This window comes from Cynocephalus volans, chromosome 1, assembly GCF_027409185.1.
Source record: "Cynocephalus volans isolate mCynVol1 chromosome 1, mCynVol1.pri, whole genome shotgun sequence".
NCBI classification, from domain to species: Eukaryota; Metazoa; Chordata; class Mammalia; order Dermoptera; family Cynocephalidae; genus Cynocephalus; species Cynocephalus volans.
The window spans coordinates 133,941,414-134,013,502 of NC_084460.1; the positions used below are offsets into that span (position 1 = coordinate 133,941,414).

The window sequence follows — 72,089 nt, forward strand, 5'->3', positions numbered from 1 at the left end:
TTTGACTCAGAAAATCTGATTCATCTAGCTGTGACACAACGATCTCGACACACGACCTCCAAGCCAGAAAGAGAGATGGAGAAGGTGCATCGGCTCCCAAGTGCCTTCGCCCAGAAGTAATACTCATATTTCTTCTCTACAGACCATTGGCCAGAACTGCTCTCAGGGCTCCAATTTAACTGAAAGGAAGCTAGAAAATATAGGAGAGTACATGAAGATTCAGTGAGCGCTATCTGTTTCTGGCACACCTATGGACCACATTGGGATATCAGTCTCTTTACTTACTTTTGGTATCAAAACACGATGAGATGGAGCCCCGATACAAGAAGCGAGGGATAAATGAATAGAATCACAGCACAACCATACTGTGAGAAACCCAACAGAAAAATACTCCTAATACTGGATCCTGTCTTTTCAGCCACAAACAAGGAATAGTATGCTTAATTTTATAATTAGTTGTACATATACATATATATATATATATGAATGCATACACTCTATATCTGTGTCCATGTCTATGTCTATGTCTGTATCTATATCTATATCTATGTACTTAAGAGCCTCTATGAGCTTTCCGCTCTAGAATCTAGAAAAGGTCTCCTGGTCTGGGAATGCTTGCCTTCTGACTTTATCTCACACCATAATCTCCTGAGCTTGTTATCTCTAGCAACTTTGTAATTCTTTCTATTCCTCAATTGTAACATGCTTATTTCTGTTTCAGGCATTTTATTTTTCCTGATAATTCTGCCTTGAATGCCCTTTGTTCAGATCTTTGCTTGGTGGCTCTTGCACATTCGTTCAGTCTTAGCCCAGATATTGGCATCCTTTCTAAAGTTGTTACTGTACCTTATATCATGTTACTTTGTTTTATAATGAGTGCAATGTGCTCAAAGTAATATATTTTATTCCTTATTATGTGATTATTTATTTCTCTTAAATTTACCCACTAAATTGTCAGCTTCATTAGGATAGAGACTGTTCTTTAAGAATCTTTTCATTTTCCTATACTGTCTAGCACATGACAAAAAGTCAATAAATAGTTATTGCACTGAACTTGTGAGTTAGAATACCATTTAGTAGTTTATGCATTTGGTTTAGATCTTATAATAAAAAGGACATGAGAATATGCATCCAATTATGTGAAGTAGAAAGGGAGACTTGATAATTTTAAATGAAGCAACATCACTTTCTAACTGTTGGTCAATTTTCCTGGCCTGTTCTCCTTTTCAGATCTCTGGATAAAACTAATGGTCAGGCAGCGTTAAGTCTAAGCATACAGACTCAAAGTCACTTTTGGCTAGAAGACTTTAAAGTGATTCTAAATCTAGCAACATAAAGTTACAAACTGCTAACAGTTTTCAACTCATTAGGGGAAAAAAACCTGAATTTAAGATATTGGTCTAGGCACTGAATATAGTAGCTAATGTGAGTCAATATTAATCATAGTGCTATTTAGATCATTTACGCTAATAATTTTCAGTTGGAACTGGCATATGATGAAAACAGAGAAAGTAGGAATTAGTAGGTCAAAGCCCCAAAGATCACTGGAGAGAGCAAGGAAAAGGCATGAGTGTTGCTCTAGAAAGGAAAAGGCAAGTGCATGAGTGTTGTTCTAGAAAGGAGGACCTGTGACTTTCCTGAAAATATCTAGCAAATTTGACAATTTGTGTAAGGAAATGATCTAAAATGGAGTTTTCATAGAAACCAGAGAGGAGATAAAAGACAATCGTAACATATAGAAAGATACACAGAGTATAAAATTTTAAAAATTAATCAGATGATTGGAGCCTGTAAATTATTAGTTAATTAATTAATTTAATAGACTTGTGCATTTATAACCTGCAAGATTCCAGAGGTTTGTAGAAATTTTCTTAATTCATCTTCACGTAACCTCCTCTATCTAATCACAGCTATATTCCATGTCTCTCTATATAGTAAATTGTATCAGCTTATAGGCTAATTTCTATAGTGTTAATGTACTTATGCTCAATGACTTGAGTAGTATTTTACCAAGAATTGGCTCTAATCCTGTTTAACTAAGAATTATGAATGCAGATGAAATATGACTATAAAAGAAAAACAGTACTAGTTTCCCTAAAAACTCCTTGAATGCCTGGGACAGTGTAATTAAAGCTGAGGAGCTAAAATATTGCTGTCCAATCAGGTACAGGTATAACAAAATAATTGTAAAAGACTAGGGAAAAATTAAAAAGATTTGAAATCGATATGTCAAAGAGTTGTCTTCAGTCCCATATGGGTTCACTGCAGCACTGTTCACAATGGAATCAACCTAAGTGTCCAACAATAGACGAATGGATAAAGAAAATGTGTGTGTGTGTGTGTGTGTGTGTGTGTGTGTGTGTGTATACATACATACACAATGGAATACTATTCAGTCCTAAAAAAGAAAGAAAGAAAGAAATCTTGTCATTTGCAACAACATGGATAAAACTGAAGAACATTATGCTAAGTGAAATAAGGCAGGCACAGAAAGACAAATATCACATGTTCTCACTTATATGTGGAATCTACAACAATTGAACTCACAGTTGCAGAAAGTAGAATGGTGATTACCAGAGGCTGGGGACTGAGGTGTATTAATAGGGAGGTTATGGTCAAATGGTACGAAACCTCAGCTGGGAGGTATAAGATTTTTTTGGACATCTATTGTATACTGTGGTTAATATAGTTAATGATATTGTATTGTACATTTCAAAATCTTTAAAAATTTTTTTATTTTTTAATTTATCAATATACAATGTAGTTTCATGTCCCTTTACCAATTCCTCCTTTCACCTCTCCCTCTCCCCTCTTCACCCCATCAACATCATATCTGTTTGCTTATCAAAATCTCTGAGAGAATAAATTTCAAATGTTCTCACTACAAAAAGTGATAAGTATTTGAGGTGATGGATATGTTAACTAGTTAAACTTAATTATTCCACATTGTAGTCATAAATCATAACACTACTCTGTACCCCATAAATATATACAGTTATAATTTGTAAATTTATAATAAAAATAAATTAATTTGAAAAGCTAGATGGATTCTGCACTCAGATTGAAAAATAAAAAAGGCAAAATTCCAATGAGCAGATATAAACTCCAATAAATGGATCCCAGATCAAAATATTGTAATTTCATATGCTGAGATAATATATGTATATTACATAAATAAACCATTAAAACTTGTTCTCCTCTTAAGTGATTTTTCCTTAATGACCAGTCCCATAGTTTTAGATAAGAGATTTTTAACTCTATTATTCTTATCTAACTGATTCAAAAAAATGAGATTTAAAGGAGATGAGTAATTTGGCTCACTGATAACAACCAAAATACATTTCTAATTAATAATTTTAGAACCTCGTTTTAATTCCAAGAAGGACTTTGTAAGGCAATTTCTGCAAGTCATAAGTTAATGGTTAATGTGGGGGACATGGGGATGCATTTCACTACCCTTTCAGGAGAACCTGCTGTGGGAGACAACCTTGCCTGCCATACCTTTGAATGCACTTCAGTATTAACACCAAGGCTACTTTTGCTGTCCGCTGTTTCCAGTCAATGACTAGTATTAGAGCTGAAACAATATCATTCCCCTGGGACTTGTCTAATGAGCAACGTTTGTCTCTAATGGGAAACCTGTGGACCTCCCCATAGGCATGGTCTGTGGAACTATGCTGAAGTCTGAGGCTCTTTCTATACGTCCTTCCTTCCCTCCTTTTTTAACAGGGCTCACACTTGCATCACAGTCAGAATGCCCTGCACGTCCACTCTTGCTCTTTCTCACTTTATCCTTCACAGGCATTTCCCCCGATAAATCACTTGCACATCTAAATCCAGTTTTTCTGTCTGTATCTAGGAGGACCAGGCTTGACATGGTAGTACTGGGAGAGGTCTAAAAACATAGGTGTTAAGATGAGGTGTTGACATTTCTCACTCATTGTCCTGCTGGCAAGGAAGACTCTATCTTGAGTGCAAAATGGGGCAAAGTTAATTCCTAACACAAGAGGATGGTCCAATGGCTAAGGATTTCACCAGTGGGAAAAAGTGTCCAGTAATGAACACTCTTGCCAGAGCAATGATTCAGGCATTTGCAAGATATGCAGGAAGATATGTCTACAATGATAGGGGAATTGACTATTTACTAAGTTTTACTAATGCCAGGCAGAAGAATAAGGAAATACTGAGGGCTATTAACAAGAATAAAAGGGTAAATGTGAGAGCAGAGGGCTTCTTTGGTTTAAAAAATGGCCCTTATTTTCTGTAGTGAAGGAACAGGTCACAGCTGAGGAAAAACTTGGGATGTAACAGTTGGGATCCCAGAGCTTCAGAGATCACAGTAAATTGCCAAGGCAGGATTGTTGTGCCAAGGCAGGTGTCTTAGGTTGTTTTGTGCTAATATAATAGAATACCTGAGACTGGGCAGTTCATAAAGAACAGAAGTTTATTTCTCACAATTCTGGTGTCTGGAAAGAGCAGCATCAAAACACGGACAGGTTCAGTGTCTGGTAAGGGCCCGGACTCCACTTCTAAGATGTCACTTGACTGTTGCATCCTCCAGAGGGTGGGGATGGGTGGAGAATGCTGTTCTTCACATGGAAGAAGAGCAAAAGGGGAAAGAGATTGCAAGAGAGAGAAAAGGGGGCTAAACTCACCCTCTTATAATCAATCCAATCCCTCAATAAGGCAATAATCCATGCATGAGGACAGAGCCCTCGTGGCTTAATCACCTCTTAAAGGTCCCACCTCTTAACACTGTTACAATGGCAATTAAATGTCATGTATTCAAACCATAACAGCAGGTATGAGGGCATCTGAGCATATTATGTCTTTATAGACCACCTCTCAATCCCAGATCTTGCAGAGGTGACCCACCACTTGGTAGGGCCAGCTAGAATGTGAGAAGACATGAGAGGCCTCTCCCTCTTTTCCAAGACAACAGATTTCTGCTATAGGAATCATCCCATTTATTTTTTCTGGTAGACAGACAAATACCTATGATTAACTTAAAACATAATTAAAAACATATAGGGCCTAATAATGGAGAAAAGATCATATCCTGAAGAAGCTGCAAGAATTATCTGGCATTTCCCTACAGGAGCTATGGTGACACCTCAAGATTTGATTATTATTAGGGGCCTGCAACATAAGACTGGACAAATAAAGACTTATTGATTTGGGGGACAGTATTTTGGGGACATAAGATTTAATGACCTGACAGGAACCCCAGGGAATTAAGTGACACATTGCTAGGGTGACTCTTAAAGGTCTGGAAAAAACATGGCTCATTCTGAGAAAAGTGAAAAAACCTGAGTTTCCCTGGCAGACTGAGAGGAATAAAAAGATTGAGGAAAGTAGACTTACCAGTTTGAATATATCATGTGAGGCCAGAACACCCACCAGAGGATTAAGTTTCATGGGAATGCCCAGAAAACACACCATTCACTAAAGCCATCAGGACTGTGCTGGTGAGAGGGCACCAGCATCACTAAGTTGTTCTTTCAAGGCTCTCCTCTTCAGGCCAGGTCCGACAGTAAGATAGGTGCTTACAGAGATGTCTTGTTCATTGCCTTGGAGATCTGGTCCCAAAGTAATAAAAGCCAGCGGGTCTCTATTGACAGAAGCAGGGCCCACATTATCACAGCAAATGCAAAAGTCAGAGAGATGGGCAAGAGAGGTTCACCTGCCAGTTGTGGAGATGGTTAATGGAACAAGGTGTTCCTAGTGCATGACATTGGGCAGCCAGTGAGAGTGCTGTTTAACACCTACAATCAGGAGACGGCAAGGATGGAGAAACAGGAGGCTGAGAACAATCACCTGAATAAGAATTTGTGATTCTTTGTCCGGAGTCAATATTCAGATCTGGGAACTACTCTCTCATGTTTCTTCTTATAAGGACACTAATCCTATCATGAGGGCTTGACCTTCATGACTTAATTACCTCCCAAAGTCATCACCCCCAAATCCCATCACATTGGCTTCAACAAATGAATTTTAGGGGGACACAAACATTCAGTCTATAGCAGGTACTAAGTGATTGCGTCTCTGGAATGTCCACCAGAAAGCCCATTTTGAGCTGGGCTCGCTGTGTCATAGAAACAGACAGATGCACCAGCAGTACCCCATACAATGAAAATGGTATATTTGCTATTATGCTCAAGGAGGACTAGAGTGCACAAGGAAGCTGCAAGGCTAGGTAGTGCAGACTCTCAGATCACCTGACACCCCTATGTGTCCCCCATAGCAATATAGGGAGAGAGTCCTAAATAACCAGCTGAAGGAGGAGGAAAAAGCCCCTGCTTGGTTTAAGGATGTCTTGGGTCATTGTTTGGGTACAAGCTAAAAATGGATGGAGATTGCATTGCAGTAATATTTGGGGAAGGCCTTGAAAAAGAGTAGTAAGGGACAGATTTTCCCAGTGAGTGAAGCTGCAAATGTTTCACCTGGCCCTCTTCACTTTGAAATAAAAGTGGCTGGAGGTGAGAATATAGATTCCTGAACAAGGGTCAGTGGCCTAGTTAACTAGCCAGTGGCCTAAAAGGGGAAGGAATGGAAGATTAAAGATAAGGAAGTGTGGGATAGAGGAACATAATTGGACATGTGGGAGTGGGTGTGAAAGGTGTGAAATTTTTGGTATTCCGTGTAACACCCAGCAAAGGGCTTTGCCATGGAAGAGGCATTGACAAACTGAGTGGACTAATTGATGTTAGTCGGTCCTTGTCAATGGCCTTCTTCTTTCTGTTTCCGTCTAAAGGAGGGAGGATTTTTCTGGTGGACCAGTTTGGAAGATCAGTCTACCTGAAGAAAACATACGTAACTCTTTTACTCAAGACCAGGCAGTAGTTTCGTAGAATCAAGCTATTTTGTAGGGTGAGATGTTGGGGACAGGGATGTTCCAAGCTGCCAGTGACCTTGACTGGAGTACACTTTTAGCAGGCCCATCTGGCTGAGCCCAAAGACACGTTTTAACAACTCTGTCAGTAATAAACTGATAGTTGATCTTCATCTGCCAAACTCCTATGCCCGTTTCATCTTTAATTATTAGTGTGAGATGTATTCTTTAGCCCCTCAAATCCAAATAATACAAAATGGAAAGTGAAGATTTTTGAAGAGTCCTCTATATACTTTTCATAAAGTTTATTTTATATCAAAAGAATGAATTATGAGGAAAATTAGCCAATATGTTAACTTTGTTTCTCTCGTTATTGTCTTGTAGATGGTTGAGTGTATCTTTCCTTTCCCCTTTATATTTAAAATTTTATTTTTAATAAGGTGGAGATTTAAATTATTCAGATGTCATACTCTATGTCTTCATTTATTAAGTTCTAAATTCCAGAACATTGGACTCTAACAATCTCCTTAGAATAAGGAAAGTCCGGAGTATGTGCTTTGCTGGCAGTAGAGACAGAGAGAAGCTCCTTCATTCCCCAGCACAGATGGAGTCTCTTGTTTGATGTTAAATAGGACCCGAGGTGAGGGGAAAGCTGCTTTCCCAGCTACCATGATCCTTTATTTGATGCTCATACATGTACTGCCTTTAAGGACCTCTTGTATTTTTTTTTATTTGTTTATGTTTGATTTCTATAGCTAAACTGCAAGGCTCTTGAAGGAAGTAAACACATATTTACCAGTATTACAAATGGATGGCATTTTAGAAAGCATCTCATTGCATAGTTTTAAAGCTTTTTTTTTTCCCTCAAATTCAGTGAAATACATTTTTCACCAGGAAGTCCATGTTTAAAACAAATTGAAGAGAAGCTCTTCTGTTTAAAGAGTGGGTATATCACAATAGACATTGTATTCCCTGAAGCAACCCCGTGAAACTCACAGAATTCTGTGGAGAGGGCTGGCAGTTGAGCTCAGTTGGTTAGAGTGTGATGCTGGTAACACCAAGGTCTAGGGTTCCATCTCTGTACTGGCCAGCCACACAGACACACACAGACATACACACACACACACACACACACACACACACACACACACACACCAATTCTGTGGAGTACAGTCTAATGACCATTGATAGAACATTCCCTCCTCACTTTAAAGGTAAAGAAATTTACCACAGAATTAGGCAATAAGCAAATTTGTTGAACAGACTAAATGCAACTATTGTTTAATTTAGTACTCCTGAGTCTTTAAAAGTACATCTCACCTTTGAAAATGGCATAAAAACATAAACTTTAGAGCCTAATAGCCAGGGTCCAAGTTTAATTTCTTCAAGCCTGAGTTCTATCATTTGCAAAATAAGGGTTCGTCCTTATAACGTTTGTTCTGAGAAATGTCAGAAGAATTCAGTCAGAAGGCCCCATTGCAGGGCCTGGTCATATTAAAAACTTGAAAGCTTTTTAGCTTCTTTCTCTCAGTTAGTTTTAATTTTGTCTCACATAGGGCATGATGTCATTGTAAACCTGGCTCGGAGCACTGGAAATTCTAAGTGGCTCCATGCAGATGAAGGTCCCTTGACCATCTCAATCTTAATTTCCCTGTTAGTCTGTTTCTTTACTAGTAGAATAGCAATGGCGTGACATCAAGCTCATTATGGTAGATGATATATTAATAAAAAGTTGGCTTATTAGCCATTTGTCCAAATGAAAAAAATATTGATTTTGCCTGTTTCAGAGATAGTCTTATAATGGGAAATATAGGAAGAATGGGAGTATGACCTAGAAGAGAGAAAGGGAAGCACATCTATACATAACCTTTGAATGAACAGTGCTTGTGAACATTTATTTCATTTTAAAGTATTTATTAAGAGTCTTTCTTTTATTTACAAACGAAGGGAACAAGAAAAAACTAAGACAAATCTGATCCACTCTGAAGTTTTTAGAAATGTTTTTGAAGGCCATTAACACTCCTCCTTGCACATCCTGTAGATGATTCACAGACATCAAGATTATTTTATTTACATTAAACATGGTCTGCATTAATAAAAGGAGAAAATTTATCAATGTCAACATAAGTCAATGCAAGGAATTGATTTAGCTTTGTTACTTCTAAGTGTTTTTCAACACTTAGAAATACCTAGAACAAAAATAATGAACACAGAGTCCATTATTTATTAACCTTGGAAATACTTAATAGTTTGCTGCTATAGTGTGAACATACCTCCTATTTAAAAAAAAAAAAAGTTGCTATTTCAATACTGCTATTTTGTGTAAAAGACAAAAAAATTAGAAGCAAATATTTTCTTTCAAGAATGTGAAATATATTTTAATATCATATTATGAGGTTTCTTATTTTTAATGTTAAAATGTTCAGTTTTTCATATTATCTCTTCATATCTCTTTTTCTTACTATCTTCTTGCTAGGGGATGCCAGAACAAAATACCGCAGACTGGGTGACTTAATCCACAGAAATTTATTTTCTCACAGTTCTGCAAGCTAGAAGTCCAATGTCAAGGTTTTGGCAGGTTGGGTTTCTACTCAGGCTTTTCTCTTTTCTGCAACCTATGTGACCTCATTTAACCTTAATTACCACTTTAGAGGTCCTATCACCAAATACAGTTACATTCTGAGGTTCTGGGGGTTGGGACTTCAACATACAATTCAGCTCATAACACTTTTCAACTCTCAGACTTAAAAAGTGGCTAATTTACTAGTGTGAGTTTCATGACTGCTACTGAATTTAAGCAGTTTAGTCTCACATCTCAAAGACTGGGTTGTGCAACCAAGTGGGTGGACTTCTATCTATGCCCGAGGAATGTTTCTACCTACACTCTGTAATTGCATCAAGAGACATGGACAATTTGCTCCTAGTTTGAAGATGGACGTTTATCAATGTGCCCATGTTCCCTTTCTATGTGGTCCTGCATAGCACCATTTCCTGCCAAAGATCCATGGATAAGAATTTCCAAATTGTCTGACTTCTCCAGAGACAACTTGATAGTTCTGTGTTGGAAGATGGTGTATAAAATATATGTGTGTGTATGTATGTGCATGTACATGGGCACACGTGTGTAGTGGGGGAAGATAAACAAGCACATGAGTACTTCATGCAAAGAAGCAGCAAAGTGGAGGTCTTGTGAGCCTTAGGCCCAACTTCTAATGTCATAATTATTCTGTGCATAGGGCCTGCAAGAGAGATTAAGCTGAATGTGTACACCCAAATTGGACTTAGGGAAAGCATCATCTCTATAGTTCCTATAGATTTTATGCTATCTAGTCATATAACCCCTCAGGTGCATGTGACTAGCTAATTATGCCGATCCCTGAGGGGTACATGAGCAGTGGCCATTTTCTGGAGCAGTGATCTCTCATCACTACTAGTTTTTCATTAATCAGTTTTGCCAACAAGGTACAGGTACTTGGTCTGAAACATAGCTCTTGGCCAGTTTTTCACTTATGTTGGCAGAGAAAACCTAGCCAATTCAAATGATTGAAATGAAAATAGTTAAATAATGTCTTTGTAAATGGTGGAATCCAAGCTGGATCGTGATACTTTTTATGCTCAATTTTGTTGGCTTACAAATCATTCTCATGACTGCTCTTTACCACCTCTCTCCATTACCACCACTGTCCCCATCTTCACCGTCACTACCATAACTACCATTACTGTCTCTTACTGACTATTCTTAGTCCATTTTGTGTGGCTATAACAGAACACTTGAGACTGGGTAATTTATAAATAACAGAAATCTATTTCTCATAGCTCTGGAGGCTGGGAAGTCCAAGATTGAGTTGCCAGCATCTTGCAAGGGCCTTCAAGTGCATCATCCCATGGCAGAAGAGTGGAAGAGCAAGGAGAGGTCAAGAGAGACAGAAGAGGGATGAACTTGTCCTTTTATAAGAAACCCACTCCCACAAGAACAGCATTAATCTATTTATGAGGCAGGGCCCTCATGGCCTAATCACCTCTCATTAATCCCCACCACCTAGCACTGTTGCAGTGGGGATTAACACAAGCTTTTTGAGGGACACATTCAAACCATAGCAAAATCCGAATGCAGAATGTCTGAAGGAACTGTTTTTCTTTTGCCATTTTCCTTTGAGATGGTTGATCCAAATGATATACACATGACTTTTGGTTAAAAGGTTTAAAATGCACTGCTTTTTAATTAGTATAAATCTAACAAACAATAGCACATTTATGAAAAGATTGCAGAGAAGAAAGGCATTTAATATTATTGGCCACCGAATACTTTATATTTAAGCAGTAAGGCAACTCAATCTAAGACAGGAAACTGAAAAAAGATGCAGATTTAGGAAGAATGCTGTCTTACAGAGAATGGTAGATACTGTGTCTACAGAGAAGGTAACCAAGTACATGGTGAGGTTTGAGGGTTGTCATGTTCTAAAGTATTATGCCATATTGCTTAACATTTCTATCATTTGAATAATACCTCTGTGTTAAGATTTATGTGTGTATGCACACACAAACATACACACACAGTTCTCAGAGGAGTAGTTTTGGTGAAGGTGGGCAATGGGCTCTCCAAGGTAGGTTGCAGGTGCATCTGAGAGGAGATGAAGGGCTGTTTTCATCCGTTTTTGTGTTATTGTAACAGAATACCTGAAACTGCATAATTTATAAAGAAAAGAGGTTTATTTGGCTCACAATTCTGAGACAGCTGCATCTCGTGTGGACCTCAGGCTGCTTCTACTCATGGCAGAAAATGGCAGGCAACTGGAAGGTACAAGTAGATCACTTGGCAAGAGGGAGCAAGAGAGAGGAAGGGGGGAGGTGCCAGAGTCCTATATACAACCAGTTCTCACAGGAACTAATAAAGTGAGAACACATTCACTAGCCCCACCTCCCAGGGAGATTCATTAATCCACTCATGAGGGATCTGTCCCATGACCCAAACTGCTCCCAATATTGCCTAGTTGGGGATCAGATTTTCACATGAGTTTTGGGGGGAAATCACATTCAAACTGTATCAGGGGCCAATGGGCACCGGCCCTATATGTGAGATAAACAGGTGTCTCTTTCCCTGATCTTTCTTCTGTTGAAAAAACTGGTTTTATACCTATGTTTGTTATGTCTGTGATGGTTAATTTTATGTCTCAACTTGGCTAGGCCATGGTGCCCAGTTATTTGGTCATGCATTATTCTGGATGTTTTTTATAAAGTTTTTTTTTTTTCCTTTGGATGAGTTTAACATTTAAATTAGTAGACATTGAGTAAAGCAAATTGCCCTATATAATGTAGGTGGACCCCATCTAATTAGTTGAAGGTCTTAATGGAGCAAAAACTATTGCCTTTGGACTCAAACTGCATCTTTTCCCTGGGTCTCCAGACTACTGACTCCATGAGATTTTGTTTGTTTGTTTGGTGGCTGACTGGTACAGCAATACGAACCCTTGACCTTAGTGTTATAGCACTGTGCTCTAACGAACTGCATGAGATTTTGGATTCACCAAGGCTCTGTAATTGCGTGAATCAATTCCTTAAAATCAATCTGCATACACACACATACACAAACCGCACATATCCTGGGATTCTATTTCTGTGGAGGACACTGACTAATACAGATTTTGATGCTAGGAATGGTTCTATCAGCAACAGAAGTTCTTTGTGAGTGCGGGTTTTTGTTTTTTGTTTTAATTAGAAGTATTTGTAAGTGTGAGAAAGGTTTAAACTCTGCTAAATGTAGAGGAAAACCAAAAGGGTGAGGGTTTTGTAATTTCCTTCTTTCTTTCCTTTTAAGAACAATGCAATGATGCCGCAGTTGGAATGTTGTAATTTAGAAGTGAAGAACTGGCAGATCCAGGAAATAAAGGCACAAGAAATGCATGAAATTCACAACACATAGCAATTGCAATGCATGGATGAACCTTTAAAAACCTGGTTAGAATAAAGTTTCTAAAATGCTGCTTTGAAAGCTTAGCTTACTGTCTCCATCATATTTATGAATGGAGTCACAATGACATATTTGCCAAAATTTTATTAGTTCTATGTGTCTATTTTTTAAAAAAGAAGCATATACTTTACTTTTAAACTTTAAACACCTAGCTTTAAAAAAGACACATTTTCTTTGAGTTCTCAGGACCTCATACAACTTATTTATCAATTCGTATACCTGAGAATATTATGACACAGTGTGTAATTGTTTTCTGTAATGATAATAGATAACCACCAGGGATCCAACCATAAAAACATAATAATGATGACATTTCTCAACATTAATAAAATGAAATTCTCCTATCTTAGACTTTTGATGGTCTTATGAACCAAGGAATGCTTTTTTCACAGAGAAAGCAATAAAGTACAAATTCACCTAGTGACCAATTGTGAATTTCTCAATGGGCAGTCAACTTTATTCTTGTCTCCTGATGCTCAAGCAAGAATCTGTTCTATGTACTGAAAGATACTAAGAAACTTTTATTAATATGATTAATCTTTACAAAAAATATGTCTTACGCCATATTACATATGGAGAACTTAGCGGGTAGGCCAATTCATATTTCCAAAAACTGGTGTCAGACACTACCAAAATGTAATATTGCCTTAGGGCAGGTACATCCTTGAATCAAATTAAATCTAGTACAGAATTAAGAAAAACCTCACCATAGCGGACTCATGTCCAACTTAAGTGATATTTCAACAATGATCATCTCTTTACTAAGCATTTTAATACTTAGATGTTGAGTCCCACTTGGGTGTTGTATTAATTTGCACCTTGGTGACAGGTTCAGTTACATGACCTGCTAATTCTCCTGTTCCACTTCTACTGTTTTGTAACTTGATTGTGGCTTCCTTCCTTGATGTGATGCTACACCCAGTGCTTATATCTACTTAGTCCTATCCCAAACATCTTTTCTAGGGTTTCCCAAAGTCCTTTTATCTGCACTAAGCCACCTTTAAGAAGGCAAATGGCATATGAGTTAACACACTTGGAGAAACCTCTCTATTTATTATATATAATTTATGGCATTGTTTCCTTTTCTGTCTACTCCTTTAAGCTTCTAGATATTCTCCCTGTTTTAGCCTGGATGTTAAATTAGATAACCTTAAAGAGAAGCCATACTATTTCTTTTTACTAGATAATAAGAAAATGCTCTTGCAAGCCCAATTTTATTTTTATGAGGTAAAAGAAGAACAGAAGGACAGTGAACAATTGGCTAGGGAAAATAGGTTTTATTTATATTTATTTGTCACATTAATTATACATAGTATATTATATTTATATATATTGATACCTGCACACACATATATGTGAATTAAACTGTTTTTAAGCCTATGTTTGCAATCATTAATTATGAGTCAACTTGTGTATATACACAAGTGCGTATGTATATATGCACACACTCACACGCACACATACACACACACACATAATGTGATATATGAAATATTTTCCAATACTTCATGAAGATATTCAAATCTGACCAATGAGGTTAGCTTCAAGTTTGGGATGGTTCAGCAAATATCTCTGAAGAGGAATAATCAACAGATTACAAAGTCATAATTAATTTTAAAGTTTCTCATGAAGGTAGGTTATGAGAAAAGAAGACAAAAAATTGTAGATGACTGATCATTTGTTACATAATATTTACAATAGCTGAATGATACAGAAACCTTTTCAAGCCAGAAACAAGAAAATCAAAATTGGAGAAAACTACAGTTTTCACACACATGAAAAGTTGCTTATTCAGAGTCTTCCTGTTTCCACTTCCTTATTCATCTAGGCTCATCATTCCACAGAGAACTGCTAACTCAGTGGGTACTGTCTCCACTTTTAGTCTTAATGAAGTGGCAATTTATTGGTGAGTGAGAGTTGACTGGGATATTAAAAAAGAAAGTTGTAGTAAAGAATTGATAAACTTGCTTATTCTCTTGAAGACTTTGGGTTCTTTTTAAAAAAATGTTAACATGAAATGTAGCCTGCGAGGGCACTAAAAAAGCTGTGCTCCACTATCTACGAGGCATTGTGTGACCACTGTATTTCTCCGTCATATATACATACATACACACACACACACGCATATGTGTGTGTGTATGTGTGTGTGTGTGTGTGTGTGAGTATATATATCTATATCTATCTATCTATCTATCTGTCTATCTATCTATCTATCTATATCTATATCTATCTATCTATCTATCTATCTATCTATCTATCTATCTATCTATCTATCTATCTGTGTGTGTATATATATATATATATATATATATATAGAGAGAGAGAGAGAGAGAGAGAGAGGTGTTTTGTTTTTGGGTTTTTTGGCCAGCTAGTATGGAATCTGAACCCTTGACCTTAAAGTTATAACACTACACTTTAATCAACTAAGCTAATAAGCCAGTCCCTATTTTATAAATATTTATGATATGCCACCTCTGATCTCTCCTTCCAGATAGCTCAGAACATTTGTTCTCTTAATAATCCTGTGGATTATCGCATTATTAAGGGATTAGAAAGTGGCACAGCAAGGCAAAGTGAGTAGTGCAAGGCTACACAATCTTCAAAAGGGCTAAAACTATAATCTATTCTGCTGCCTTCATTCTGTTTTTCTTTCAATAAATAATGATGTATCCTTCAATGAATGTATGAACTAAAATATGTGTTCACAAAATATTATACACATTCCAGAACTATAAGACTTAGTAATAAAAGATTTTTTTAAAAAAATCTGCACGTGCATATGAAAAGTATAACCCTAGTCAAGGTAATAGGAGAACAATGCAGTACGTAGAGGAAAAAGCAGTGATGTGAATAACCCCTTGACTTACTATAAACCAAGGCTTGTCTACACAGAATCAAACTTGAAGTGAGGGTCTGGGCCACACTGGGGCTTCCCTGACTTTCTTGTAGCATTTGGCATCAGGTACGGAAAGTTCCTGACAAATTTGGGGAATAGTCTCCATGAGATTTAAGGATGGTCTCAGAAAGATCAGGGAGGAACCGAGAACACTTCGTTTTCTAACTTTCATCCAAATCTGCAGAGCTCAGAGTCCTTCCTGATTTTAGGGACCAGCAGAAATTCTAGGATCGGGACAACCCAGGGCAATTGAATCAAGACTGCTGACATACTTAGTTCCCTATTGCTATTGTAACAAATTACCACAACTTTAGTGGTTTACTCAACACAGATTTTTTCTCTTACAATAATAAAGGTCAGAAGTTCTAAAATCAAGATTCCTTCCGGAGATTTTAAGGGAGAATCTATTGTCTTGCCTTTTTCAACTTCAAGAAGCTGTCTGCATCCCTTGGTTCTTGGCTTCCTCCTTAATCTTCAAAGCCAGAAACATGCAATTCAAATCTCTTTTTCTGACTCTGACCCTCCTGGTTATATTGGGCCCACCCAGATAATCCAGCATAATGTCTCCATCTCAGGACGCTCAACTCAATCATATCTGCTACGTTCCTTTTGCCATAGAAGGTGACATATTTATGGTTCTGGGCATGCAGATATCTTTAGGGGCATTATTCTGTTTACCACACATATTAAACTCAGTGGGTCCATCTGGACCCACTCTCCTCTCAGAAACAGTGTTTAGTAAGTTGTTGGAGCTTCAATTGGATGAAAGCAGATTCCCAGTTGACTCTGGGGATAATAGCAGCTGAGCCTTACAAAGAGACAGAGACTGCAAAAGCTCTAGGTGGCTAATGGATATAACACAGATGACTAAAGTTAAACACCCTGGGAAGCCACTTAGAAATTAGGAGTCAGTAGCTTTGACAATGTTCACATGTTCTTTTACCTTTAAGCCAATTCAACGCAAAAGCACATCAAACCTCTTATATTTAAGGCATACTTCTGCCTCAGGGCATATACTGGCTGTTCCTTCTGCCTGGGACATTATTTTCCCAGATATACACATGCTACCCACCCCCACCCCCCACCCCCTGTCTTCAAATTTTTGTTCCAATGTGTTTTTCTCAATGGAGTTTGCTCTGATCCTGTTAAAATTGCAAAATGTCCTTTTATTCACATCTGTTCTAGTTTGAATTTTTCCATAGCACTTATAACTTTCTTATAATTATATAATTTAATGATTTATTAAGTCTACAAGCATTACTTTCTCCTACCCCTTAATCTAGAAGTTAGGTTCTAAGAGAAGAGCTTATCTTTATTTATTTATTTTTCACTGAATTATCCTAAGTGTTGAGAACAGTGCCTGCATATAATAGGTGCTCAATAAAGATTTTTAGCAAATTGAATGACTAAAGGTAAACCTTAGGTACCTCAGCTCACTGTACCTGATGCTCAATTTTAATTTTGATTAACTGTTCCCATTTTAATCGTTTAGTAAACTTTAGCTTGACAATTGTTTTTGCTCTTCTTGTATTTTTGACCTGTTTTGGCACTCACAAGGAAACAGGCTCAGATTTATCTTCCCAGTTCTTCCAGCGCTGTCTATATGTAGGGGGAAGATTCACCCAAATTATGACCCAGGAACATAAGACTGGCACCAGTTTACTAGACAGATGTCTCAATTGGGCCCATAGAGCCTGAGATTGGGATTAGATAGATGTTTATTTAAAGTACTTTCATATTGGTTCCACCAAATTCTTGGAGTCCAAAAGGAAAGGACTTCCTATCCAAAATTAATAGAATCTGGCTTGTGAATCTTTTAAAAGATACAACTATTTTCCTCTTGACCATTTCATAAGTATCCCTGCTTTGTTTCCTTTCTTGGATTAGAAGTAAAAATGTTCTTCATAGCTCTGGAGTGATTCATTTCCTCTGAGGCATTTCTGCAGAATAGAATCTCATGGGTTTGCCAGCGTGGCTTTGAGGCAATGCTAGATTTATATGAAACAAAACCCTGTGTGAGAGAGAATGAATTTAGAGGTGGCATTGTTATTCCTGTTTTTGAAACATACTAGTAAGAAATATTGATGTTTGCCCAATTTGATGACCTGTTAACCTAGCCCAATAATTAGTCACATCTTTTGGATGAAACAATCTGTGCTATGCATATTATGTTTTGAAAATTTGACCAATATAAATGCATAATTCTTTTGACATCTACCATGTCATAAGACAGTTGTGGTGGTAGGAAGAGTCACTAAAATGTTAATAATCAACGGGATGAAAATATTCAATTTGGCATGTCATGTGGATCCTCAGAAAGTAAAATTCCTCATGCTGCCACAGCTATAAACCCTCCCTCTGCTGGCTTCACCACTTTGCACGCTGAGCTCACTTCTTGTATGTCATATACTGCTGGAGAAAATGGGATGACAAGGCTCACTCTGTGTCTGCAGAGGCACAGCAGGTGGGTTTTACTTGGATGAGCCAGAAACCATTTTCAGCCAAAGAGATGTCTTATTAGCAACCATGAAAGGATGAAAAAAATTCATCTAAAACAGTTTACAGGAAATATTTCACAAGCATGTCAGAAGTCATCTATATTCATTAGTCAATTCCTAGAAAATCATTTTGCAACTTAAAAATACTCGTGGAATAAGACTTAGCTATAGCTCTCTAGACAGTTCATGTCACCAAAGAGCCTAAAGTTTTCTTTTAAATGAAAACATACGTGGAGATATAATACTTATATCCTAAGCCTTTATTATCTGTTTATTGGATAAGTTAACCAATGCACAATGTCAAATTTGAGGCCAAGTCTTTGTCCTAAGACTTTCCATGTTTCACTCTTGCATGTCATGAAATTTGTGAAAGTTCCAATTTCCTAACACTAATGTTATAAATGGATTAAGCTGAAAGAAAAATAGAAAATTTCCATGACTGCAGGGAGTGACATAGGTGTTGACAGTAGATTGGAGCTCATCATATTTTCTCAAATGCAATCCTCTTCCCCACACCCTCATTTGTTTTACCAACTCCTTAAAATTTCCAGAAGGCCAGATTAGAAACCTTAGATACTTCTTTTATTCTTTTTCCTCCTTTACCCCACATGACTAATAATTCTTACCAAGGCATATTCTCCAACTTTCCAAACTTTTTTTTTTGTCTAACCACCTTTTAATCTCTATTCGTAGCTCTTCAAGCCTAACTGAAGGTATCATCACTTCATACACAAGGGCCTGATTTGGCCTCCTACCTAGTCAGTCTCTTGAATTGCAGTTACAGCCACCTACCCGCCCCCCCAGCACCTGCCTTATATAAACTTTTTCTCACTTGGAATCTCAGCATCTATGTGCACAATTAGTTACTCCCTTTGTGAGAAATCCTTTCTTTCCTTGGATTGAATAACTCCATAGTTTTCCATCTACTTTTTGCTCTGCTGCTTATCAGCTTCTTTTGCTGGCACATCCATCTCTATTAGGTTTTAAATGCTGCATACTGCATTCCCATGTTCATAGAAATACTATTTACAATAGCCAAGATATGAAACCAGCCTAAATGTCCATCAGTGGATGACTAGATAAGGAAACTGTGGTATATATACACCGTGGAATACTACTCTTCCATAAAAAAGAACGAAATTCTGCCATTTGCAGCAACATGAATGAGCTCGGAGAAAATTACGTCAGGTGAAATAAGCCAGAAACAGAGGGAAAATTATTGCATGTGCTCACTCATAGGTGGGAGCTAAGAGAAAGAAGGAAGGAAAGAAAGACCACAGTGGTGTGTTGGACTTGCCGAGGGAGAGAACATACTTAGGGTTGCAGGGGGTGGAGGGGAGGAAGGTTGGGGATTAATTGGGTCACAATTTGTGTGAATGGGAATCCTGATACTATGGATCTGACTATCACATCCTGGACACAGGAGGTGGAGGTCAGCTTTGTACCCCTTGAATATGCATAATCAATAAAATAAATGCTGCATCCTTCAGAGACTGCCCCATGCCTCACTTCTCTTCAGACTCCACGTACTCTGCCTAGTAGTGTTGCTCATGCCCACGACTTTAAATTTTGATGTTTGCATTGTCTTTTGTAAATTTATTTTTCTGGTCTAGTTCTCTCTTATGCCCATAACCATGCTTACAGTTGCTACCCAGTACTGCTATTTAATTCAAATATACCTCAAAATTATCATGTTCTAATCTGAATTACCTCCCACTGCTAACCTGGGCCTCCTCCAGTGTTTCTTACAGCAAATAATATTATAATCATCTAAGGCTCAAGTCAAAATCCTGTGAATTACACTTGTTTTCAAATCACTCTTTTCCTTCTTTAGTCTTTTTCTGTCTCTTCAATATCTCTTTGATGGTTCTCTTCTGCTCTCCACAATCTCTGTGGTCCAAGCCACTATTATCTTTTGCAGGGATCACTGAACTGGCCTCCAAACTGGCTTCTCTATGTCCACTCTTTCCTCATACTTTACCGCTTCCCACAGAACATTTGTTTTAAAGAGTGTCCGGTCATTCTCCTGCATATTCTTTCATTAGCTCTTCATCGTTCTGTAATAAAAACCAACATCCTTTGCATAACCTTATAAGGTCTTGCATTGCATAGTGTAGCTCTTACTTATTTTCTGCTCACATCCCCCTGCCCCCCACTTATTCTCTGTACTTCCTCCACCTTGGTCTTCATTTAGTCCTCAAACATTCTGTGCTCTTCAGAACTGTTGCTTGTGCTTCTTTATTTGCTCAAGACATCCTCCTCTATCTTCCTTGTTTTCTGTGTTCTCCTTCATCCCTGAATTCTGACTTAAATGTCACATCATCCAGAAAGCCTTCCCCAAACCAAGTCAGCATTCCCTGTATATGTACATTTGCTCTAATTCTGTATTCCATATCTCTTTAGCACTTTTTCTGATCAACACCTTTATATTTATTTATATTTGTGAATGTAGACGTATATTTGCCATCTGTAATAGATTATAAGCTCCATGAAGGCAAAAACAATATCCATTTTATTCAGTGACATATCACAATTGGCTATAAGGGTGTATGATAATAGAGGTTTCTCAACAAGTTTGTTGAATCAATAAAGAATTTCACCCGAAATTCAACTTAAATCACATCCATTCATTATTTAAAAAAGAAGAAAACAAAAAGATTAAAACTAAAATATCTTTTATTGCTTGTTTTTAAATTCTTTCATGTGTCTTTTGTGACTAAATAAGCCTGAGTGCCTTATGTTTTACAAGACGTGGACCCAATAAGCACTGTGCTTATGTGTTCCTGGAGAAGAGTTTGGGAGATGGTATGGAACGAGCTGCATAGAAATGATTGGTTCCAAAGACATATTAACCCAAGTTTTATATGAGAATGTAATTTACAATTGTAGAATTGAATATGATGATAGAGAGCAGAATATACTGGGCACATTAGTGCTGTTTAGGTATGAGCTCTGCAAGTGAAAATAAAATTTATTCTTAGTAAGTTAAACAAATGCCTGGAGCTAGCACCATGTTTTCTGAGGAGTACTGATGTGCTGTGATTGTATGGGCGGGGGGGGAGTACTTTAGATTGTGATGATTGTGGAACAGAAAATACAATGCCATATAGAAACTGAATTGAACAAATATAAGTATTCGAAGAAAGAGAAGTTTGTAGGAGATAAGATATATTCAGCAAAATAAGGAAGGTTTGTTAAAGCCATTATAGTGTATTATATTTTAGTTACATTCTACTTCTTCATTTAAATGGTTTTGAAACAGTCCATAGCAAAGGGCATAGAGACAAGAAAGTTAATAAAATCAGAATCTTGAACAGAAGAAAAAAACAAGCAAATTCAAGTTTGAAACATTCAGAATCCTTGGTTGCAACTAAGAGAAATAAATTTTAGATGATTTAAGCAGAAAAAAGCTAAAAATATAGAAATCTAGTAGTGCAATCGTCACAATTTCTAACTGACAAAATTAAGGATGTTTTAAGCTACTCCCTGAGGTCTTCCAGCTCAATTATATTAATGCTACGGGCTGTAATTTCTCTTTATACTGTCGATTCATTTTAATGTGTTTTATTTAGGGCCTTGAATAATTTCTTTGTGTTCTTGGGTGTGAACAGTTATGTAAACCTACATTCATTTTATTCTATTCTCCTAACTTATAAGAATATATGATAGATAAATGAAAAGAGATTTTTTTAGAACAAATATGTTACATTTTACAGTAAAAGATTTGAGTAAGTATAAATTAATCATTTGTATTTTGAAGTAAAAAGATATTAGAGATCATTCCTTTAACCTTTAAGAATTTTTGAGAGAGAAATGTAAATATTTTATTGGTATTTTTTGACATGATCTGATTTGTTTGCCAAAATTTTGTCATTTGTGAGTAATACAGACAAAAAAGTCCTGCCAATAAAACTTTGATATTACAACAATGTATTTATATATTATGTATTTAAATTGATGCTTACAGAGAAATGCCTTTGGTGCTATAATAAAAACATTTTTCAATTTCATGAAAAATATTTTTTTTAGATATTCATGATTCTATGTGCAATATAATTCTCTTAGTTGTAGATTTGAGACAATAACACCAAATATAATTTTTGAAGTTAGTTTATTAAATTAACTTCACTTAACTTTATTTGTCCAAATAAATAGTTTTAGTTCTGCTTTTCACCGAAGGGCCCTTTCTTGACCTCCAACCGCAGTGTATTATAGCTTAAGAAATTCAAAATGAAAATTAAGATGTGGTACCTATGTGGATTGTTGAGCTGTTAGGCTAAATGGAGAAGTTTAAAAACAGGTCTACATAGTTAGAATCTACCTTAATTTAGACATATCAAATCTTTTAGTTAATTAGGATCAAAGAAGAAATTACAAGAGAAATTAGAAAATGCTCAGGGAGGAATGAAAACAAAAGCACAACATATCAGAACTTGAGGGACACAGAAAAAGCAGTGCTAAGGGAGAAATTTATAGCTAAGGGAGAAATTTATAGCTATAAATTCTTGCATTAAAAAAATAATAAAGATCTCAAATTTTAACCTAACTTTACAACTTAAAGAACTAAAAAAAGAAGAAAAAAACTAAGTGCTAAACCCAAGGTTAGCAGGAGAAAGGAAATAATAAAGACTAGAGCAAAGATAAATGAAACAAAGAATATAAAAAAAAATAGAGAAAATCAATAAAACTAAAAGTTGGTTCTTTGGAAAAATTAACAAAATAGACAAACCTTTAGTTAGATGGACTAAGAAATATTAACCCTGCTCACAAGACTATTGTAAGGATTAAATAAAGTAATGATTATAACACTAAGTACATAAAATATGCTCAAAATATGAAAATTCCCATTTTCTTGGTGCTTGAGAGGCCTTGGCACGGTATCTCAATTTGTTCAACCAATTTCCAAAATTTGTCAGTCTGTGGAATTAGGATATAAACCAGGGACTGTTATGAAGTTGAAGTTACTGAGATTGCTGGGGATCTGGGCCAGAGTGATGAATACTGATTGAATACAAGCAATCGATAATTCAAAATACACTTTCTGACACAATTTATACATGGGGGCTTGATTCAAGTGAATGTCAGTTTCAAAGGAGTCTAATCTGGAGGATGTTGGAAGGTAACATAAAGTTTCAGTAAGCAGGAATAGTCAGAAAAACAGGTAACTGTTTTTGTTCTAGGTGATGAGTTTAGCTTGGAGCTCATCTTAAATGAGTCTCCTAGGCTACATGTAAATATGATCCAAACTTCCAGCAGAAGATGCTTTCAAAAGAGTTGTCAGAACTTTTGGAGTTCAAGACATATTCCAACAGATTAAGAGAGCTAATTAGAAATCTAAGGCAGTTTTAGAATGACCAAACATGGCAAAGTTACAGATAAGTTCCAATCAGCTATGTACATTGGGTACCAGCTTCAGGTCTTACTGATGGAAACAGGATTCTTGGCATGGGATCTGGCATGGCTAAATCTCTCAACTCACATATTAATGGTCTGTGGACATTTTGTTTATAGATAAATTGTTTGGCCTACAGAATTTAAACAAAACTTTTAAAAAACTACTATATTGAGGTATGACTGACATACAAAAAGCTGTACATATTTAATGTAGACAGCTTGTTAAACAAAATTTAAAAATTAGTTTTTGGAATTTGGATTTTAAATTTTTATGCAACATGGAAAGAACTGAAAGCACTAGAGCTACATTTCTGCACTGCAAAAACTGGCTAGAGCTGAGTATCTACTGCCCGCATTAGATGAGGCAGGGACTGTCCAGTTCTCCTGTGTCCTCTACCCAATCAGCTTCACTCACTGTCGTTACCTACCCAGCCCCTGTAATCTCTGCAAGTTCACAGGACTGTCTGCTTCCTAGGGAAAGTCAAAAGCTGTTAAGACTGATGTGTGTATGTCAGGCTGGTAATGCAGTACCCTTTGATCTAATCAGAAATTTTCAAAACTACTGGATTAAGTGAAGATATGGCTTGTCGGCCTGGTCTGGCTATTGCTGTCTCGTGTTTGTAAAAGAAACCAATAAGTTTTAGGCAAGCATTCAACTTGAAATTAGGAGCTCATTGAAAGCTGTGATTTCCAGAAAAATAAATAAATAAATAGAAGCACTCTGTTCTCTTAGAATTAGGATTGGTTTAGTGGAAATAATATTTAATAGAGAAAGTAACTCATATATCAATACTAGCCTTGATGTGACTAACAGCGTTAGCTTATATTTAACGTTTGAATTTACTATGTCTCAGTTTTCCAGTATGTAAATAAAGGCATTTGAAATTAAGATTCTCCAAAGTTCCTTTCATCTATAATATTCTATGATTCCATACATAAGCTTGCTATCCTTAATTATAAGCTATCATATTCTCAACACTGTCTAGAAGTGTCTGACCTCTTATCTCTTAAAGGAAGGTATATGGAAATGATTCTTTATTAAACCAGTACAGTGGCTTCTTGATCTGTTTTTCTGTTAAAAGACTAACAACACTATCCAAGTGAGCTCTTTATCTAGGAACCTGAGTCTATTGCACTTAATAAATAAATCCGTGAAATTCAGTAGATATTTTTCAGCATCAGTTTCCTATGTCAAATAGCAAAACCTGCTTCAGCACTTATTTTATATTTGCTGTAAATCAAGTTTTGTAACCAGGTAGTTTCCATCCAGAGCATGTTTTGTTAGTATTTTTCCTTTGCACAGTACTCAAAATTGACTTTTGTCATAGCAAGGGTAAGAAAACATTGCTTAGGTTGTGTTTATTTTCTAACATAAATGTGCTGACAACTGTAATTTCTGTTCGGTTCCTTTCAAGGCACCATTTTATTACAGAAAGAAAATATGCTGTCTAGAACATAACTATTGCTCTAAGTCAACATCTGAAGTGATCTAAGTTGTGTTTTCTAAGATCTAATGTTATATATGACTTCCCCAGTAGGCAACTTGTATAGGAGGGTTTGGGCATCACGCAGATTCCAGCATTCAAATTCCAGCTCTATCCTTTACAAGAGGTGTAAAATTGTTCACATTACTCACTACCTCTGAGACTTTTTCTTTTTTGTAAATTGGTCTTATGATAACACATATTAGCAATTTCATAAGTTTGTGTGAGTATTAAATGAGATAGTGTGCTAAGGCTTTTATCTCAGAAATTATACTGGTTGTTAAAAAGAACAACAGTACTGCTAATACATCTACTAATACAAAACCCACAAACTTATCAATAAAAATGCATCCTGTTTCTGGAAGTTTTCATCAGCAGCTGTCTCAACATATAAAACAATCTTTTTTAGTGCTCTTTAATAACCAGAGGAGGCTAAATAAGGAGATGCATCTGCCTCAGCTTTCCTTAGGTAAGTCTACGACAACTGGCACCTTGCAATTCAAAAACCTTCCACAGGTCAGTCCAGATTACAAATTATACATATCAGATCATTTTGCACAGTCAACAAGCCGATGCCAAGAACCAAGAAAGCTGATGATTATTTCTCATTGACTGATCACTACTGATTCAAAATAAAACGGGAAAAATTAGACAAATGGGAAAGGAAAGAGTTTAGAATAGTTTTGGTAAATTTATCTTAGAATTTGAGGCATTAATCCTTTGTAACCTATGTCAATGATCTCCAAAAACTTTGCTTCTGTGCCTACAAAATAATTTTTTAAAATTATGTAACTTCTTCTACATTTATAATTTGACTTATAAGCATTTTTATCACAAATTGATATAGTTCCAAATGCTATAATAGCCAATATGCTGTAATTATCAGTTTTTAAAATAAAACTTTTATATTGATCTTTTAAATGACTCCGCTGTCATCTAAACACATATGACGATCATATTGCCCTTCACTTGATAAAAACACACAAACTAGCTTTCCTTTTCTTTTTTTTTCTGCCTTTACCATGCAGACTGTGTTCTCCTACTCTTATTCTGAGAGAAGAATGATCATCAATGGGAGGTGGCAGGTGCAATGAAGCAACACCAAGAGCCGCTTCATGCTTAGAGGAGAGCTCTACACTTCATCCTCATGGTCTTTAGTGCTCTGCACATCCAGAGGAACTTCTCTAGTAACAAACTATACAAATGATCCCAGAAAGTATAGTTTTCACAAATTGGCTTTTCTTAATCAGACAGAAATGTTAGCCCTCTTTCTCTTTTTGATCTACTATTTCTGTACCATGTCCTGATGGAATGTTATCTCCAAGTAATTATTTACATTTGAGATTGTTTTTGATCACCCAATAATAATACTTTGCAGGAATTTTTTTATGTTAATTCATCTTAATTTCTTAATTTTTGAAAGTTCTGGTAGTTATTATTTTCTGTTTTTTTTTCTTTTGGACTGAATTTTGTTATAATTATTATTAGTGAAGATTAATTCAGATTTTAACTAATAACAAATATATACAGTAAAATGTTATTAGAAATGCACTAGTTAATGACTAGTTCATTTTTACATGGATTAGTAACTAATTATTACTATATTCAGACAGACTTTAATATAAATTTATTCTAATTTTTCTACATACATACATGAAAACTTGTTCATATAAATAAGTAAATGAGAATTGAAGGTGTTTTATAATGGCGATGTTTCTCAATTCCTAAAAATTCTTTTATACCATATGCTGAAAATCACAGTATGATCTAGCATCAAAAATAATTTTTAGTGATCTACCACCTATACATCAATTAAATCTCACTGTGCTTTTTTCTCAAAGAATTGTAAATAATCTAGTTTGCAAAATGATTTAGTACTCAGTCATTAGTTTTCTGGAAAGTAAACTAAGATTATATTACCAAGAATTGTCAAATGACTGTCTAGGTACCTTATACTCTTTCATGTAGAGGTACCTTGTTTAATATGATATATAAAAAGATTTTTCACAAATTGAAATAATGATAAGTTTAAGTATATTTTTGCCAATAATTTTTTCAACAACATGGTTGTATCTTAACATGTACTTTAAATACACTTTGGAGTTGCAGACACAGCCTAGACAAGAACGTATGAGAATACTCACCAAGCTCTTTCTCATTTGCTCCCTTAACTATTTACCAATAGTTCAAGGTTGTTAAATAAAAATTACTCATGCTGCCCACTTTACAGTTTGTCTTAACTTATAATAACTTAAATGGACCATAATACACACTTTCTAATAACACACTTTTATCTTAAACATAGCAAGACAGCAAAAGTCTTTTTGTAAGACAGCAAAAGACATGAAGCACTATAGTGCTTTAATTAAGAGATATTTGACCGCCACTAGTAATTTGAATCACCTCTTCATGTGTAATCTAGAGAGCTTTACACCCTTGAGTAGTCATAGTAAAATGTAGAATAAGCAAGAGACATACTTTTCTTTTATACAGTGGGAGGAGGGTGATTATGAAAGGGGGCGTGGATAGAAAAGGAAATATTTCATTATCTACAGATACATGGGAAAAGCTCAGAGGAGATTTAGAAGCTAAAAATTTGTTCTATTAGGAAAAAACAAACAAGCAAACAAACAACTATCCATGCTTGTATATCCTAGGAGGTTCGCCTCACAGGGGTAGGCACTGCTTGTGTTGAAGACTGCTAAACTGTATTACAGAATGTCGTTCCAACTGGGCATGGGGATTCAAAAGCACATCTCCTTTGTGCCTGCTCTTTGAGGAATATGATGTAGTGGAGTCATCAATAATCGGACTTAGCCTCTGCCTGGAACTGAGAAACAGTGAAGATGGCAGCTTCCCTGGGCAGGGCGGCTGCTTTCTCCATCTCCAGAATAATTGATGCGAGACATCTCACGAGATATCACGGAACTGGTTAGCATAAGTTTGAAGATGGCTGCAGTTTTAAAAGAATAAATGGAATCAGATGCAGAGGAATCATGTTTCGTATTTCGTGTGACTCTTTTTTAATCCTTACTGGAGAAAACATGAACTAAGCCAATGACTAAGAGTGAAATTTGAGGGAATTATAGTATTCAGTTTTCTGAATATTAGATAAAAGCACAGTGTCAGTCAACTTTTAAAACAAGGATGCAATTCAGATATTTCAGCAGAGTGAGACCAAAAATACGAGGTACTTATTTTTTTAAAGGACATCTCTTAAGAGGTACAGTGATATCAGCAATAATATCGGAGTAAGAACTGCTAAAAATTCTCACCTACATAAATGCAAGAGAAAAGTGGCAAAAATTGTAGGAATCAACTTTTCAGACTTCTGGAAATTAAACAAAAACTTGTAACAATTCAGAGAGTGTTTGTTCAAGAAAAGTGAACTTTCTTTTGTCATTTTAACTAGCTCTGTTCCCACTTCCTCCTCCCCAGCTCCACAGTAGCATTGAAAGCCAACAGCCAACAATCAGTGAAAACCAACTACCTCCGGGCCAGTGAAGTGGGCCAGACAGGATTGGAACTCCTTCAAAGACCTATTCCTGGAGAAATGCCATTATTTGACCTCTGTGGTGGTTCCCTGCAAGACTCTTTAGGTGACCAGACAACAAGCTCACCCAGTGTGAACAGGCTTCCCCTGGGGGTGTTTATTGAAAACAAAACGAAAAAAAAAAGGTGACAGTTTATTTTTTGCTTTTTTTTTTTAAAAAAAAATACTATGATTGCCTGAGGTAGTGAATAACATAATAGTTGGGACAAAAAATAGGCTAACCAAAAAAGAAAAAGCTGGGAAATGATATATCCATAGAGGGCTTTAAAATGTTCTGTATATTCTTGGGAATCTAGAGAGCCACAAGCACATTGTCTGTGTTGGGCTGTGCACGTGCTCAGGGCTGTCCACGTACTCAAGAAAGACCTGAAAAGGCCTTAAGCTCCCATCTCTGGCTGACCTTGAGGCTCTGTGCAGCAGGAAATAAAAGCTGACTGCCTGAACGTTGAAGACTTGCTCCAACATATACACAGAGCTCCTCAGCAAAGACTGAAAGGCTTGTTGGTCCCAGACATCTCAGGAAATCTCTATCTAGTCACTGGCTGGCCACTAAACTAACTGAACAGAGATTTTAGTGGCCACATATGACAAAGAATGCAAACTTCCCAGAATCAGTTTAGAAAAGTCACCAAACAAATAACAACAACAAACACAACAACAAAGAGCAACAACAACAAACTTTGGGGCAGGGAGAGAATCTGATTTCCAGAGTTACCACATTGTATTATTTGAAATGTCTAGTTTTCAACAGAAAATTATGAGACATGCAAAGAAATAAGAAAGCATGGCCTATACAGTGGAAATAAAGCAATCAATAGAAACTGTCCTTAGTGGAACCTAGATGTTGGACTTACTAATGATTTTAAATAAGATATTTTTACTATGTTTGAGGAACTAAAGGAAACATCTAAAGAGCTAAGTGACAGTATGAGAATGATGTCTCATCAAACACAGAATATTAATAAAATATATTAATTATATAGAAGAACCAAATAGAATTTATGGAGTTGAAAAGTATGAGGTGAAGAGTTTCCTAGAGGTGCTCAGCAGCAGATTTCAGCAGGCAGAAGAGGCAGTGAACTTGAAGATAGATCAATTGAGATTATCCAGTTTGAGGAATGGAAAGAAAAAAAAAGAGTGAAGAGAAATGAATAGAGCTTCAGAGACCTGTGGGATATCATCAAACATACCATAATACGCATAATGGGAATCCTAAAAGAAATAGAGAAAGAGAAAGTGGCAGACAGAATATTCAAAGAAATAATAAAAACATGAGTCTACACATCCAAGAAGTGCAATGACTTTTCAGTAAGATATACTCAGAGATCCACTCCAGCACACATCATAAACAATTTCTCTCAGTGAAAATTGTATTACAGAGAATTATTATAATTTTTAAAGCTATTAATATATAAAGCTTTTTTTTTTTTAATGATGAAGAGTCTAAGCACATTTACATCAATAGGAAAAACGGTGATGGTGGTTGTGGTAAATTATCAGTGTTAGAATTTAACCTTAAGAGTGATAACAAATATGATTTTTTAATGTTGTTTAATTTCTCCATTTCTCTTTTCTCCTTCCTGGATTTTGTTGTTGTTGTCATTAGAGATTGAAGTGACAAGATGGATCTAATAGAGGAAGGGAAAAGGTCAACAGAATAGCAGCCACTTGCTTATGAAATTCCGGATGGGATTTGATGACCAAGAAATTGTAATTCAGATACTGATATTTAATGCAAAAATTTGGCATTCTTCTCTCAAGACACACTGTGACATTTACCTTACTTAATAAGTTTGGAAATGTGAGGCCAACTTTGGAGAGAATGTTTATGCCCTTTTTGGTACTCCTTTTAAATATTATATAACTTTATATGAGTATTGATTTTGGGGGAGTTGGGCTGCTTATTCTTAAAGATGTGACTTTATTCAGATAGAAATAAGTGATGCTGGGTGCAAAATTCAAGAAACATATTTTGAGCACCTACTATCTACTTTAGCATACAAAATAGACAAAACTACTCTCATGAAGATGACATTCTAGTGGCGAAGACAAAGCATAAACATACAGTAAAGTAAATAAGATAATTTCAGATGGAGGCAAGTAGTACCAACTACATAATTTGTGGTACCTAGTAAAAATGAAAATGTAGGGTCTTTGTTCAAATATTATTAAGGTTTTCAAGATAGCAACAACCGGACATTAATCAAGCGTGGAGTCCTTTTAAGTGTTGGGTCCTGTGTGACTATAAAGATTGCAGGCCTATGAAGCCAGGCCTGAAGATAAGTGCTGCAAAGAAAATAGTACAGGTTAGATGGGTTGGGTAAAATGAGATAAAATGGCTTAGAAGGGCTGTTGAGGTCAAAGGGTTCAAATTATTTAGAAATACAACTCTTTATCCAAATAACTCTGCATGCTATTTTGGTGAATCCCTGTGTGTTTTACAACATTGGTCATGGTATTTTAAAAATGTGGCTAGGAAGACATAGGGCAAATGCATCCCCTCAACAAACTAATAAAATGTGGTGCTTTTGTGAAGGGAGTAAATTCACCCTTTGAATTCAGCAAGCTCTTTCTGCCCTTTACTGCTTTTCTGACCTTGACCTAGTTACTTAAACTTTTGAATCCTCAGTAAAATGGGGAATAATAATGCATAGCGTTTGAAGTTGCTCTGGGGAAGAAATAAGATGATCTCAACACACGGTGTTTTGCATAGTGCCAGGAATATGATAAAAACTAAAAAACGCCTATGAGCAAAAGCAACAATTATAATTACGGCTTAATTTCTTACAGATTTTCTATTCTTAGGAAAATTTTCACTCTTTTCTACCAATTTTACTGAGAGATAAGTTTACGTGTCTTTACTATTCATGGTCACTAATCAAAACCTTTTTGGATGGGGCATTTAAAAGAAAAACAGAATACTTCACAAAACAAATACAAACAAAATATTTCATTACTTTCTTTGTGTTTGCTTTGTGTTATCAGAATTACTGATATTGTGGAATTCTCACTCAATGATCAATAATTAACTAGGTCTTCCCTAAAAAAAAATTTACTCATTCACCTATGGGAAAGTTTCAAACTGTTGTTGGAGATTTTGCCCTTATATTTTGTTGTTCCATCCTTCCCATTTTTTTTTTTTTTAAAGGTAGGCAAGGGGAAGGGAAACTATGCTCTTTCTTGGCTTCTATTTCTATTTATATATGTGTTTGGGGATGGCTATTAAGAGTGTGAAATAATGGTAGAAGGAATACAAAGTTGGATCAGGTCAAAATGCGTTGATATGTGTTTACTAAGCAGAGATTCTAGATTTAATGTTACTGTTCAAGAGGTTGGAGGGCTGTAAAAGCTTGTTTGGTAGGATGAACATGGATGAAAATGTGGCCTATACTAACAAGTTGAAATGCCAGACTGCCTTGGTACACTGTAGAGAAAGATATCCAGAGTGTAAAGAGATTGAGGATTTGTCGTGTAAAACCTGCTCGCTTACCCTGTGAGGGTCCAGAGGACATACCTTGTACCACAACTGTGAGAAACAAATTTGTGAGAGAAGCCGCAACACCCTTGAAGAGCTCTGTGGTCACTCTACTCTGTAGGTTAGAGACTACAGTGGGAACTGCTACTACTGAACTGGGAAAAGTGCAATAGGAATGATTGAATCCTGGGGTGGCAGGAGCCAAGTGTCAGCACCTAATTGCCCAAGACAAGGTAGACACGGTTACTGTGATGGACAGCAGATGTAAACCAGTGATTGGAATGGTCTAATTTACACAGACATATGGCATTGGCTAGTTGATCGTAGAGTCCTTAGAACTGAAATAGATGGGGTTATCTACTCAATTCTTATGTCATCTGTGTAAGCAGAATAATATTTGGTCAAGTGAACTGAAGTCAAATTTAAATATAAAACAAACAGTCATAGCCCCTCAATCTATTCCCAGACTGTGAGCTAGTTTACAGACAGAGAACCCCATCAAAGGAAGGGGAGGCGGATTCCTCTTGACAAAAGATCCTGATTCACTGCCAAAAATTTACAGTGTTAATCTTTCTCCCCAGATTTCCCAAAGGGACCTTTGGCCTTTTTCCTGAGTTGACAGTGCAGTGGGGAAAGGGAAATAATTAGTTTTTTTTCAGAAACTACGGGGTACTGTCTTTGAAAGAACACTAATATCAGGAGATCCAAAATGCACCTATGGTCCACTAGTCAGAGGACCATATAGAGGTCAGCTGATCAATGGCGTTTTTGTTCAGGTCAATCTCATAGTGGGTCTAACGGGTTCCTAAACCTATTGTATGTTTAATTCTGAGGTTCCAGGATAAATAATTGAAAAAGACATACTTAGCATCCGGCAGAGTCTTCATGTGGGATTCCTAACCTTTAGAATGAAGGATGTTATGTTAGAAATGGTCAAGGGCAAGCCACTAGATCTGTCTCTATTTGGAAAAATATTAAACCAAAAGCAATACTGCATTGTTGTAGGGATTGCAGAGATTAGTGCCACCATCAAAGACCTGAAATACGCAGAGGTGGTGATTCCCACCATATCCTCCATTCAACTCACTGATTTGGCCTGTGCAGAAGACAGATGGATCCTGGAGAATAACTCTGGATTATTGTAAACTTAACTAGATGGTGATTCCCATTGCAGCTGCCATTCCAGATGTAGTTTCACTGCCAAAGTAAATTAACACATACCCTAGTAAATGATGTGAAGCTACTCGTCTGGAAAATGCTTTTATTTTTATTTTTTTCCAATATCTTTTAGTAAAGATCTCCATCCTACCTTATTGGTAAGTCACTTTTCATTGTTTAGTATTCAGAGACCTTGATGACCTTTCTTTTTCACATGATGTCATGATTATCTATTACATTATTATGCTTATTGGACATAGCTAAAATAGCAACTACTAGCATATATTGGCAAGATATTTACATGTCAGAGGGGGGAAATAAATCCAGCAAATATTTTGGGGTCATCCACATTAGTAAAATGTCTAGAAAGTACTGTTGTGTGGGGCATTTTGAGCAGGAATAGAGATTATGCATGGACTCAAAAACATGGATTTCCACCCCCCAAGGCTGATGCAGCTATGGCCACTGCTGTGTGTCCAATCTGCTAGCAGCAGAGACCAACACTGAATCCCCAATATGGCACTACTATGTGGAGTGACCAGCCAGCCAGCTGGAGGCTGGTGGATTACATTGGACCACTTCCATCATGAGAGGAGAAATAGTTGGTTCTTACTGGAATAGACACTGACTGTGGATACAAATTTGCTTTCCCTGCATGCAATGCTTCTGCCAAAACTACCATCTGTGCATTTACAAAATGCCTTATTCACCATCATGGTATTCCACACAGCAATGATTTTGACCAAGAAACGTATTTCACAGCGAAAGAAGTATCGTAATGGGCCCATGCTTATGAAATTCATTAGCCTTACCATGTTCCCTACTGTACTAAAGCACCTAACTTGATAAAATAATGGAATGAGCTTGTGAAGACTCAGTTTCAGTACCAACTAGGTGGCAATACTTTACATGACTGGAACAATGTTTCCCAGGAGGCTGTGTGTTCTCTATATGAGTGTCTAATATATGATGCTGTTTCTCCCATAGCCAGGACTCAAAGATCAGGAATGAAGGGTTGGAATAGGAGTGGTACCAATCACTATTACGTTTACTGATTCACTAACACGTTTTTTGCTTTTTAACCCCATGACCTTATGTTCTGCTGGTTTAGAGGTCTTACTTCTGAGGGGTGTCGGGCCTTAAAAACTAACGCCACCTTAAGTGACATTACAAGTGGCGCCATTATGGGCCCACAAGGGCGTATTAATGTGGCAGCCTAAGACGGCGCTGGGAGGAAGTAGGGTGGGGGTGTCTGCGGGAACCTTGCCTTAGCCCTTATTGGCCAAATATGTGCTTCTGTGCTGGTGAACACTGTGTGGTTGCAATAGCTAGGCATTGAGACAGGATGCATGCCCTTGACCTTTAAGCTGATAGGATTATGTAAAAAACCTCCCTTCCCCATTTGCCTTTAAAAGCAAGTGCTTGTGTGATAATAAACGGAACTGCTCGACAGAACCCCCGCCGCGTCTGAGTGTCCTTTAACTGGGCTGTTTTTGGGGCCGGTGGTGTGCTCACCCCTCTTCACGGCTCTCTTCCCCCATCTCCTTCCAAAGGGGACAGGAGGGAAAGAGGAATCTGGGCCATTTGCTCGTCCACCAAAAGGAACAAGGCTAGGGCTGTTCGGGTTGGCCGGCGGCGGACCCGACAGAGGGGTGGAATGCTTTCCCCAGGAGAGACAATAAATATTTTATTGAACTGGAAGTTAAGACTGCCACTTCACTACTTTGGACTCTTCATGCCTCTGAATTAACAAAGGTGGGAATTGCTGCACTTGCTGGCATGATTGATCCTGACTACCAAGGAGAAAGTAAGGTGCTACGACACAGTGATGATATGGATGAGTATGTCTGGTGTAGGTTATCCCTCAGGGTGTCTCTGAGTGCTGTCTCTGAGTGTCTATGATAAAGGCAATGGAAAGCTGCAACAACCCAGCTCAGGAGGGACTCGTAAATGGCCCAGATCTTCAAGGCATGAAGGTTTGAATCACCTCAATAGTCAAAGAATCACAACTAGCTGAGTGTATGTTGAGGGCAAAGAGAAAATGGAATGGATAGTGGAAGAATATTGTTATAAGTGTAGGCTATGACCATATGACCAGTTGTAGAAAAGAGGACGGTGATACTTATGAGTATTTTTTTATTTATATTGTTTTGAATATGCTTATATGTGTGCATGTGTGTGTGTATGTGTGGCATATGCGGTAGCCCAATTTTATTCAGTCTACATATTTCTCTTTCACGGCATAGAGTGTTTTGTTTTGTTTTACTCTAATGGTTTTTAAAAGCAAATTATGAGCTTTTTAAGAAAAATAGGTTTTTGGGGAAAAGAGCAAATATTTTAAAAATTAAGATATAGTATTTAAGAAAAATTCTACTGTTTTTCTTTCACCCCAACTACTGGAATTTCTGTGTAGGTGTGATTGCATGTATCAGCTAACAGACTGTGAAGAACCTGCTGAGGCTCGAGTCTTTAAGGGGCAATTACTTTTGGATTTTTTCCTTCTATTTATTTATTTTTATTTTTATTTATTGAAACATAATTGTACATATCTGTGGGATACAACATTGAGTATCAATATCTATGTGCAATATGTGATGCTAAAATCAGGATAATTAGTATATTCAGCATTATAAAAGGTAATCATTTTTTGTGGCCCTTTACCAGTTTCTTGCTAACCCCATTTCCCCTCCCCCTTTCCTAACTGGTGGCCTCAGTTCTCCTTTTGAAAGTTCAATGAATTATTGTGGTTGCTAGATCTTTCCTTCTTCCTTTCTTTGTTTGTTTGTTTAGCTCCCACTTATGAGTGAGGGCATGCAGTATTTCTCTTTCTATGCCTGGCTTATTTCATTAAACACAATTTTTTCTGAGTTCATCCATGTTGCTGCGATGGCAGAATTTCACTCTGTTTTATGGCAGAGTAGTGTTCTATTGATTATATATACCACATTTTCCTTATCCAGGTGTCCGTTGAGGGACATTTGGGTTGGTTAAAACTCTTGGATATTGTAAATAGAGCTGTAATAAACATGGGAGTGCAAATATCCCTTCTACATGATGATTTCCATTCCTTTGGGTATATACCCAACAGTGGGATTGCTAGGTCATATTGCAGTTCTATCTGTAGTTGTTTGAGGAAACTCATGCCATTTTCCATAATGGTTGTACTAATTTACAGTCCCATCAACATTGGGAGGCTCCGCTTTCCCTGCATCTTGGCCAGCATTTGTTATTCTTTGTCCTTTTGAAAATGACCAGTCTATCTAAAGTGAGATGATATCTCACTGTGGTTTTGGTTTGCATTTCCCTGATGCTTAGTGATGTTGAACATTTGTTCATGTATCTGTTGTCCATTTGTGTATCTTCCTTTGAAAAATGCCTATTTAGCTCCATTGCCCAGTTTTTAATCAGGTTGCTTATATATATATATATAAGCAATAAGCAATATATATATACACTATATATATATATAGTGTATTATATATATACTATATATATATAAGCTATATATATATATATATATATATTTTTTACTGTTAAATTGTTTGAGTTCCTTTTATATTCTGGATATTAATCCCTTGTTGGATGCATAGTTTGTAAATATTTTCTCCCATTCTGTACATTGTCTTTTCATTCTGTTAATTGTCTCTTTTGCTGCACAGAGCTTTTTAGTATGATATAATCCCATTTGTTTACTTTTTTTTTTTCTTTTGTCACGTTTGCTTCTAGGGTTTTATTTATAAAGGTATTGTTTAGTCCTGCTTTCCTGAAGTGTTTCCCCTATGTTTTCTTTTAGGACTTTTGTACTTTCAGGTCTTATATTTAAGTCTTTAATCCATTTTGTGTTGATTTTTGTACATGGTGAGAGGTATATGTCTAGTTTCATTTTTCTAGTTGTAGATATCCAGTTTTCCCAGTACCATTTATTGAAGAGGCAGTCTTTAGTTCATTTGCACACTCATGGTGTTTGTATTAGTCCATTTTATATTGCTTATAATAAAATACACGGAATTGGGTAATTATAAAGAAAAACGACATTTACTGCTTACAGTTTCTGAGACTGGGACCATCTGGTTGTGGCAACAGTGACCCAGGGGTCTCACATTGCAAGATGATGGAAGCAGAGAGAGCAGAGAGAGCAAGACAGACTCTCCTTTTCTTTTAAAGCCCTCAGAACCACACCCCTGACCACCATTTTTAATCCATTCACTAGGCACGTCCTACAATCCAATTATCTCTTCAAGACTCCACCTTTTAATTACCATAATAGGATTTTCCAGACTCTTAACCATCATAGAGTGGGGCTAAGTTTCTAATAAATGAAATGTGGGGGATACAATTCAAACTTCAGTGAGAGTGGCCGAAACATAATTCAATCCACTGCAGTGCCTTCATTGAAGACCAGTTTGCAGTAAGTACATGGATTGATTTCTGGGTTCTCTGTTCTGTTCCATTGGTCCTGGTGTCTATTTTTATGCCAGTATTATGCTGTTTTGTTACAATAGCTTTGCAGTGTAACTTAAAGTAAGGTAGTGTAATGCCTCCAGCTTTATTTATTTACTTATTTATTGCTCAAGATGGCTTTGGCTATTCAGAGTCTTTTGTTGTTTTATATGAATGTTAGGACTGGTTTTTCTATGTATGAGAAAAATGTCATTGGTGTTTTGATGGGGATTGCATGTAATCTGTAGACTACTTTGTGTAGTATGAACATTTTTAAAACAGCAATTCTCCCATTCCAAGAGCACGGAATGTATTCCATATTTTTGTGTCCTCTTTGAGTTCTTTCAGCAGTGATTTGTAGTTCTTGTTGTAGAGATGTTTCACTGCCTTGGTTAAATTGATTCCTAGGTATTTAATTTTTTTGGTGACTATTGTAAATGGGCGTGGTTTCTTGATTTTTTTTTTCTGTTGGTTTGTTGTTGTAGTATAAGAATGCTACTGATATTTATGTATAGATTTTTGTATCTTGCAAATTCACTGAAATTGTTTATCAATTCTAAGAGCTTTTCTGTAGCGTCTTTGGGTTTTTTTATACATAGGATCATGGTATCTAAAAACAGGGACAGTTTGACTTTGTCTTTTTCAATCTGGATGCTCTTTATTTCTTTCTCTTGCTTGATTGCTCCGGCTAGTGCTTCCAATAGTATATTAAATAGGAGTGGTAAGAGTGGGTACCCTTATCTTATTCCTGTTTTTAAGGGAAAAGTTTTCAGCTTTTTCACATTCAGGATGATATTGGTGGTGGGTTTGTCATATGTGGCTTTTATCATGTTGAGATATTTTCTTTCTATGTCTGATTTGCTGAGAGTCTTTATCATGAAGGGATTCTGAATTTTGTTAAATGCTTTTCTATGTCTATTGAGATAATCATATGTTTTTGATCCTTCATTTTGTTGATGTGGTGTATCACATTTATTGACTTGCATATGTTGAACCCATCTTTGCATTTCTGGGATGAATCCCACTAGATCATGGTGTATAATTTTTTTGACATATTGCTGTATTCTGGTTGCTAATATTTTGTTGAGGATTTTTGAATCTATGTTCATCAAGGATATTGGCCTGTAATTTTCTTTTTTTGTTGTGCCTTTATCTGGTTTTGGTATCAGTATGATGTTGGCTTTATAGGATGAGTTTGGAAGAATGGCTTCTGTTTCAATTTTTTGGAAAAGTTTGAAGAGAAGTGGTATTAACTCTTCTTTAAAGGTATGAAAGAATTCATCTGTGAAGCCATCCAGTCCTGGGTTTTTCTTTGCTGGAAGACTGTTGATTACTGGTTCAATTTCATTGTTTGCTATTGGTCTGTTCAGGTTTTATATGTCTTCTTGGGTCAGTATTGGTAGCTTGTATGTGTCTGGAAATTTAGCCATGTCTTCTTGGTTTTCAAATTTGTTGACATATTGTTGTTTATAATAGTCTCTAACAATTCTTTGCATTTCTGTGGTATCAGTTGTAATGTCTCCTTTTTCATTTCTGATTTTTCTTATTTGGGTCTTCTGTCTTCTTTTATCAGTTAGCCTAGCTAATGGTTTGTCTGTTTTGTTTATCTTTTCTAAAAACCAATGTTTTGTTTCACTGAGCTTTTGTATTGTTTTTTTTGGGTCTCTATATTCATTTAGTTCTGCCCTGATGTTAATTATTTCTTTATGTCTACCACTTTTGGGATTGGATTGTTCTTGTTTTTCTACTTCTTTGATGTATAGCATTAGGTTGTTTATTTGAAATATTTCTATTCTTTTGATGTAAGCATTTATTGCAATAAAATTCCCTCTTAGTACTGCTTTTGTAGTACCCCACAGGTTTTGGTATGATGTGTCTTTGTTTTCCTTAGTTTTGAGAAATTTTTTGATTCTTATTTAATTTCTTCTTGGACCCATAGGTTGATCAGGAGCATGCTGTTTAATTTCCATGTATTTGTATAGTTTCCAGAGTTTCACTTGTTATTGATTTCTAGTTTTAAACCATTGTGGTCTCAAAAGACACTTGAAATGATTTCAAATTTTAAAAATTTGTTGAGACTTGATTTGTGGCCTAACATGTAGTCTATCTTGGAGAATGTTCCATGCAATGAGAAGAGTGTATATTCTGTGGTTGTTGGGTGAAATGTTCTTTAGCTATCTGCCAGGTCTACTCAGTCTAACATGTAGTTTAAATCCTACATTTCTCTGTTGATTTGTTGTCTAGATGATAAGTCTAATGCTGACATAGAGGTGTTCAGGTCCCCACCTATTAACATATTGGGGTCTTTCTCATTCTTTAGGTCTAATAGTGTTTGCTGTATTTGGATGCTCCAGGGTTGGTTGTGTATATATTTGTGATTGTTATGTCTTCTTTCTGGGTAGATCCCTTTGTCATTATGTAATGTCCCTCTTTGTCTCTTTTTATGGTTTTTGGTTTAAAGTCTATTTTATCTGATATAAAGTAGTCACTCCCACTTATATTGGTTTACACTTTCATGGTATATCTTCTTCCATCCCTTCACTATTAGTCTGTTTGTGTCTTTATAGGTGAGGTGAATTTCTTGAAGCCAGCATACAGTTGGATATAGCTTTTTAATGCAATCAGTCAGTCTGTGTCTTTTGAGTGAGGAATTTAGTCCATTTACATTTAGGGTTGTTATTTAAAGGTATAGCTTTACTCTGTCATTACAATGCTTTTTATTTAGATGTTTTAAATATCATTTGTTCCTTTCTTCCCCTTTTATTTATCATCTTCAATGTTAGTTGGAATTTTGAGATGGTAAGATATAGTTTCTTTGTCTTTCTTGCTTGCTTTTTTGTTCTACCACTGGGTTTTCTTCTTTCTTGTTCTTTACATCACATCAGAGTCACTGGGTTCTGAAACCACAGCCAGGGCACTAGACCAAGAATGGGGTAAATATTGATGGGTTTGATATCCAACAGGGCAGAGGATCCTTCTACATGGAGTGATATCAACACTAGTCAAGGGCTGCCTTCCACAGCAGGTAGTGATCAAGGCCAAGGTGGCAAGCTGCTGTAGATACTGCTGTCTGCTTATGTGGTCTGGAAAACCCCACCATCATGTTTTGTTGATGTGATTGTTTTTCTTTGATGGAATTTAGTTATTGAGGCAGCATGAATAATCCCTTAACAAAAGCAACTATGACTATGGGAATTTACACCTGACATATAGGGCTTCTTTTGATATGTCATCAATGTTTCTTTGTAAAGAGGTCTCTTTTCTATTTTCCCTGTTGACTTAGGTGATTCACCAAGCACTGAGAATATCAGGGCTTGTGGGGCTAAAATGATCACACTTTTAAATTCTCACCAAAACCACCTGGGCTCACTTTGTGAACACAGGCTCACAATTGCACCCTTGTATGCATTCTATACTTTGAAGAGTGTTTATTGATTCAGGGAATATAAAAATGTGTTTTAGTTATTCAACAGAAAAGCTCTAGGTTCCCTAATGATTGGAGAAACTAATGTAATATGCTCCAGGTGAAAATCCTCAGACCGAGTATGTATATGATTAACAGTCTACCTCTGTGATTCACTCTCCAATTCTAGTCTTCTAGTACTCCAAAATATAGCTTATTCTACTAGTCCAACAGTACTTCAACATTTTTCTTTAGATTTTTGAAAGGACAGGCGTAGGCAACACTTTTTCTTTTTCTTAATAAATTTTTCTTATATAGTTTTTTCTAATGGTAAAATAAGCCATTATCTCCAGAAGCTTGTACTGTTTCCAAATTAATGTGACCTTTCTATACACCCTCAGGAAAACCTGAATAAAAACATGTTATCTTTGCACATTGCTGTTCTCCGTTTCCTTTTAAAAATACATACAGAAGCCAAGAGCTTTCATTCAACACATACTGTGTGCAATTTCTGTCCCAGACTAAGTCCAAACATAGAGGCAGACAGTGTGAGTTGATTCTAGTGTTTTCAATGTTTGAATTCCCAGGATTAATTTTAATTGCTGCTTGCTGTATGCATATAACTTCTGTTTTGGTGCAGGTGTTAAGTCTATAAACCTTCCTTCAGGATCTAATATGCAGTCTTTGTGTGCAAATATTAACTAAATAATTACTTGATGACACATGTCAGGCTAGGCACTAATGACAGTGAGAGTTGTCTGTGCACTCAGACACATGAATTTACAGAATAAATCTCTGTAAGTTTCCCAGCTTATGTTCTTAACCAGGAGAAACTATTACATCTTTCTCATTTTTCATGTTTCATGTCTTTAATTAGAATATTGAAATAATGTATTTCACCAAGTCTATGGTCATTAAACAATTTTTAGGGTTATTCTTAAGCACCCATGTCTGTAAGTATGAGCTACACAATGAAAAATGCTATATAAATGATAAGCACTCAGAATGGTGCCTGGTACATGATAAGCCTACAATCAATGTTCTTTATTTCGTCTTGACAATCTCTCACTCACTTAGTGGTAAACCATGCATGGTGCTAACTAAAAGGAATACTTATAGAAAATACAGGTAATGGTGGTCCCAGTGCTTGCTGAGTGTAAAAGAAGAAGACAACTTGTTAGTTAGGTTTAGTATTTCCATTTTCCATCTGAGGAAACCAAGACTCAAAAAGATTCTTTCATGATATGGCACAGTCTTTAGTGCAGTGTGCTCAGTCACTCTTACTGCTATACTGTACCAATCAGCTGGGGTACAAAATTAATTTTGACTTTTAGTATTATTTATTAGTGAACATTAGCACAATTTTGAGGATAACATTTTTAAAATGCCATATTCCATTTAAAGTTGTATATAAAGTTTCAAGTTATTGCCAACAATGTCTAATGCAGAAAAAAGGGCTGAGGTTTTTTTTTTTTTTTTTTTTTTGCTAATTCACATGATATTTGGAGATTATTAATGCCCAATATGTTAATCCGTTTATGCCCTGTATTGTGTCTGCTAGGTATGCTGTAAGAATAAACATAGAGGATTTTCATTTATTTGTTTGTTTGTTTATGGGCAGGAATATCTTGGAAGAAGTAGAAGAGAAAAAACTGGAAGTAATGCTGAAAATAAACTATGAAGAATTTTCTTTGTGGGCAGAAGATGCATGTAGGGCATCTTAGTTGATTTCTTCCAAGGGGCTAAAAAATAAAGTCACTAGCAATGAGAAGACCCTTATATGGTAAACTTGCAAGGAGTCAAGCTTTTGTGTCTAAACATGCAACAGGTAAAGACATAAAGTCCAGTTTAAAAGATGACATAGAATCTCCTTAGAGAAGGCATAGGCTTTCCTACCCTTTTTGTCTTCTCCTCTGTGATAATTGGAAGTAGTAATACCCAGGAGGAATAAAGTTGAAGTTTATTGTATCACTTTCTTGTAATTAATTTTTTTCATTCTCTAATGTTAAAAATAGTTGCAGAGTTTGGCTATCTAGTATGACTTGTTTTCCAGATGCATTGATGAAGGTTTATAAGATCTAGTAAGAGACCATAGAGCAACTCAGGTCATTTGTGGCTAGTGCTTCTCCAACTACAGGTGTTATACAACTCCACCGTTCTGTGTGTGCCTGTGAGGTCTCTGAGCATGTAGCCATTTCCTGCCTGCTCTCTATATTTTCTTCTGTGTTAATGAGCAATGCTTGGTGCAGAAAATTCAACTCAATCCATATGATTCAATTAAACTAGCATTAATTAATAATACACTATACAACATTATTATGGTTGTATATCAAGCCTTTGAAAAGGAGGAATCAAAAGGGAGAGAGAGGTTGGGGATAATTGGGTGGGGGACACAAGGTACAAATGCAATTTGTGGTAATATGTATGCTTCTAGTATGAATCTGGCCCTCACATCATGGGCACGAAGGGTGACAATCATCTTTGTATCTAATGAATATTCATAACAAACAAACAAACAAATAAATAATTAAAAGGCTATCCTTCCTAAGAAATAATCTAGATTAAGGTGGGAAAATAGAATTTACAACAAAATTGTAGATTTTGGTCTCTAAGAAGCAACAGGCTGGTTGAGAAGAAGGTGACTTATTCTTTGATGGGTTATTTTTCAATGTTTATCATTAGCTTCCAAACTAAAGCAACAGCAATTTAAAAGGCTTTATACTTTGAGCTTCAGCAGGGGACACAGTTATGCCTTCAAAACAAGGAGTAAGTATGCTTTAGCTCAAGTGTACTTAATTACATAATAGGAATCATAGGCAATGCTGTGACTAAATAGGGAAACTGAAAGACTTTTAGCATTGAATCTCAGTTCCACCTCCCCAGGCAGAGAGATAATTTGAGATAAGCTTACTCCAATTTAGAATTAATGAACAAAAACACATTGAATACTTATTATGTGATTAGATTAAATTGTCTGAAAGGGATATTTTCAGATGTGGTAGTCCACTAACTTTTGGGGTTGCGAGAGGTCCAGGTATAACATGTAGAACGAGCAGACAGAAAAGGCAACACTTATACCTCAGTAAACACTCTACTGTAAGAAGTCTTCTTGAATGCTCAATCCAGAGAGTCTTGACTGCTATAATCAAACAAAGTCAACTGTCTTGATATCAGAACTTATTTCTGTATCTTTAAAATTTGAACCAAGATTTTAAATAAGATAGGATTTATTGAAAATGATTGGAAAGAAGATTATTTAAATATTGTAATACAGTAAACATATGTGCAACTCTAGTTCAATCATATAATTCAATCATGTTTGCATATAAACTCTGAAATAAACATCTACCCTTGATTAGTTATGCTTTGATTCAATAAATATTTATTGAGCTTCTATCATATACAAGGTATTGTTCTTAATACTAGGGATTCAGTAAAAAAAGTAAACAAATATCCTTGACCTGTACAATTTACATCTGTGGGAGATACAGATAATCAACAACAAGCATAATAAAAAAAATACATCATATGGTGTGTTAGGTGATATATGCAGATCATGATGGTGACACTTACATCTAGTGGTAGGGGGAAGAAGGCTTTTCATGCTGGGATGTATGTGTCACCATCACTTCAGTTTTGGTCAGAGCTGGGAAGAGTAACACTGACAGATAGTTGTGGCAGCACTGTTATGGTTATTACCTTTTGGGAATATAGTATAGACCTGGATGGAACACTTTAGAACAACTGGATTATTGGGTGAACACATTTACTAAATCAGTACAGTTAAAACTGAATCCTTACAGAATCACATAGTGGTTAAGACAAGAGATTTTAGATTGATGATGATCATGGTTCCTATACTGTGTTCATAATTTTATGACTATATGACTTTGTCAAATTAGTTAATCTCCTAAGTGTTTATTCCCTCATCAATATAATGAGGTTAATAGTAACTCTTTCCTCAGAGATGTGATATAATGATTTAATAAAATAATGCAGGCAAAACCTTTGACATCATGATTGATACATTAAAAATATTTGGCGAATTGAAGATATCATTACTTTGTGTCCAAACACTGAAGAAATTTAAAAAATGGAAACCACTTGGGAGATCACCCAATTCAGTCCAGTCATGTTACAGAGGAGAAACTGAGGGCCAGAGAAGTGAAATAAGTGTCGAAACCATAAAGCTGATCACAGAGGTGGACTTAGTGTTTGTTAATTCCCAAACTCCAGAACAATGTGACCAGACATGGACATATCCAAAGTATCATATACATATAAATAAATACTAGTTCCTTCTCTAGTTCCTTAAAAGGAGAAGGAAAAGAGTAAGGTGAGTCACAGTTTGAGCACACATAACTCATTTTGCAATCACTGTGTGACCACAGGCATGAAGCTCATCCTGCTGGAGGATAACTGCGAAGCCCATGGCTCTTTGTTTTAATGACAGAAAGTGAACATATCAAAAGGAGATTAATGCAAAACACACAATTCTAGTGCCCTATGAATCCCACTTTTTATAGAGCAATCCTTTACCTTGGCTGTAATTTGAATTCAGGACAGCATTAATGACTGAGGAACCACCACACTCTTCATTTTTCTCTGAATCTTGTTTTGGTTAGACTGTACAGCAACAGAAGGAGGAATATGTTTTGGCCGCTTCAATATCCTTAACTGAAGCAGATTTCAGAATGTGATCCATGAATTTGGAAATCCAGAATCCAGCTAGATTGGTTCAGGGAGGCTAACTCCTTTCTTAGGATATCTTAATTCCTTTAACATAGGCTCCCATTAATGGCTTACTGCATTTTCAAAAAACAACAAAGAGCTAAAATATATATTGGTTTGAAATAGGCCAACAAAACTTCAACTCACCACCTAGATCTGATTTAAACTGGAAAATATTCCCAAGAACTGCATAAAGCAACACATTGACAGAGTTGCCAGGAATGGATAAAAAATCTGTTTGTTAATAAGATCTGGCTAAAATTACAGCAGCGACTTTTCTGACTAGATTCTTTAATGTGCACAGTGATACCCATGATATCCATTTATTTAACAATCCGATTTCATTAAAAAGCTGGAAACATAAATTCATAATAGTTTTGTTTCTTTACCAACTGCTAAATGGTAACTCTGTCATGTTAACAGAATGGATTACATTTGTGATCCCTGCACTTACTGGTTACTCACCTAACCTGCAAATAGCCTACCAACATTTCTATTTCAATCCTAGTGTTTCAAGGAGATATGATTTGACTAAAAATCAGCTGCAGGCATCCACTTGCTCACCTCCAAATTATTTTTATGTTTAAGTCAAATGGTTCTCTATCAATCTAACTGTTTTTATGGAAAGGAAGACAAATTTGGCTCCTTGTCTGAACTCACCAGTAGATTTATGATTTCTTCCTCAAGTATTCTTAGAACCTCAATTAGTATTTTAAATTTCCTGTGAATTTGTAATGATCAAGAGTCTATTTTGCATGTCACCCTCTGGCCAACTAAGACCCTCAGACTAGATTTTCTCTGTTCCTGCTGAGAGTATAATAATACGGTCAGTCTCATACTTGAAAGGTGTTTTCCCTTGGAATAAATTATCATTGTGCATTTTAGGTAAAATTTAAATAAAATAAAACCTTGCTTTGCCTTTATATGCTATGAGATAATTGATCTGACTTTCCTCTGCTAAGTCAGTTTCCTTATTGCACATACTTTTATATTAGTAGTATGAAAAAAACCCAAAGAATCAACCAAGATAGAAGAATCAATAGCCTGAAAGTATATGTTTCCATATATATACCATGGGCTAGTAGGTGAAACAGATATATTGAGGGATAATAATAACAGTAATCAAACTGATGTTTTTATTAAGTCTGGAAATGTATCTTGACAATAAAGTATTTGTAGGTAGAATTCTAGTGATTACCGATTTCTGTTTTTGAGAACTGCAAAACTTACAAGAAATAATATTCACTGACTGACTCACTCCTTTTATACATAAAAGTATGTTTAAACAGAACAGTTTTTAAATGACTTGGAATCAGCTATTTTCTTTTTTAAAGAAGTCACAAACATCACGTTTTAAAAGTGTGATACAGTTTAATTTACCATGTCACTGTAGTAAATATGTTATAGGTACTTTAACATATTTATATGTTATTTATATTTAAAATGAGATATATTTGTTACTTTAGATAGTAGAGATATATTTATATCTCCAGTAAAATCCAAATATCGCACAACACATCTCTTCAGCAGATGGGGTGACCATAAAACAAATCTAGGTTCACATTCTGGCAAAAACCAACACAAGGAGGAGGAATCACTACTTAGATTGAGCTATAGTCCCATTTCTGGCACATACCAATGAGTCTATCCAGAAAATAAATAAATACAGAAAAGTTACTCACTATGCCCAATTATTCTCAAGGTGCTCTCCACTGTGATTTCAGTATGCTTGTTCTATAGTAGGAGCACTAAAAGGAAGTTTTTATATTATAACTGATTTTGTAAAATATCATCATCATAATGGGCTATACTTAAAATAAACAGGCCCCAAAATATATATACATATATAAATACACACACACACACACACACACACACACACATCTCCAGGCAACAACCCCCCCCCTCTAGATTTGAGAAGAGGTTGATTAAGGAGAAAAAAAAAAAGTTTAAAATTTAGTGAAAGAAGGGTCCAACGCCAGAAGTTTCATAACTGATATCAGAGAGAAGATATGATTTGCAAAGATCCATACACAACAGGAAAAGGAATATTGGATTACTCAAACTCTATCATGCTACTGGTCAAAACAATTTACAGGGTCAACTTATATGAAAGGCGGGGGGAAATCAACTCCACATTTTCATAAGAGGAATTGCAAAGTCACACTGAAAAAAGCTTACAATAGGGACGATAGACTGTGGCAGACATTTTTCCATGCAATCTTTCGCTTTGACTGAATTTTTTTTTCCTTCAAAGATTTTATCACCACAAATATTTATAAAATAAAACTTCCTTAAAAGACTCTAAAAAACTAATTTTGCAATTTGATAAGGAAACTGTGCTGCATATACACCATGGAATACTACTCTGCCATAAAAAAGAATGATAATAAATATTGTAGGAAAATATTCTACTCTTGGTAGGAAAAGAAATATTAGATTACTCAGACTTAGATGGAAGTCACCATATTTGTAAGGAAAAGGCATATAAAGGAAGTGGCCTAGATTTAGGATAATTATTAGATATCATTTAAAATTAATCTGCTAGAAGCAATAACAATGTAAAGGAAGGAAAATAATTTGTTGCAAAAAATTTTTTTATTGGTTATGAATATTCATGAGATACAGAGCTGATTGTCACCCCTCGTGCCGAAGATGTGAAGGCCAGATCCATACTGGCAGCATGCCCATTACCAAAAAATGTGTTTGTACCCCAAGTCCCCCATGCAATTATCCCCAACCTCCCTCTTCCTCCCCCCCCCCACTCCACTTTGTATCCCAAGGTCTGCTCTTTCCCTCTGCAAGTCCAATGCAACACTGTGGACTTTCTTTCCTTCCTTCTTTCTCTCTTGGCTCCCACTTATGAGTGAGATCATGCGGTATTTATCCCTCTGTGCTTTGCTTATTTCACTCAACATAGGTTTCTCCAGGCTCATCCATGTTGTTGCAAATGGGAGAATGACATTCTTTTTTATGGCAGAGTAGTATTCCATGGTGTATATATACCACAGTTTCCTTATCCAATTGTAAAATTAGTTTTTTAGGGTCTTTTAAGGAAGTTTTATTTTATAAATATTTGAGGTGTTAGACTCTTTGAAGGAAAAAAAATTCAGTCAAAGCAAAAGATTGCATGGAAAAATGTCTGCCACAGTTTATCATCCCTATGGTAAGCTTTTTTCAGTGTGACTTTGCAATCCCTTTATGGAAATGTGGAGTTGGTTTCCCCTCCTTTTAATATAGGTTGACAGTGTAAATTGTTTTGACCGGTAGCATGGTAGAGAAACATGATATGCCTTCTAAGTCCAGGACTCAAGAGGACTTCTAACTTCTATTATTGTCCTCTTAGAAGTCAGATGCTGTATAAAAAAGCCCATGATAGACTTCTGGAGATACCACATGGATACCCTGGCTAACAGAACCAGACAGTTGCCAGTAATGTAAGAAAAGCCATTCAGGACCAAGCAGCTGACCTGCCAACTGACCCACAACAGCATGATTGAATCCAGTTGACACCATGAGGAGAATGAACCATGCCTGCTGAGCTCTGCACAAGTTGCCAGTCACTGGTATCACAAGAAAAGAAATGGTGGTTGTTTTAAACACTAAGTTTTGGGGTTGTAAAACACTCAGAAATAATTACAGTTGATGCATTTTAAAATTCATTTATAGCTCCTTTATCTTCTTATGTCTCTTACCAGACAAATCAGTTGAGATAAGAGGGTAAATTACTTGAATGGAGATGATTCACTTTTTCTTAGAAAAAAATATCCCGGCTTGCTGAATATTGTTACCACAAATTAAATATACTGCTCCTGCAGAGTAGCCCACTTCGTTGTAGCATAAATTGGAAAGATATGACTTAAGCTTATAATGTCTTTGCATGAGTGACACCATATAAAAGGCAGATCTATTAGTCAAAAAGTCCTTCTTAATAAATTGGAGTATATGTACGCCAGTGCTAAAAAATTTTATTCTGTGGATGAATGAAGTCTGATGCACATATTAAAAAGTTTAATTGTGTTTATCTGAAGACAATTGATCTACTTTGACCTGCTGATTGATTAAACTTTTTGTTTAATATGGCACAGTGATCCTTTTGACTTGAGATTATTTTGGTTTGGCTTCTGGATGCATTGATACATTCACAAAATGATTTATGATCCTTACCAAGATATTCATTTGTAATATCAAAGTTTAAACTAGAGTCAATTTGGCAGCTTTCCAATCTGAAACCTGCTGTACACAATAAAAAACTCCTTAAGGGTGGAAAATCATTGAACAAAAAGAGCATCTACACTGTGTCTGTAAAATTATTAGGATAATTTCTCCTTAAAGTAGATAAACAGATTCACGAAACAATCTATTAGGTGATGCTGTTTTCAGAATGATTCAAATCAATGTTCTTTATTGTTGCAGCTCCTTGAAATGATATAGTAATATTTATCTGCATATATTCCCTTGTTTATCTCTCCACGGAGCTGTGAGAAGTAATAAGCCAGGTAATTTTGCATGGATAAAATGAAATAAGGTCCAGAAACAATTTTTTAAAATCTCAGTTATTCCATTTGTATTTATATTTCTATTGCTTGAAAAAAGGAGAAAAATGTGAAGGAATGCTCATCTCTTTCCAAGCTAATTGTGTCTGAGTAATTGTGTCCCTGTAAAGTGAATATCTTTAGTCCTACTTTCCCATTTATTCACCAATTTAAAAGGCTAGATTCTATATAAGTAATGCTTTAAATCAGACATAATGAATAACTTAATAATTTAAGTGACAAATCAGAACATTTCTATTTCATGTGAATATTTTATTTTTTCTCTTTTTGACATTTTTCCAAACTTTTTATTTTGACATAATTTTAGATGTATAGAATAGTTACAAAAATAGTGTGGAAGAAAGCTTTAATTTTAATTAAGCGGCATTTATCTTATTTCAGTAATCATACACATTGTACATATCCCTGTATTCATTATCTTTCACCTTGCAAAAGCATCCTGACTGGTTTCCCAGTGTGTTTTTTTCCACCATAATACACCCTACATGATAAGGACAGAATAATCCTGTAAAGCTCTAATGTCGTCAAGTCAAGTCACTTCCTTGCTCAAATTTTTTTTATAGTTTGCCATTGCCTGTAGAAATACCATTTTGTGGAATTGCCTTGAACAAAGGAATGACAAGCCAAACAAAACTGTAAGCAAAATAATATTTAGAAGTAAGGGGAAGGTGAGAAGAATGTTTTTAGTAACAGAAAAACCAGGCAAAAGTGACTCAAACACTATGAATTACAGGGACTAATTCAAATGTACATATTTAATCATGTATTTTACTATTTTAATTTTGTTAGACTTTTGCATTTATTTGAATAAGTGAGACTAGTATTTAATTTTTTTCTTGTCCTGTGCCAATTTTTCATTTAAGTTTATTTTAGCTTAGATAGATATTTATTACTTTGCTTAGTCTTGCTAGATATATTTTTTTTTTTTTCCAGAGAACCAACTTTTAATTTTGATTTTTTTTTTTTTTTGGTTTGGTTCTGTTGCCAATTTCATATGCTGAAACTTTCCTCTAGATTTCTCCTTTCAGCTTCCATGATACTGTTGGCAAGAATATTAGTTTTTCCTTTAAAAACAAAATTTAAGCATCAGCATTATTATTATTAGGTTTTATAGTTACATATTTTATGCCTACTACTTTTATCTGTGTAACTGTAGTCAAGTTCCTTAAAGTCTCTTAGCTTAGTACATCCCATCTTAAAATAGATAATTCTAGCACCTATTTTGTATAGTGACTGTAATAATTAAAATAATAATTTTAAGTGCTTAGCATGGTGTTGACTCTGATTAAGGCTTCTCATAGATAATAATGATGATGAAGAAGACGATCATGTTGATAATATGAGGCTGTGCCTATTTGAATCAGGCACAACATTTTAGATCTTCCTCTGTTATCTGGGCTGCTATTTTAATGATCCATTCTATGTGGTTTCTATGAATATTTATGTATAAGAGCTTATGAGAAACGTAAGACTGTCTACAGACAAATTTATTTTATTTACCTTAAACGTTGTACATGGCCAATTTGAGACAATTAATTCTTCACATGTGCTTTCAAATAAATATTAATGTCTATGTACTCATACCTTAGGATTTATGAGATAGTGTCTAAAAAGAACTATGAATTCTTTGGAGAAAATACAAGGTCAGAGTCCAAATCATGATAGGACTTATGTTTGTGCTTACAAGCTAGAAAAATGCCTTTTCTACTTCAGAGGACTTGGGTTGCTAAACACCCACTAGTGTATTTGAAGAGCTCTAATAACAGCTCTTCAGGAGGAGAAGAGGAATGGCAAAGACACAGAACTCATCAAATGAGAAAAAAAAAAAAGAGTCTTAATAAGAAAGCATGGAACCAGAAAACGCCAGAGTAACACAGACATGAAGAAACAGATTAATGAGATAAGGTCATCTTACCTAGTGGCTGCATGCAACATAGTTCGTCACTCTCTCCTCCTTGAAACGCTCTCCTTACTTGTTCCAGGATAAAACATTTGCCTCTGTGTCTTTCTCTCACCTCTGGCTATGTTATCTTGGCTCTGGTGCTGGCTCCCTCTCATCTCCCTGACCTCTAAATGTGAGAGTGTGCCAGCACTCAGTCATTAAACTTTTTTCTATGTGTGCATCCTCCCTTAATGATCTCATGTGGACTCATGGCTTTAAATATCATCTATATGCTAATAGTTCCCAACTTTATTTCTCCAGGTTGGACCTCTCCCCTGCACTCCAGACTTGTATATCAACCTCTTATTTGACATGTCTACTTGGATACCTTAAATGTATCTCAGATTTAACATGTCTAAAACTGAGCTTTATCCCCAGCCCCCAGCCCTGGTCCTTTGCAAATCTCCTCTCACAGTCTTTGACATTGCAGAACATGGCCAATCCATTTCCCCCACTTCGCCCTTTGCTCAAGCCCCAAAGCTTCTAGTCATCTTGATTCCTCTGTTTCCACCACACTCCACATCCAATCCACCAGCATACTGTGTCAGCTCTATCTCCAACTTATATCCAGAACCTGAGCACTTCTTAATGCCAACAGTTTTACTTCCTCAATTGTTATAATAGATTCCTCGTGTGAGGTTGGTGTTCTCACTAGCAAGTTCTTCACGCTTTTGATAAACAGGATGACTTTTGGGATCTCTCCTTGCTTGACAGTCATTTGATGTGTTTTCAGTCCTTACACAATTTATATATCAAGAATGCCTATTTCTCCTAACTTTTAAGCCTTTTCTTCCACTGTCTGCCATAGCAGTTCTGGCATTTCTACTTTGGCTGATCAGGTTTTTTTTTTTTGGTTTTTGTTTGTTTGTTTGTTTGTTTTCCAAGCTTCTAAAAGTCATTTTTGTGATTTGTTAGCACTGTCTCTCAGGGATTTTAATAAGGGTGGTAACTTGCATATCCTGAGAGTGTGCTTTCATAGCAATAAACTCTTTGTTACCTAACTTATGTTCTGCTCCCCCACACCCTTTGCCCTCATTCAACATCCATAGAATCTAGTTCTATATGTTTTCTCTGGAATCCTTTAATGAAATATATTCTAGGAGCTATAGTTTTTCGTGATGTTTTCCCTTTCCTTCCTTAAGAGGCTCAGAAACTCCTTGTCCTTGTTATGCAGTGATTTAATCTAGTCATTGACCCAGTAGCAGAAAAGAAGGTAGGAAAATTTCTGGAGTACAAGAGCTGTCTTATGGAGGCTGAAAAAGGACTTCAAGAAAGGGTAAAACATTTACCTTAACTGGAAAGAATCAACTTCAGCAGGCTAAGAGGGTTCAGCAGAATTTAGAGAAACAAGATTTTCAAGTGCATCCCAGATGCCCTCATCTTATGTTTTTATTCTGCATTGCCACCTTGTACTATAAATCCACCCAGCACAAGTGAATGGGTTCTTATTGCCAGAAGACAACCCAACTTTCAAATTTAATACTAGCCTCTTCCTTTTTAGTTCTCTCCAGGAACCAGACTCTGAGGAGGAGAATAGCTTGCAGGAATTTTTATTAGGAAGGGCTCTAAGGATCAGCACGTCTAGGGTGAAGAGAAGAAAGGAGGATTTGGCAACTTGTGAATGTGGGTAATAGCATAGTCAGGACATGATTTCAATCCACTTCACAGAAACTCTGAAGCTGGAATGGCATTTTAAAATTGCCCTGAGTTGAGGTGAGAAGGCTGGGTATTTATACTCTCAATTTAATCAGTTATTGGTGGGTTGCCTGGGTTGGGGGAGACATAATTTTGGACTAGGCATATCTTTTTATTAAAGATAATTCTCAAAGAGTGTTGATAGCTGGGGACAGTGTAGGACTCATCTACAACAACCTCTAAATTTGGTATCAAATATTTTAGAGATTTCTCCTCTTTCTCCTCTACCAAACGTAATTCTTGGTTAATCTAGAAATTTTACTGGCCCAAATGAGACTCTCTTTGGGTAACTATCAACCATCTTTAAGACACATAAAAGTCATAGAAGTTCAGAGTTAGAAGAGGCTGAGAAATCATTTAGAAAGTTCCTGATTAGAACTTTGAACCCCATTAATAGTATTCTCAGCATATCCTTAGACATTTGCATTGTTGGAATACTACTTTCCAGTGTTGGTAACTTTTTGAAAAATTTCCCCTTTTGTTTAGCAGGCCCTGCCTCCTTATGACTTTTACTTTTCCTTCGATCTCTGACATGGAGAATTGCATACAAAAATCAAATTCTAGGGGATGGATGGTTAGCTGTGTTGTTTAGAAATGGTGCTAACACCAAGGTCCAAGTTTCAATCCCTGTACCAGCCAGTTGCCAAACAAACAAACAAACAAACAAACAACCCCCCCCCCACAAAAACATAAGTCAAATTCTAATGAAAATGCTTTGGACACATAAAGCTGACTATTAAATTGTGCCACATGCATCTGCATTCATTCCATTCATTGACTCCAAGTTTTAATTCCATCATATCTGGTTACTGTCTTGTTATTCCACTTCAAGTTGTCAATTTTTCCAAGTGTCATTTTCAGAACTGAGCACAGCGTTACTAAGCATAACTCACACAGAACACAGGATCTCCCATTTTTCAGGACACAGTACTTCTATTAAAGTAGTTTCACATCTTATTAACTCTTTTGGCAGCTACATTCAGGGGCATTTTACTCAGTGCTTGAAAACTGCTACATCATTGTTGTAATTAAAATATGAAAAGCAATGTTCTAATGAATGAGTTGATATGGACTTTTCTGTTATTTTTATTTTCTGTCCTTATCTTTCAGAAAATTACAAGAGTGAGATATTTGGCACCATCTGAAAGACAGGACTAAGCTCAAATAGAGGTGAAAAAGAAAACATAAAGAGAAGTGAAGATGAAGAAGCAATCACATGCCCCTGAGGAGTGCATGAAATAATGTACAAAAAAGCCAGTTACCATATTGGGTACAAACTTAGTATTTTTAAAAATGCATTTCCTGAGAAGGAACATTATCAAAGATCACAGAAGAGGAAATAAATACACAAAGACCAGGACCCAAATTTTAGTTACCTTACACTAATGATAATGTGCTAATAAAGTCATGCTTTTATAGTTGGAAATTTCATAATTTTTAAAAATCTCTGGATTACACAATTAGTTTTAAGTATCATGTCATGAACAAGATACATTTCCTTTTTTAAAAAAATAGGCACCAATACTTTTCTACCTTTCCAGCCTTTACTGCTGTAAAGGACTCCATCTTACATCTGCTTGAAGTGCAAAGATTTCAAAACAATGCCATATAACATCTTGTTGAGTCATCAAAATTTATAGTGATAAATATATAATAAATAAAGGCTAAATAAATTATATATAATAAATAAAGGATAAATACATATTCTGAACCTCTTGTTTTTGAAACAAAAGAATGGTCTGATGACTTACAATTTATTACCTGGCTTAATAGGTGACTCTATTACCTCTTTTTCCCTAACATACTTTCCCACTATCTTAACAAAGTTCCCCAATGTCCAAGAGAAATACAGAGATAGCTAAGTTTGGTTGTGTAAAAAGTTATGATCTACGAATGAATGGCAAATCTTACAGGGTCTGAAAAGAAAACTTTAACAGAAGCCAGGTGAAGTTAACAGCGTTAGCTTTACCTAGGAATAGTAGAATCTGTGTGAGAGAGTAATTTAAACTTATGGACAGGGGGATTTAAATCGTTTATTGAGGACATTTTACTGGCAAATGCTGAGAATAGAAAGAAAGGCAAACTTTGATAGGTAGCAAAATCCTGAGTTAAGACCTTGTTGGCAGCAGTATCACCATGAAACTGTTTTGCTTTCATTGTTATTTAATGCTCAGTTATTTAAAATACTTAAATGAGAGCTCAAATGTTGCCACAATATACCAGTTAAACATTAATTGTGTGTTTTAAGATGGCTAAAATTGAAATTTATGTTTTAGGGATATGGCTATATTTAAGGAGTTCCCGTGTAATCATTGTAAGACTCACTGTGGATGACAAATCATGTGATGAACCAGAATTAAACCTCACAATAGCACTGATTGGCAGTTAGTAACATCCAAACTTTGTTTTATCCATAGTGATTTGTTCTTTTGTGTTCTGCAAACTTATGTTCATCAGTTCATTGGTCTCAAATAGTTGACAGAATGGTGGGTGCTAGAGAAACCAAGGGATGGGGACTCACCTTGATGTGGACCATCAATAGAGCTAAAGTTTTAAGCCATTCACTTCTAAAATGTTTCCTATAAAATTTAAGTAATTAAATACAGTAGACTTGTAGTAGTAAAACCTAGGTTCTAGTCTCATACTGACACCAATTAGGTGGCCAAAGGCCAACTTCTTGAATTATTCCAGGCTCAGTTTTCCACACACAGGAAGTGGAATTGTAGCTCTCAATAGCTTCCTGTTTTTCTATAATGTTACGGTTCTAATCTCTCATGTATATTCTTAGGAGTTATGTATATCTGTGTAGATTCGTAAAGAATTGAGTCCTAGACACCAGAAATTGACATTTAATCCTAATAGAACCTAAATATGAGTTAATGTGAAGAGAAGCATCTTATCCATATTAAAAAGCAAAGTGATTTCTGATTTCACTTATGACCATAATAAAGGTCAGGTTTACCCAACTACTAGAAACAACTTAATAAATAATACATGAAACAATAAATTATAAGATATTGGACATCAGACAATGAAGGCCAATGATCTCTGAGAGATGGGAACAAATGAGGTGAGCCCTACAATTTTCCCAACTAACTCCCTAAAAGAAGTTTCCAGGCCATGTAACAGAGAGAAAGAATCCAGTCAAAGTCCGGCAGTCTTCCTGAGTCGCGGCAATTAAACTGGAAGTCTGGGGAGGGCAAGGCAGTTAGACTTCACAAGCAGAGTGCGAGAGGAGAGGGAGTTGCATGGAGAGAGAACACTCAATATCTTCAGAGGGTCTCCCTACAGTATTAGTTTGAAAGCTGATCAGCACAAATATGTGAGGGGAAAGAATCACCCAAATGATTAAAAAAAAGAGTGACTTCAAATAGAACCCATTCTTCAGAGCTAAAGCGAAAAACCTCAGAATTCATATGGTATCAGGCAGAGTAAGAAGAATCTTGTCTCAGTAGGGTCAGCATGGTTTAAAAACAAAAACTAGAAAGAATAAAACTATTTCCAAGTAACTTAACCATGTTCCAGAAAAAAGACAGAATATTTATAGAAATATCAAAGCATATAGTACCCAACAAGATAAAATTCACAATGTCTAGTATCTAATCAAATTTGAAGACATGCAAAGAAGAAAGATGACCTAGAATAAGAAGAAAAACCAATCAATTAAAACCATTCCATAACTGACGCAGGTGTTAGAATTAGCATCAAGAACAATTTAAAAATCATTAGAGCTGTATACCATGTGTTCAAGAAGCCAGAGAAATGATTAAAAATGTTAGAAACATGGAAGATATAAAATAAAAACTTCAGTAAAGCTTCTGAAGATGAAAAATTTAATGTTGGAGATAAAAATTACACTGCTGGGGATTAACATTGGATTAGACATTACAGAAGAAACAATAAGTTTGGCTGGTTCAATTGGAAATGAGGTGGTGGTGTCCATAATGTTTCTTAATGAAGAATGACAGTGAACACATAACTTATGGCTCAGCCTGTCCTTCAGTCTACTATGCCAACTTGAGCTCCATTCAGAGATGACAGCGAAAGTCTCAGATTTGTTGTTGTTGATCTCCCCAGTGGATCCTGACTCCTATGTAGGTGTTTTGGCCCTCTTGGGGATCTTCCCCTAGTTCACACAAACTTTCACAGGAAACCATTGATGAAGCATTGAGTAGTAGTAGTAGTAGGATTTGGGCCCGTGCCTTAGAGTGGGTTTATAAAACAGATGAAAGTGGCCCCTGATAGAATTGAAAACCAACTCAAAGGAATCTTAGTTATCTCTATCACCTGGAAAACTCTCTTGAACATTATGTTAAAATCAGATGAAACCTTGAGAGGTGTTACCACTATAATGTAGTAGATGTCACAGATTAAAGTGGAGTGGACTCTTTAATAAAAAATTGTCTCTGTGCACGTCAAGTTGACTCAAACAAAGGAAATGAAACCCTGGGCCCCATCCCGACCACCGTGTTGCTATGGCTGCATAATCAACATTTTTATTCATTATAGAGCTTTGGGTAGAATGAAAACATTATGTATTTAGTTGGTTGACATGCACTGCAAGAACCAGAAAGTAAATATGTCTGGCTTCCTGGTGCAGAGCTGCTGTCTCTCTCTCCACTAAGTAATCCCTTCTTTTCCCTCTATCCCAAACATAGTTATTTTATTTATTTATTTTATTTATTATTTTTTTTTTTTGTCGTTTTTTTTCGTGACCGGCACTCAGCCAGTGAGTGCACCGGCCATTCCTATATAGGATCCGAACCCGCGGCGGGAGCGTCGCCGCGCTCCCAGCGCAGCACTCTACCAAGTGCGCCACGGGCTCGGCCCAAACATAGTTATTTTAAAGAAAAAGATGATTAGGTGTGTGGCCAAGGTTTTCCTTTTCCCAAGAGGAGTGATGGCCATCTGCACATGTCCAATTAGTCTGGAGAACTTTGGGCAAAGGAAGGGCTCAAGCTTTTATGGCTTTCTTGGATACACACCCGAGTTAGCATTGTACCCCATCACAGAGCAAGAGGACATGATAGATTTAAACGATGGGTTTGGACAAGATTTGCAGTTAGAAGTTGAAGTAACTCTGCAGATGCATTTATGTTAAACCATGATCAATTAAATAAAAAAGATAAATTGGACTTCATCAAATTTAAGAACTTGTGCTCTTCAACAGACACCATGAAGACAATAAAAAGACAAGTCACACACTGGGTAGAAATATTTGGAGATCACATATGATAAAGGACTTGTATCCAGAATATACCAAGAGCTCTCAAAACTCAACAATATGAAATCAAACAACCAAGTTTAGAAAGTAAGCAAAATATTTGAACTTTATTAATGATGGCAAGCTAACATAAGAAAAAAAAAGGCTCCACATCATTAGTTATTGTACACATAGAAATTAAAATCACAAGTGAAAACCTTTTCAGACCTATTAGAATTCCTAAAATTAAAATGAACTGAGCATTCCAAGTACTGCTGAGGATGTAGAACAACGGGAACTCTCATACATTGTGAGTAAGAATGCAAAATGGTCCAAACCCTTTGGAAAACAGTTTGTCAGTTTCCTAAAAAGTGAAACACACACCTACCATAGAATCCAGCTCTTCCACTCCTAGGGATTGGTAAAAGAGAAATGAAAGCATATGTTCATATAAAGTCTTGTACATAAATGTTAATTACAGCTTTATTTATAACAGCCCCAAACTGGAAACCACCCAAATGCTCATCTCATGTGGATGGGTAGACAAGGGTATACTACTCAGTAACAGAAGAAACTATCAATCCATGCAACAAGTAAATAATCTCAAATAATTATGCTGGACGAAAGAAGCCAGGCAAATAATTTGTATGATACCAATTATATAAGATTATAGTAAATACAAGCTAATTTCTATTGACCTAAAATAGGTTCATGGTTGCTTCAGAATGGAGTGAGCAGGAGAGACAGGAGGGATTATTTACAAAGGGCCACGGAGACTCTTTTGGTGGTGATGGTCATGTTCACTACCTTGAATGATTGTAGTGATGGTTTCATGGGTATATGCACATGTCAAAATTTATCAAATTGTACATTTTAAATATGTAAAGTTTATTACATGTTACTTATACCTCAATTATTTTAAAAAGTAATTTAAGAAATATTCATTTACCCTATCCTTACCATTTTTGTTCATCTTCTCCAATCTTATTTTTTTCCCAATAATTAAGCAAAAGACTGGCGTTACACAATGTATGGGTTATTTAGAACATCTATTATATCTCAGACACTGTATCCAATGACTTTACATACTTAATTTTATTTTATCCTCATAAGAACTATATTTAAACCAATTTTATAGAACTGAATATGAAATGTATGAGTCTAACTGTCCTCCCTTTGCTTTTTCAGTCTCAAAATAAGTAATTTATTTTCTTTCTTTCTCCTCAAAACTTGAACCCTTATACCTTAACATGCGTGCGTCCATGCACACACATACACGAAGAGGAAATGGCTGCACCTATTATGTCACTGTTGTTGACAACTTAGACCGGAACTCCCTCATCCTGTCTCCAAATTTCCTAAAAAGCTGGCATCTATGTCTATATGAGGATCCTTCAAAAAGTTGATGGAAAAAATAGAATAAAAAGATAATATAAATCTTTCCATGAACTATGCGAAGCCCCTTCATATTCTACATCTCTGTCCTTTTCAGTTAAAAAGCATAAGTTATGTTGAAGGCCAGCTCTCTCCACTTTCTTTTCTCCTACATACCATCCTCTGTTACCTTTTAAAGGTCTTGTCTGATATAGTTCCTACTTCTACCTTCTGCATTTTAATTCCCCCTAAATGCTTTTTGTGGATCATTCCTTGCAACATGAAAAGTAGTCTAGCATATTAAAAACAAACAAATAAACCTGTTTTTTTTTTTTTTTGCCCCACATGCAATCAGCTCCTGCTCATAATTTACTGCTAATCATTATAGCCAATTTTTAAAAATAGTTGTCTGTAGTCTTTCTGTACTATCTCTAAATCTCCTGTTTCTTTCAGAACTTTTTCACCTCCCAGTCACTCCTACGTTCTTTCTAATCCAGCTTCCTTCTCCACCACCCCTCTGAAACTGCTCTTGTCTAGGTGACCAATGATCTCCATGCTACTAATCTCAACAGCCACTTCTCTGTCTTTATCTAACTTATTCTCTCAGCAGCATTTCCCAGAGCGTATAAACTATACTCTCCACCTTTGAAACATTTTACTTGGCTCCATGGCATGACTATCCTGTGTTCCTACTGTCTCACAGGCTAACATTTCTTAGGCTCATTTCTTGACTCTTTTTACTCTTCCCAACTTTTACCTTTTGGAGAATTCCAGGGCCCTTTTCTCTTCTGCCCCAAACTGATATTCTTTAAGCTCTGGCTTTAAATTCCATTTTTATACTGATGGTGCTCAAAATTTGATGCACAGCATAACTTATACCTTTGGCCACAAACTGTATATACAACTTTCTTCTTAGCATCTCTATTTGAATGTTGTATAGGCATTTCAAATTTAACATGTTTAAAAGAGAATTATTGATTACCCTTAACTATCTCGTTCCCCAACTCCCTTCACGTATTTCTGCCCCAAGATTCTCTATCTCAGTGAATTACACCAGCTTCTATTCAGTGGTTTAAGCCACAAAATTTGGAGTTATGCTTGATTTCTCCATTCCTTTCACCCCATATCTAATACATTGGCACTTCTGCCAATTTTAGCTACTGATATACTTCTCTCCATCTCTACTGTCAATACTTTAGTTTACATCCCCCTCACCTTTCACCTCGACTAATAAAACCACTCTTTCTGATCTCGTGTCTTCAACTCCTGACCTTTGGTAATAAGTTTCTTACACAGTAGACAGTGATATTTTCAAAATGTACATCAGGTTATGCTATTCTAAATGGCTTCCAAGTACTTTCCACAGATCCTCTTCATTAGTGGTTTCTCAACATAAAAGACTCGCTCTATTCACATGAATGTTTCTCTCTCATTTGAGGTCTCAAATTTATCCTCCTGCGGCAGAGGAACTTTCAGTGAAACCTAAATCATTTTCTATCATATCCATATATTATCCTAATTTATTTTCTCCATGGCACTTCTAACAATTGAAATTATTATTATTTTTACATGTTCATTTCTTGTATTTTTTTCTATATTTCTATATATTAAGCTATAGCATTTGAAAAGGTTTCCATGTAAATAAGCACCTCAGCCAGTAGGAACATTAGAACTTTAGAAGCTCTTTAGTAAGTCAAAGTCCTTAATAGACCCAGTAATGCATTCAAAGTTATATCTCTCAATGTCTTGCTTCATTAGCTCCTTTTGAATATATTGTCAGAACAGCTCTTAAATCTCTGGTAGGATAGGCCTGAACTGAAATAGAATAGAAAGAAAAACAATCAATATTCTTAATATCTTTTCTGCCAAAGGACTATATGATTTACTTTTCTTTCTTTCTTTCTTTTTTCCTTGTTCAATCTGTTGTTTATTCTTATCTCTAAAGAATAAAATTTTCCTTCATTTTAGGTTGAAAAATTGTTATGACTTTTTTGGGAGAATAAAAAAATGTATACATACCACACTTTCACTGCAAACAGAACATTACCCCAAAATACTGTTTTATATTTTTGCTTTCTGAAAGAATTTTTAGTAGCAAATGAACCTTAACTGAAATGCATTTCAAAGCAAAAGTTAATGTATATATTTTGCTATATCCCATTGTAATGTACAAATAGCTGTTTCTTTTGAAAAAGAAGATAATTTAGAGAATACACACACTTTTTCTGGATCCATTTTCCCTCTCCCTTTTTGTCTCCCATATGTTCTCTTAGGGTCAGGTGACTCTAAAGGGACAGGTGGTGGGTCAAAATAGAGAAAAAAAAAAAACCCTTTGCCTAATAATTGTTTGATGATCTTGGAAATTAACAGACAGACTCTCAAATCACAGAACGTCTTTCTATTGTATAAGTCATCTGAGATTATTAGTTATAAGGGAAGGAATTTACATCTGATTCCATTACACTTTTTTCAATAACTCTTTTATGTGACTGACAATCATACTAGTTATTTCTTGACATATCTGACATGCCAGCTCCACAGTGAGCTCCTCAAGGTCAAGGGAACTGTAACCTAGAAGATCTGAAGTACTTGGTAAATACCTATCATATAAATGGTGAATTAATCTTAACATAAAATATAGTATTTTTGCTTCTTTGTATTTTTACCCTCAGGTAGAAGATTTGCATTGTGAAATGTTTGGTTTCCTGATCATCTATATTATCAATTATGAAGATGGGGGAATAAGGTCAAATTGGTAGAAAACCAGTAGAATCATATTCATGTTATCAGTTACTGCCATGTAATTCACATCTGTATCAATATTAATTGTTGAGTTTCAATAAATGGAGTAATTTTATCAGATTTTTCTCTTACATATGTGTTGTGACATATTCAGGGTCAAAAATGAATTCCAAAAAGGAAGTCAAATTTAAAGAAATAGAATATTTCTTAGAGTTTAACCTTTTAACAACTCTATGACATCTGTGAAATATACAACCACTATTGTTAAATGAAAAAGGGATATTTTAAGTCAAATTTCTGGGGAAAAGAGAGGGGACAATATAGTTAAGAGCTCACTCCATTCAGGCAGCTGTGAAGGGTAATGGTAAAGAAGGATGCAGATAATTCCATGGCTATTTAAGGGAGAGATCTGAACACATATTTTATAAAGGATTTGGGTCCAAAGGCTGTTAGAGGCTCTTCTGCTGAAAGAAAAATGGGTAGATACAATAATTAAATAGAATTTTCTACTATCTCTACATGTATACACATCAATTAAGTGTGCACATATGAATTGCAATGACTTTTATAAAGACACTTTAGGTACTAAATACAATTACTATATAAAGTTACATTGAAAAACTAGGCAAATATTGTGTTGTATGTACACGCACCACACACACACACACACACACACACACACACACACACACACACACACATTGATCTCAACTAGGTAAAATACGCATACAAAAACCAAACTGCTTCAAAGAACTAATGGTTGATTTTTAGGGGGGAGGAGGTAATGAAATTATCAGAAAGTTTTGGTCTTATTATAATTTTCTACATATTTCATGTATTAAACAATGAAATTATATATATTTTATGAGAAAAAAAAAGCATTTATTGTAAACAGAGTGTACCATGCCTCCAAAATAAATAAATTACAAACTACTTACCATGATAAATTATAGATGAGATAAATGAATATAATTAAATTAATTTAAATAAACTGGATTGAGTGACTATCATGTGCTAGGATGGAGAAGTAGTAATTATGAGCACATAGCAATATTTATTTACATCCAATGAGTGATATGGCTCATGGAGCTCATAGATCAGTAGAGAATAACATAAAATATATATCTATTACTTTGTAACTATGCTTCCCAATGAATACTAACACTTTTAGATACCCAGAAGCAAGATGAAATATATTAAAAGTCTTCAGTAGTGATGAGTGCCTTGGTTGGGTTAGCAGTCATTAAAGAGCTGCTGCTGAATGACAGTCAGGTACTCTGTATCTTCTGAGTCCAGCAGCAAAATTAGAAAATTAACATTGATGTGCTACTATTGCCTCTACAGATCCCATTCAAGTTTTATGAATTGCCATATTATAAAAGCAAAGAGTTCCAATCCAGATTTGTGGTTTGCATTTAGATGTGATTTCTTTTAGTCTTTTAAAATCTGGATCAGTTTCTTACTCTTTCCTTGACTTTTATAACTTTGACATGTTTTGAAGGTTACAGGGCAAATATTTTTAGAATGTTGCTCAATTTGTATTTGTCTTATGTCATCCCATTAAATTCAAAGTATGCATTTTGGACATGAATACCACAGAAGTGATGCTGTATTCTCATTGTATCTTCTCAGGTGGTAAATGATTGTAATCTGCCCACTGCTATCAAGTCAACTGACATCATCAAGTCACCACTTGAATGGTGGTTTACCAGGTTCCTCCACTATTTGCATATGTATATATACACATATACGCATATGTTCTTTTTCCATTTCTAATTTATAAGAATTTTGTAGGAAGGAAAATATTGTTTCTCATGAAACCAACTCACTGGTTTTTCATTGCTGCTTCTTATCTGATTACTAGCATAATGATGAGTGTGGGTGATGATTTTCTAACATAATCATTGTTCCATATTAAGGACATATAATTTTGTTCTAAAGGAAATGTTTCTTTTCCCCCATTTATATATCTGTCTATTTATTTATATCAGTATAAGCTAAAGAATTTCTGTATTATTTAATGGATTATTATCTGTGACAATCATTATTTATTTTGATGCTCAAATTGTTCCAGAGTGGTCCAGTGGGAGTTTGTTAAGATATTTTGGTGTCCTCATCATTCTCTGATCACTTCCTTACTTTCTGACAAATGAGGTATTGCAAGCCTATTTTGTGTTTTTCCTGATCCATCCCTTGAATCAAAGTTCTTTTAGTTGAAAATGCTATTTAGAAACCAAAATCTGGGTTCTGGGAATGCTCAAAGCTACTGAGTATCATTATTTACATGCCCTCTTAGTGGACAAGCTAAGATATACATATGTATGTATGAGTTTGTATGCACATACATGCATCACCAGCATACTTACATGTCTATCAATATGCACAAATTCATACCGGTACTTCTAATTCTAATCTAATATTACAGAATTATTTTTATTTCCCCTCTTTCCTATTAGCCTCAATTTATTTACCTATTTGACCAATCCTCCATGATCTAACAGATCTCTTATTATGACTGTTACCCTTTACATAAAAATTCCTTATTCCTTTCAGTCTCTGATATCTTATGCTAGGCCCCTGTGGTCTTCCTGAATGCCCAACCCATGCACACACCAGACACATACACAACATAGGCACCTACCTTACTCAGACTCCTCTAATGAATTTTGGGACTGAATTATTCAGGAAGAATTAAAAGGAAGGAAGGAAGGAAGGAAGGAAGGAGGGAGGGAGGGAGGGAGGGAGGGAGGGAGGGAAGGAAGAAAGGAAGGAAGGAAGGAAGGAAGGAAGGAAGGAAGGAAGGAAGGAAGGAAGGAAGGAAGGAAGGAAGAAAGGAAGGAAGGAAGGAAGGAAGGAAGGAAGGAAGGAAGGAAGACAGGCTGGTTACTATAAATGTGTAATGTAATCCCATGCATTATGAAACAAAAACTGAGACATTTAACCAAAGGACCTTCAGTTATTCTTTGTTCTCGTAAGCAAATGAGGACGGAGGGTAGAAACAGAGGGCTTTGGCTACACGTTATCTCAGGCTTTACATACAACATGGAAGCTTGTGTCTAAGTAGTCTGGTCTCCTTGTGGGGTGTGAGCAGATGGAGTAAACTGGAGAGAGAGTTCTAACACAGTATGTTCAGTATCATGTTACCACAGTGTCTTTGATCATCTGAGGGCTTAAATCAAGTGTATGTAAAGAAATATTTTTGCTCTAACCTATGGATTAACTTTGGGTTAAAGGATCAGAACTTCACTGACCTTTGTTTCTTCATTCACTTCACCCTTTTTCCTTCTCTTTCACTGAAAGAATTCAGTCTGATGTATTGGAGATTTCAGATTTGTGGAATGGAAATACCAGACTTGTGATAGGAATATTAACTATAGCTAATAACAGTTTGACCAACTGGAAATAGTGAAAATATTGGCTGTTAACTTTTGCCTGAAACAATAAATAAATGTTTGTGGATTTCAGATTAATTATACTTCATATTAATATTTTGCTTTGCAAAGGAATACTGTGCACAAAGTGTGAAAAAAGAGACTAGGTAATCTATAATTCTGCTGCCCTAAAACAGTCTTTAAAATCATTTTGATAATATCTTCACATATCCACACATACTCACATAAATCTAAGATTTTAATGAATATTTGATCTCAAATTTGTCCAATAAATTGTCTTTTTAGTTAAACAACATATTATGACACTAAATACTAATTTACAAAAGGCTTTTTATTGGCACAAAATTCTGTTTTACATACCGCTTGGGGGCATTTATATCATTGTTTGCTTTTTATGAAAATGCTGCCATAAATATCCTAGTAAAATTTTTCTTTACTCTATTTTTTTTCCAATTACATAATAAAAATTGGATAATGGATGAAAATTTTAAGTTCAAATTTTCCCCCCCAAAATTTGAAGTAACATATGTAATTCCACCTGACTGTATGAGAGTATCCATGCTTCCCATCCTTCACTAACAGATCTTGATAATACAGAATCTTTAAAAGATTTAAGTATCTTTACCAAATCAATAAAGAGATATACCATTTTAATGTGTATTTTTATTATGAGAGCCATTAAGCATTCGACATATACAGTATTTAATGGATATTGGTTTTTCCTTTCTCTGGGAATTACTTAGGAGTATTAATTTAGTAAACATTGTTCAAGGTTTAACCAGCCAAAGACCACCAGGCACAAATCTTAAATTTGGCAGAATCATATATATTGATTGAATTCAGCAAGGGAGGGTGCTCCAGAAAACCTATGAAATACCACATGATGAGAAAACAAGTAAGCAACTTTTGCAAGATTTTGGTTCTTGCTGAATGATTCTGAAGAATGTTTAAGGGAAGAGAGTCTTAATTCTGGATTAGGTGCCGCTTCTGGATGAAATTGGGAGAATCCAGGATTAACTAGGGATTGGGTGCTGTCATGAAGTGAAAGCATTCTAGCAATCAGGTATCCCCAGGAATAGATGGGAAAAACAAGAACTTCCAGGGGCATCATTGGTAAGCAAATGGAAATCATGTGAAAAGAGGTTCGTTACGTTATTTTACAGTACGGTCTTAGGGAAATATGAGGGGTCTTCAAAAATTTAATTCCATTTTACAAACTTTTTGAAGTACTCTCAGAATGTTCCCCATTAATTTAGGGGCTAGCTTTGTCTGTATCCATCCCCCCACACTGCCTGACTAATGGCAGAGCCATCTTTGCTTTTTCCAACCCTGGCTGGGATTTATTCTTTTAGAATAGACTTAAGCAGTTAGACCATGTATGTTATAGGTTAAGGACACAGATTTTTCGATCACACATTCTTGAATTGGAGGGTTAGCATATCCTTTTACTGACTGTTTAACTGTAGACAAGGTATTTAATCACTTTGTTCTGTTTTCACATCTGTAAAAAGGGACTAGTAACAACAACAACAACAATAATAATACCTATCTGGTAGGACTACTGAGAAAATTAAATGATTGTTTACATAAAACCCTTATCAAAATGTTTGACATGATGTAACTTCTCAAAAAAGAATAGCAACTAAAAGGGCATTTTTCTTTTTAGCTTTTTATTTTTAATTTATTTTTTGAATTAAAACATAATTGTTTACACATATTTATAGACTACTAGTATTTGTGTACAGTATGCAATGATCAAGTCAATATTATTAGCATGTTCATCATAATAAATTGTAATTATTCTTTGTGTCCCTTACACAATTACTCCCTAAACTCCTCCCCCTCCCCTTTCCCACCTCTAGTAACTATAAGCCTGTTCTCTCCTTCTGAAAGTTCCATATTTTTTTGTGTTCTTTCCTTTCCTTCCCCCCTCCTCTCCCCTCTCCTGTCAGCCCCTCTCCCCCCCCCTCTCTTTCCTCCCACTTATGAGTGAGAACATGTCGTATTTCTCTTTCAATGCCTGGCTTATTTTACTTAATATAATTTTCTCCAAGATCATCCATGTTGTTACAAATGGCAGAATTTCATTCTTTTTTATGGCTGAGTAGTATTCCACTAGGTATATATATCACATTTTTCTTAACCAGTCATCTTTTAATGGACATTTACATTGATTCCATATCTTGGCTATTTTAAATAGAGCTATGATGAACAGGGGAATGCAGGTGTCCCTTTGACATGATGATTTTCATTCCTTTGGTTATGTACTCAATAGTACAATTGCTTGATAATATGGTAGTTCTATCTGTAGTTGTTTGAGAAACCTCCATACTGTTTTCCATAATGGCTGTACTAATTTACAATTGCACCAACACTGTAGAAGAGTTCTCTTTTCACTACATTCTTATCAGTATTTGTTATTCTCAGCCTTTTTGATATAGTCAGTGTAGTTGGGGTGAGATGATATATCAATGTGGTTTTGATTTATGTGATTACTAATGCTGAGCATTCTTGCATGTACCTGTTGGCCTTTTGTATGTCTTCCTTTGGAAAATGTCTGTTCAGCTCTTTTGCCCATTTTTATTTTTTATTTATTTTTTATTTTATTTTATTTTCTTTTTTCTTTTTTTCTTCTTTTCTTTTTTTAATTAATTAATTAATTAATTAATTATTATTATTTTTTTTTATTTTGTCGATATACATTGTGGCTGATTATTGCTCCCCATCACCAAAACCTCCCTCCCTTCTCCCTCCCCCCTCCCCCCACTTTTGCCCATTTTTAATTGGATTATTCATTTTTTATTGTGAAATTGTTTGAATTCTTTGTATAGTCTGGATAGTAATCCCTTGTTGGATGTGTATTTTTTGAATATTTTCTTCCATTCTGTAGGTTGTCTTTTCACACTGTTGATTGTTTCCTTTGCTGTGCATAAGCTTTTTAGTTTCACATAATCCCATTTGTTTACTTTTTTCTTTTTTTACTTGTACTTTCAGGGTCTTATTCAAAAAGTCTTTGTCCAGTCCTACATTCTGAAGGGTTTCTTCTATGTTTTCTTCTAGGAATTTTATAGTTTCTGGTCTCATACTTAAGTTTTTAATCCATTTTGCATTGATTTTGGTATATGGCAATAGGTATGGGTCTACATAAATATATCCAGTTTTCCCAGCACCATTTACTGAAGAAGCTTTCTTTTCCCCAATGGATGTTCTTGGTGCCTTCATTGCACATCAGTTGGCTATAAGTACCTGGGTTGATTTCTGGGCTCTCAATTCTGTTCCTTTGGTCCATATGTCTGTTTTTATGCCATAGCCATGCTGTCTTGGTTACTATAGCTTTGTAGTATAGTTTGAAGTTAGGTAGTATAATGCCTCCAGTTTTATTTTTATTTTTTCTTAGGATTTCTTTGGCTTTTAGGGAAGCTAGAGCAATCAGGCAAGATAAAGTAATAAAGGGCATATAAATTGGAAAAGATGAAGTTAAATTGTCACTGTTCACAGATGACATGATTCTATACATAGAAAAACCCATAAACTTTACCAAAAAACTCCTAGAACTCATAAACAAATTCAGTAAAGTCTGAAAGTATACAAAATCAGTACACAAAAATTAGTAGTGTTTTTTTATACCAACACTGAACAAGCCCATCTATGATAGTTACAAAAAGAATAAAATAACTAGGAATAAGTTTAACCAAACAGGTGAAAGATCTCTACAATAAGAACTACAAAATACTGCTGACAGAAATTAAAGAGGATACCAGGAGATGGAAAGACAGTCCGTGTTCATGGATGGGAAGAATTAACCTTGTGAAAATGTTTATACTGCCCAAAGTGATCTATAGATTCAGTGCAATCCCCATCAAAATACCAATGATAGTCTTCATAGAAATAGTAAAAAGGCATTTTTAATAAGAGTTTTATATGAGCTAACTTGTGGAAATAATTAATGAAAACAACATGAGTATACATGTGATAACATATGAGAATTGAAGAACATCAGACTGTGTGGAAGTTGTCAAACATTATTCTATGAATTGGCAACTATTTTTTTAATGTTTCTAGATATTTGGTAGAAAAAGAGGAACAAAGTTTTGTAGATGTTGGTAATTCTATAGGTACAACTGCTGGAGACCAGCTCCGCAGGATTTGTTGGACCTGAATAGGTGGTGTGGATTTGGTGAAAAAAGGAAGACATGGACCACATATGTCTAGTGCAAGTGTGGACAACAACCACATGAATCTTGCTTTATTTATATATTTTTTACTTAATCCTCTACATAATGATTTATATTTAATCAAAACATTTTTTATTTCATTTCTGTTGAAAAAGAAAGGTCAAAATGTTCCAAAGCACTCATGCTCTGACAAAAACATCTACTCATGCATCAGTAGTTCACCCCAAAGCCTGTGGCTTGTGGCCAGGAAACTATCCAACAGCAATATGCTTGGCTTTAAAACGTCAGACTTTCGGTCTGAATCATAAACTTTAACCTTCTTAGCTTACAATTTAACCCCTTTTTAATCTTACTTATACTTACTAAACTTAATTTTAATAACATTGATTAGTTATGGTTAACAATTTAATATTGCTTATACTCTATATTGATCATTTTAATCTATAATCAAAGTCACAATGTTTTAACCTGAATATTATAAAATTTAACTATAAATCTCTATTACATTTCTATGTTATTGTTACAAATTTTGTGTTACAAACTGATTTAAACAAAACCTATTAATATCAAAATTTGTTTGTGTTTCTCTACTATCTAACTTATTTATCTTATAATGAAACCTTTAATTCCTGTCCAATAGACTCCGGGAACAGCACAGGGGACAAAGTGAAAAGTTAAATGATCCTACTCAAACTAACAAAAACATACTATATCATTCTTATTATTACTAGGGAAACAACATGTTCTTGGTAAATCAAGTGAAACTGTGGGAATGGGGAGAAACAAAGAAATCTGTAACTGGTTATGATCAAATAGTTGTAAACACCACTGCACTCGGACCTACCATCTCCCTGGGGGATGTGGATAGAAATCCAACATAATAACTTCATTTCACATGCACAAAAGCATGATCACAACTATAGAACTAGTTGTTCTAAAATTATTGGTCATTGCACACACCACTAACAGGAAAAATCAACAACAAAATTAAATCAAGCCAACCCATACCAGGAACATACATCAAAAACACCTCTAATACTGACAATGCCTTTTAAATAAACCAATTAATTTTGATATATTATTAACATGTTCTTTGAGAAACTCCTGGGCCCTCAGAATCTCCCAAAACAATACTAAGCCAAAGGTTAGGCTGTTTAATTCTGGGAAGCCTTGTCAAG

The 72,089-nt window shown here is 35.6% G+C and overlaps 1 non-coding gene across 1 annotated transcript; it reads right to left on the minus strand.

Annotated features, from left to right (window-relative positions):
• Window positions 1-26,091: 26,091 nt before the first annotated feature.
• LOC134364921 (small nucleolar RNA U3) lies at window positions 26,092-26,298 on the minus strand. The gene has a single exon (XR_010021909.1). It is a non-coding gene; the product is annotated as a small nucleolar RNA U3 (small nucleolar RNA).
• Between the last annotated feature and the right edge of the window lie 45,791 nt (window positions 26,299-72,089).